This window comes from Arachis stenosperma, chromosome 10 (assembly GCF_014773155.1).
Source record: "Arachis stenosperma cultivar V10309 chromosome 10, arast.V10309.gnm1.PFL2, whole genome shotgun sequence".
Classification (NCBI taxonomy): Eukaryota; Viridiplantae; Streptophyta; class Magnoliopsida; order Fabales; family Fabaceae; genus Arachis; species Arachis stenosperma.
In genome coordinates this window covers 50,402,627-50,474,715 of record NC_080386.1, presented here as the reverse complement: position 1 = coordinate 50,474,715, position 72,089 = coordinate 50,402,627, and the positions used below count along the sequence as shown (strand labels likewise).

The 72,089-nt window shown below is 42.1% G+C and overlaps 1 protein-coding gene and 1 non-coding gene across 2 annotated transcripts; both read right to left on the bottom strand.

Annotated features, from left to right (window-relative positions):
• Window positions 1-49,499: 49,499 nt before the first annotated feature.
• Window positions 49,500-50,261, bottom strand: LOC130957065 (uncharacterized). The gene is made up of 2 exons (XM_057883963.1): window positions 49,948-50,261; window positions 49,500-49,881 (listed from the first exon to the last, which is right to left on the bottom strand). The coding sequence occupies exons 1-2, from the start codon at window positions 50,259-50,261 to the stop codon at window positions 49,500-49,502; spliced, it is 696 nt and encodes a 231-aa protein (XP_057739946.1).
• A 4,291-nt stretch (window positions 50,262-54,552) lies between these two features.
• On the bottom strand, window positions 54,553-54,660 carry LOC130959523 (small nucleolar RNA R71). The gene has a single exon (XR_009078597.1). It is a non-coding gene; the product is annotated as a small nucleolar RNA R71 (small nucleolar RNA).
• Between the last annotated feature and the right edge of the window lie 17,429 nt (window positions 54,661-72,089).

The following is a 72,089-nucleotide window of genomic DNA, read 5'->3' as shown; positions in this document are numbered from 1 at the left end:
GTATTCTTCTTTGTAGGCAAGATTTTTATGTCTCGAAAGGTGTTTCAAGCAATGTCGACCAAGATTCCGAGTGGTCTTGGTTGGGTAGATCCTGTTCCTCTAAGGGTCCCTTCTGTTGTAGATTCTGAGTATCTAGTTAGGTTCCGTAGGGAGTGTAGTATTTGTGAGAACAGGGAGTGTGAGCGGGATTATGAGCTAGTAGCCCCGGAGTCCGAGGAGAGAGTGTGCTTCCCGCCTTTAGAAAGTTCCGACAAGCTATTCTTTTATGCTTACGATTGTTTTTTCTCTAAGCTGGGTGTACGACTTCCTTTTACCGACTTGGAGTCCGAGGTCCTTTGGTCTTGTAACCTTGCCCCTACGCAACTCCATCCAAATTCTTGGGCGTTTTTAAAGTTGTTTCAACTTTTGTGTCAGTTTTTGGGCGTCTCCCCTTCTGTTTCTCTTTTTTCCTATCTGTTCGTGTTGACGAAGCCGGGGTCGGGTGCTGGGAAGGTGTCCTGGGTCTCTTTTAGGGCTAACCTGGGAAAGAAGTTTTGTACCTTGTATGATGAGTCGTTTCATGATTTCAAGAACTACTATTTCAAGGTCCGGGCTGCTGGAGATGTCCGACCTTTCTTTCTAGATGAGAGTGGGGAGCCATCTTTTCCTCTTTGTTGGCAGGAGAATGTAGTGTCGGTTAAGTATACTTTTGAGAGTCTAGATGAGGTGGAGCAGGCTTTTGTGGGTGTGTTGAGCAGTTTGTGGGGTCGGGCACCTCACTTGGATACGAAGAAAATGTTGGGAGATCCAAGCCTTCTCCGTTCCGAGTTAGGTAGTTCCCGACCTCTTTGAGATCTTGGTATTTCGGCTTCGTTTTGGAGGTTTTTCTGTTGTGATAATCCCTTTCTTTTGTTTCTGGAGATGTCTTCTCAGGCTGATTCCATGAAGTTCCTTCGTCGGTCGAAGAAGTCTGCGGCTGCTCGGAATATCGAGGCTGAGGCTTCTGCCCGATCTTCTCCGCAGAAGACTACCGTGGGTGTTCAGACTCGGTCGAAGACCATTCCGACTCCTCAGTTCCGAGCTGTAACTTAAGATCCTCCGACCTCCGGACCCGGTCACCTTTCCCCGTCTTCGACCTCGGGTCCTCCCCCCAAGAAACAGAAGACCTCTCAAGAGCTTGCCGGTTTCAATGATAAGGATTTTGACGCTCTTGGTTGGATTGAGCAGCACATTCTCCCCCAGACCTTTATTTCTACTGATGATGCGTCTATGGAGCATCACTTTCAGTATATGGCGCGGAGCTGTGTTCGGATGGCTAGTCTTCATGCCGCTATTGCTCGGGAGTTCAAGAAAGCTCCCCTTGGGGCGACCAGCTCCCGACTTGAGAAGGCACGGTCCGAGCTTGATAAGATTAGTCAACTGAAGGCTGCCAGGATTACTGAGCTGGAGGCCTCTTTGGAGGAAGAGAAAACTAGGGCCATCGCGGCTGTGGCGGCGGCGAAGACATCTGAGGAGATGGCGAGGGTGGCGACGGAGAACTATACTAAGCTGTATGCCGAGCTTGTGGAGACGAAGGAGAAGTTGCAGTCTGCTCGGGATGATTTTTACGAGCTGGAAGATAATGTGGCCAAGGTATGGATGCTATGTTTGTGAATTTGAGGGATCAGGTCCGGGTTCTTGCTCCCGACCTGGATCTGAGCTTATTCAGTACGGAAAACATTGTTGTGGAGGGAAAGATTGTTCCTGCTCCTGCCGAGGATGAGGTTCCGGTGTCCGACCACAAGGCTCCGGTGTCCGACCCCGAGGTTCCGGTTGTGAACCCGACTTCACCTTTGGCTGAGGATAGATCTGGTGTGGAGGTTTCAAACCGGGATGACGTTGCCGTCGATGCAGTCCCGATATCTATGTTTCAGCCTGCTGTCGATGTGGAGTCCGGAAAGGGCCTCGATCCTCTGTAATCTTGTACTTCTTGGTGTTTTGCCCGACCTGTGGGCTCTTCTGTTTTGGATGGTTTCTGTTGAACGCTTTGGACACCTTTTGTTTTATTTAGCTACTTGTAGTAACTTTATTATGTGGTGTTTTTTGTTCGCGCTTGACTTTTTGTTTCCGCTTTTGTGCTTTTTAGTCGTTTTCGGATAACAACTTTTTAGCTAGCGTTTTGACTTCTTGTTTTCGCTTTTGTGCTTTTTAGTTGTTTTCGATTAACAACTTTTTAGCTAGCGTTTTGACTTTATGTTTCCGCTTTCGTGCTTTTTAGTTGTTTTTCGGATAACAACTTTTTAGCTAGCGTTTTGACTTTATGTTTCCGCTTTCGTGCTTTTTAGTTGTTTTCGATTAACAACTTTTTAGCTAGCGTTTTGAAACTTCTTTCGATTTCGTTCTTTTCGCTTGTACTTTTTAGTTGCTTTTTGTAAAGCAACTTTTTAGTAAGCGTTTTTCGAAATCCTGGTTCTTGCCGTTTTAAGGCTTCTTTCTTGGGCCGAGCTTTTTCTCGGACATCGGGTGCTCGAGTACCTCCTTTTTGTTAGGTCCGACTTTGTCGTTGGTCGGTCCTTTTGAGTTATTTCTGTAATCTCTTTTTATTTGGCTTTTTGAGCCATTTTAGAGTTACTTTATAACTCTTTGTTGGGTCCGACTTCGTCGTTTGGTCGGCCTTTTTAAGTTATTTTTGTAACCTCTTTTTTATTTGGCTTTTCGAGCCATTTCAGAGTTACTTTATAACTTCTCACATTAATTTGAACCTCGTCGCTTTATCTTTGCCGACCTTGTATGGTCTCTTGGCAAATGATTTTTTGCGTTTTGCCGAGCATAAATTAATGCGCCTTGGTGGGGTACTTTCTAGGATTTGCTTCATCATGAGGAAGAGAAAATAGAGAAATTTGATTAGTATTAAAAAGAAAGAATATTTACAAAGTGTTTACCCTTTAGGTCGGGTATCCTACTTAACCGGGTGTCTCATTAAAAAACCCTTGTAGGGAAAAAGAGTACACCTCGGGTTAAGTTTTTCTAGCTGTAGTACCGTCTTAGATTACAGGCGTGCCAGGTCCTGGGCAGCTCATTGCCTTCTAGGTCGGATATTTTGTAGTAGCCTGTCCCTAAGACTTCTGTTACCTTGTAGGGCCCTTTCCAATTTGCGGCTAGCTTTCCTTCTCCCGACTTTTGTGTTCCGATGTCATTTCGGATTAGAATCAGGTCGTGACTGGAGAAGCTTCGCTTTATTACCTTTTGATTGTATCTGAGGGCCGTTCGCCGTTTTAAGGCTTCTTCTCGGATTCGGGCTCTTTCTCGGACCTCGGGGAGGAGGTCGAGTTCTTCCCTTTGTGCCTGTGGGTTGCCTCTTTCGTTGTAGAAGATGACTCTGGGCGACCCTTCATCTATTTCGATAGGAATCATTGCCTCCATCCCGTAAGCTAGCCGGAATGGGGATTCTCCCGTTGTAGAGTGCGGGGTTGTCCGATATGCCCATAGTACCTGGGGGAGTTCGTCGGCCCATGCCCCTTTGGCCTCTTGGAGTCTTCGCTTTAACCCGGCCAAGATGACTTTATTTGCAGCCTCTGCTTGTCCATTGGCTTGTGGGTGCTCGACCGATGTGAATTGCTGTTTGATTTTTAGTTCGGCCACCAAGTTCTGAAAACTTGTGTCCGTGAACTGTGTTCCATTGTCTGTTGTGATGGAGTAGGGGACTCCGAACCTCGTGACGATGTTTTTGTATAGGAATTTACGGCTTTTCTGAGCCGTAATAGTGGCTAAGGGTTCGGCTTCGATCCACTTTGTGAAGTAGTCGACCCCTACTATGAGGTATTTGACTTGCCCCGGTCCTTGTGGAAACGGGCCGAGTAGGTCGAGTCCCCATTTTGCGAAGGGCCATGGCGCAGTGATGCTGATAAGGTCTTCGGGCGGTGCATTGTGAAAATTGGCGTGTTTTTGGCAGGGGGGCATATTTTCACAAACTCTGTCGCGTCTCTTTGTAAGGTCGGCCAGTAGAACCCGGCCCTGACTACTTTCTTGGATAGTGCCCGAGCTCCGAGATGGTTCCCACACATGCCTTCGTGGACTTCTTCGAGGACGCCCTTTGTTTCTGAGGTCGGAACGCACCTAAGGAGGGGGTTTGAGAATCCTCTTCTGTATAATACGTCGTGAATTAGCGTATAATTCTGGGCGTCCTTTGTAAGCCTTTTAGCTTCTCTTCTTTCTATGGGGAGAGTTCCTGACTTCAGGTAGTTGAGTATGGGGGTCATCCATCCTTGCTGTTGGTTGGATATATTTAACGTTTCTTCCTCTCTTAGCACGGAGGGAGATTGTAGGGTTTCTTGGAGAAGACTTCTGTTGTTGCCTCCGGGCTTGGTGCTAGCGAGCTTCGAGAGGGCGTCTGCCCGGGCATTTTGTTCCCGAGGTATGTGCTGGATTTGTATTTCCGGGAAGTGTCGTAATTGTGCCTGTGTTTGGTCCAGGTATTTTTTCATAGTAGGGTCTTTGGCCTGGTAACTTCCATTTACTTGTGATGTGACGACCTGGGAGTCGCTGAAGATCGTGATTCTCTGGGCTCCGACCTCTTCGGCTAGCTTTAGTCCTGCTAGTAGGGCCTCGTATTCGGCTTGGTTGTTTGAAGCCTGGAACTCGAATTTTAAGGATAGCTCTATCCGTGTTCCTTGGTCGCTTTCGAGTATAACACCGGCTCCGCTTCCTGTTTTGTTTGAGGACCCGTCGACATACAGATTCCACGAGAGTGGGGTTCCCGGGGTCTCAGTATATTCTGCGATGAAGTCGGCTAGATATTGAGATTTTATGGCAGTCCGGGCTTCATAGTGGAGGTCGAACTCGGACAGTTCCACCGCCCATTGTAGGATTCGTCCTGCCATGTCTGTTTTTTGTAGGATGTGTCTCATGGGTTGGTTCGTCCGGACTTTGATGGTGTGGGCTTGAAAGTAGGGACGGAGCCTCCGAGCCGTGAATACTAGGGCGTAGGCGAATTTCTCTATTTTCTGATAGTTTAATTCGGCCCCTTGTAGTGCCTTGCTTACGAAGTATATGGGGTGTTGTCCTTGGTCATTTTCTCGTATTAATGCTGAAGCAACTGCCCGATGTCCGACCGAGAGGTATAATACGAGCTCTTCCCCTTTTAAAGGTCGGGTTAGGATTGGTGGCTGCCCGAGGAATTCCTTGAATTCTTGGAAGGCTTTTCGCACTCCGGGGTCCATGAGAAGGGTTTCCCTTTCTTTAGGAGTGAGTAGAGAGGTAGTGATTTTATCGCTGATCCTGCCAAGAATCTTGATAGGGCGGCTAGCCTTCCATTTAGTTGTTGTACTTCTTTGACACACGTCGGGCTCTTCATTTTGAGTATCGCTTGGCATTTGTCCGGGTTTGCTTCGATGCCTCTTTGAGTCAGCATGAAGCCTAAGAACTTTCCGGCTTCTGCGGCGAAGGTGCACTTGGTCGGGTTAAGTCTCATGTTGTGTTTCCTGAGTGTGCCGAAGACACTTGTGAGGTCGGGAACCAAGTTTCTGTCTTCTTGTGTCTTTACCAGCATATCGTCGACGTACACTTCTAGCTGTAGCCCGATGTGCTCTGAGAATACTTTGTTCATTAGCCTCTGGTAGGTTGCCCCGGCGTTCTTCAGCCCGAAGGGCATTACTACGTAGCAGTAGTTTGCCCTTGGGGTTATGAACGAGGTCTTTTCTTGGTCGGGTCCGTACATCGGGATTTGATTGTATCCCGAGTATGCATCCATGAAGGAGAGATATCTGTAGCCTGAGGCTGCGTCGACTAAGGCGTCGATATTTGGTAGTGGATATGGGTCTTTGGGGCAGGCTTTGTTGAGATCCGTGTAATCGACGCACATCCTCCATTTTCCGTTGGGCTTTTTTACCAGGACCACGTTTGCGAGCCATAGGGGATATTTTACTTCCCTAATGAATCCTGCATCTAGCAGTGCTTGTACCTGTTCTTCTATTGCCTGCATGCGCTCGGGTCCGAGCTTCCGGCGTCTCTGTTGGACGGGTCTGGATCCCGGGTATACTGATAGCTTATGGCACATCAGGTCGGGACTTATGCCTGGCATGTCGGAGGCCTTCCAGGCGAAGAGGTCGGAATTCTCCCTTAAGAGGGTTATGAGTTCCTCCTTTAGGCCTGCTTCGAGGTTTGCTCCAATGTTTGTTACTTTTTCAGGTGTGTTCCCGATTTGGATCCTTTCGGTTTCTCCCTCTGGTTGTGGCCGAAGGTCTTCTCGGGTTTGAACTCGCCCGAGTTCTATTGTGTTGTCTTCTTTCCCTTTTAGGCTTAGACTTTCGTTGTAGCATCGTCGTGCTAATTTTTGGTCGCCTTTTAGGGTGGCGATTCCCTTTGCGGTAGGGAACTTCATACAGAGGTGTGGGGTTGAGACCACAGCTGCCAGTCTGTTTAGGGTTGGTCGCCCAATGAGGGCATTGTATGCTGAGGTAACGTTGACTATAATGTAGTCGATGCTTAACGTTTTAGATTGCTCGCCTCTTCCGAAGGTAGTGTGTAGCGAGATGTATCCTAAGGGGTGGATCGGGGTGTCCCCTAGCCCAAATAGGTCGGAGGGATAGGCCTTTAGCTCTTTTTCTTCAAGTCCGAGCTTGTCGAAGGCCGCTTTGAACAGGATATCTGCTGAGCTTCCTTGGTCAATCAGGGTTCGATGTAAGTTGGCGTTTGCTAGGATAATGGTGATCACCATAGGATCGTCGTGGCCGGGTATTATCCCCTGAGCATCTTCTTGGGTAAATGAGATGGTTGGCAGCTCGGGCAGGGGATTGTCTTCTCGGACATGATAGATCTCTTTGAGGTGTCTTTTTCGCGAGGATCTGGATGTTCCTCCGCCTGCAAAACCTCCGTTTATCATGTGTATGTGCCTTTCAGGGTTACGCAGGGTCTGTTCGGCCCGATCCTCGTTATCTCCCCTCCTTCTCTTTTTGGTCTCTTCTCCTTTCTCCGCTATGTATCTGTCGAGTTTTCCTTCTCTGGCTAGCTTTTCTATAACATTCTTCAGGTCGTGGCAGTCATTAGTAGAATGACCGTAGAGCTTGTGGTATTCACAGTATTCGGACCGATCTCTCCCCGCTCTCTTGTGTTTTAAAGGTCGGGGCGGTGGGATTTTTTCGGTGTGGCATACTTCTCTGTAGACGTCTACCAGGGAAACTCGGAGGGGAGTGTAGCTATGGTACTTCCGTGGTTTGTCCGAGTTGGACTCTTCTTTCTTTTTCTGTTCTCGATCTCGGTCTCGGGGTGGGTAGGTTGATTCCTTCCTAGAAGAGTCTCTTAGCTGGGAGGTTTCCTCCATGTTGATATATTTTTCTGCCCGCTCTTGCACCTCGTATAAGGAGGTCGGGTATCGTTTTGATAGGGATTGGCTAAATGGTCCTTCTTTTAGGCCGTTTGCTAGTCCCATGATGGCTGCTTCAGTGGGCAAGTGTTGTATGTCCAGGCAGGCTTTGTTGAATCGCTCCATGTATTCTCGGAGAGTTTCTTGGTTACCCTGTTTGATCCCGAGTAGACTGGGGGCATGTTTTGCCTTGTCCTTTTGAATAGAGAACCTTGTTAGGAATTTTTTGGTTAGGTCCTCGAAGCTGGAGATTGATCCTGGTGGCAGGTTGTCGAACTACTTCATGGCCGACTTGGTGAGAGTGGTGGGGAAGGCTTTGCACCGAATCGCGTCGGAGGCGTCGACCAGGTACATTCTGCTTCGGAAGTTGCTGAGGTGGTGACTTGGGTCGGTGGTGCCGTCGTAGAGATCCATATCAGGTGGTTTGAAGTTTCGCGGTACCTTCTCCTTCATGATCTCTTGCGTGAAGGGATCATGGTTGTTTTCGGGGGTGGTGTCGCGTTCCGTCCGGTCTTTCAACTCGGCCTCTATCTTCCGCAGCTTTTCTTCTAACTCTCTGCGCTTGCGAGCTTCCCTTCTCAAATCTTGTTCAGTTTCTTTCTGCTTTTTTATGTCCTCTTCGAGTTGTTTCAGTCGGTTTTGCTGTTCCCGTACTGCTTCTAGAATTCCTGAGCTCTCTTCTTTTTCGGGATTTTGTGGATTTTTGTTTGGAAGTGATGTCTTTGGGCGATTCTGTTTGTTTCCTCCTGGAGTGCGTGGTGATAGAGGGCTGTCCGGTCGTTCTCCGTGTCAATTTCCTCTTCTTGTTCTGATGTAGCGTGGTTATTGTTGGGAGGGTCGTCCGCCATGGTAAAGGGATGACTTCCAGGGTCCCCGGCAACGGCGCCAATGTTCCGAGGGTTACCTGAAACGTGTAGCTCGGTCGTCTGGCAAGACCCGAGGTAGGGGTTCCGTGACCCGAGCTTGGTGTGCTGAGCGGCTGGGGGTGGTACCTGCAATGACACTCCGATGCTTAAGTTAGCATGGGTCCAAGCAGATATTGAGTAGAATTAGAGTATGAGTTATACCTGGGTGCTCCAGTGTATTTATAGTGGTTGGCCGTGATCTTCCCTGGATAAGATATTCTTATCTTATCTTATCTTTTGGGAGTTTTATCTCTATCTTTGCGGAATCGCCTCTTCTAGGCCTATTTCGGCCTTTAGGTTTTGGGCTGCGTTCCTTTTGATGGGCCTTCCTTGCTATGATGTCCGAGGTCCGACCTTTAGGCGTGGGCCTTTGGATGAGGTCGGACCTTCTGCGAACTTCCCGAGTTTGGAGAGCTCGGTCAGGGTATGAACACTTCCCATGAAGCGCTTCTTTAGCGTCACTAGCTTGACGTTTCTCCCTCATCAGGGTGGTTGGTAATGCTTGAAGTCCTCCCCTCTTGCTGTGGACTTGTATCCATTGGTTGTATCAATGATCTCTACATGTTCCAGAGAAAGAACTCTGTTGATTGTGAAGACCTTAGGTAAATGAGATGGTACAGTAGGGAGATTAAGGGGGATATCTGGGAAGTAAGCTGAGATCACTCTATCCCCTGAAGAAAAGTCTTCCGTAGGGATCTTTTTATTCCTCCACCTCCTTGGTACCTTCTTCCTTGTGTCTTTTGATATTGCCTTGCTATTGATGACTTCTTCTTCTAAGGGGGTTTTGATGTTGTCTTCACATCCCTCTAGAGGTTTAGGTTCTTCCAACTTTTCCTAGAGCTGTGGTGGTTGCTGTTTCCCTTGTTTATCAACCAAATGGGTCTCCAGATAGGTTGGGTGTGCTTCAGTGCTTGCTTCCTCCTTCAACATCTCATTATGATCTTTGCTTGGTTCCTTGTGCTCTTGATCTGCTTCTTGTGAGAATTTGAAGATATTAAAGCCGAGTCGTTCATCATGGATCCTCAATATTAGTTCCCCTTGCTCCACATCTATGAGTGCTCTGGCTGTAGCTAGGAAGGGTCTTCCCAATATGATTGGGTGAGTGTGACTCTCTTCCATGTCCAGGATGACAAAGTCTGTTGGGACAAAGTATTTCCCAACCTTTAGCAACACATTTTCCACCACTCCTATTGCTTGCTTTTGAGTCTTATCAGCCAGTCTGATGACCACATCTGTGGGCATTATCTCATTGATTTGCAGCCTCTTTACCAAGGATAATGGCAGTAAGTTGATGCTTGCCCCCAAATCACAGAGTGCTCTATCGAACATTGTTTCTCCTATGGCATAGGGGATGTGAAAACTCCTTGGGTCTTTTCTTTTTGCAGGCAACTTAGGTTGAATAAGGGCACTACATTCCTTGTTCAACACTATAGTTTGGCCTCCTTTGAGTGAGCTTTTCTTGGGAAGAAGTTCCTTCATATACTTGATGAATGCAGGCATTTGTTGGATGGCCTTGATGAATGGTATGTTCACATGCAGAGATGCAAACAAGTCTAGAAACCTTGAGTATATTCTCTTCCCCACAGCACCATTGAGCAGTTGGGGAAATGGTGCATAGAGCTTAAGCAACTCTTGTTGTGAGATTTCTGGTTCTTAGTGATCTCTACCCTCCTCCTCTGTTGAGTTGTCTTCAGGCTGTTGGGAGAGTTTGCTTTGCTTGTCTTCATCCTCTTGATCACTTGTAGTGATCATTTTGCAATCTTCCCATCTTACTTTCTTTGCTTCTCCTTTTGGGTTTTTCTCCGTATCACTTGGGAAGCCATCAGTAGGTTTGGGAATCTTCTCAGCTAAGCATCCCACTTGGAATTCCAGCTTCTTGATAGTCTCTCCCTGGTTCTTAATATTGGCTCGCACCTCCTCTTTGAACACTTTGTTTTCTTGAATCTCTTGGCATATTCCTTCAAGTAAGGTTTCAATCTTAGAGAGCTTGTCATCAAATGATGGTGGATTGGGAGTAGAGGTGTTGTTTTGGTTTTGATATGGGTGTGGAGAAGTGTTATTGTGGGGATGTTGATATGTCCTCTGTGTGAATTGTTGATGAGCTGCATTGTTGTTGGAGTTGTAACGTCTCTGGTCTTGACCTTGATCTTGCTGATTCCCCCACCCAAAGTTTGGATGGTTCCTCCATCCAGAGTTGTAAGTTTTGGAGTATGGATCATGGTTCTGTCTAGGTGAATTCCCAGTGTAGTTTGCTTGCTCAAGATTACCCTCTGCCTCTTCATCCATTCCTTCTTGGGTTGTTGGTGAAGTAGTTATGGCTGCCACTTAGTTCCTCTTCATCTTCTTGGTGAGGTCAGCTAGCTGCTTGGTGATCATCTTGTTTTGAGCTAACAGTGCATCCATGTGGTTCAGCTCCATTACTCCTCTAGTGTTACTTCTTTCAGAGGCATAGAAGTAGTCATTCTCAGCAACTGTTTCGATGACATCTATGGCTTCTTCAATGGTCTTCTTCTTGTTCAAAGAGCCTCCTGATGAATGATCCACAACCTTCTTTGACTCATAGGAAAGACCTTCATAGAAGATGTGAAGTTGGACCCACTCATTGAATATCTCTGGTGGGCATCTCCTTGTTAGGTCTTTGAACCTTTCCCAAGCTTCATAAAGTGTCTCCCCATCTTGCTGTTTGAACGTCTGCACTTCAGTTCTCAGCCTATTGATCCTTTGAGGGGGGTAAAACCTTGCCAAAAACTTATTCACTACCTCCTCCCAATTTGTCAGGCTTTCTTTTGGGAAGGATTCAAGCCATTTGAATGCCTTGTCCCTGAGTGAAAAAAGGAACAAGAGCAGCCTATAGACATCCTGGTGGACTCCATTGGCTTCACTGTATCACAAATCCTCAAGAAGGTGGTCAAGTGTTGATTCGGATCTTCTTGAGCACCTCCTCCAAATGAGCAATTATTCTGCACAAGAGTGATGAGCTGAGGTTTTAGCTCGAAATTGTTGGCATGTATGGTAGGCTTCTGAATGTTGCTCCCACAGTTTCCAGAATTAGGATTGATATAGGATCCTAAGACTCTTCTATCCTCCCCAGCATGATTTGCTCTACCTCCTCCCCCATGGTCATGAGCCTCTTCTTCATGTTGGTTTTCTATGTTGCCTTCCATGTTTAGTTCAAAGTGTTCCTCCTCCTCTTTAGCACCGATTGCACGTTTTGCTCTTGCTTCCCTCCTTAATCTAAGGAGGGTCCTCTCTGGTTCAGAATCGAAGGAAGTTGAAGCCCCGCTTCTTCTTCCTGTCATACAACCAACAAGTACAAGCAAGTAACAATATGTGCAGAAAGTATTACTGTCAGAATTACTGTTAGTTGTGAGTGATGCAATATATCAAACAGTTAGTGAGTTAGCAAAATGAATGGTAAATAACAAAGAACACGAAAGAGTAGAGGGGGAAGGGAAGAAGTTAACTAAGACAGAAAGTAAATTACTCAAACAGAAAATTAAATCAACAAACAAAAAATGCTCAATCTAGTGATCTCCTAATTTAATCATTGTTGATGCACAATCAATCCCCGGCAACAGCGCCATAAACTTGATGCAGGTGAAAACTGTCTCTCAACAAATTTCCTTTGGCAAGTGTACCGAATTTGTCGTCAAGTAAAAACTCACAATAGAGTGAGGTCGAATCCCACAGGGATTGATTGATCAAGCAACTTTAATTAGAAGAATGTTCTAGTTGAGCGAATTCAGAAATTGGGTTGAGATTTGCAGAAAATAAAATGGCGGGAATGTAAATGACAGACAAAGTAAATGCTAGAATTAAAGGGCTGAAAGTAAATGACTGAAAGTAAATTGCAGAATTGTAAATGGGAATGGGGTGTTTGCTCATGAAAGTAAACGCAGAAATCAAAGAGAATGGGTGAGATCAGAATTGGGGAGTTCATTGGGCGCAAGAGATGTTGCAATTCTCCGGATCAAGTTCATTTTCATCTCTTCCTCAATCAATGCACTCATTGATCTCCTTGGCAATCTTAATTGATTGAATTACAATTTCTTGCAATTCAATCTCTCAAATCTTGATCAATAGCCAATTCCTTGGTCAATTGCTCATGAGAAGAGATGAAGTGTGGTCACTGATTATACCACATGCATTTCCCAAATCAAGTATTGAGAGGATTATAGTCACATATCCATCCAAACCCAATTTGGTCCAGCATGAGAAAGCATTTCTAGCTTGATCTCTTTATTCCTCTTTCAAGGTTCAAAACAGATCCAAGTTTGAATAGTTTCTTTTCCAAGATAACTACCCAATTAGATGAAGATCGAAAGCTTTCAAGTAAAATCAAGAGAAAAGATAGAAGAAGAATAATGAAAACTAGTATTGATCCATCAATTTACAACAGAGCTCCCTAACCCAATGAAAGGGGTTTAGTTGTTCATAGCTCTAGAAAATGAAAACAAAGATGGAGAATAAATCATGGAACTAGAAGAGCAGAGAAAGTAAAATACAGAGAGTAGTGTTATTTTCCCAACTTCCAGAACTCCCAAATAATTCAAAGCTACTCCTATATATACTACTCTTCTAAGCTTCTAGTTGGCTCTTCAAGTCTTGGCCTTTGGATCTTGAGTTTGAAGCAGTTCTCTTCTTCATTTGGGCTTGGCTTTACTTGCAGAGAGAAAGTGTGAAGTGGGCAGAGACTTTAGCTCAGGACGTTAGGGGTGTTAACGTTTAGTGAAAGTATGAGTTCGAGAACGTTAGTGACACTCAACATTGTCACTAACGTTCCAATGTACCCCTTTGCCTCACGTTAGAGTCCATGTTAACTAGGTTAACGTGGCTTCTAACGTGGCCATTCTTAGCCATCTCCAACGTTAGTGACAATGTTGAGTGTCACTAACGTTAGCTCATCTTTCACTCATCAATAGCTTCCACGTTAACAAAGTTAACGTGGAAGTTAACGTAGCTCCTTGGGGGTTTTGTGGGTTATTCCAACGTTAGTGACAATGTTGGGTGTCACTAACGTTGTCGACCTCCTTTGCCTCTTACGTTAGCTCCCACGTTAACCAAGTTAACTTGGGAGTTAACGTGGGAGTTAACGTGGTATATTTCACCTTAGGCCAACGTTAGTGACAATGTTGAGTGTCACTAACGTTGGCTTCCTTCCCCCTTTTAACGTTAGAGGCCACGTTAACTAAGTTAACGTGGACTCTAACGTGGCCACTTATGATCATTGGCCAACGTTAGTGATAATGTTAAGTGTCACTAACGTTGGCTCAAAGTCCCTTCTTCACGTTAGAGTTCACGTTAACTTAGTTAATGTGACTCTTAAGGTGGGCAATGATGGCTTCGAGAGCGTTATTGGCACTCACTTTTCTCATTAACTTTGCAAGTTACCTCCTATTCCACGTTAGTGGTAACGTTAATTAGATTAACGTGACTGCTAAGTGGTTCTTCCTTGCTTCCTTTGGTCTTGAAATCAAGCAATAGAGTGCATCAAAGTTCTAGTCTAAGTCATGGGTAATGCAACATACAATTTGTCACTAAACTCATGCAAAATCCTCATGAAATCATGTAAAATGCACAATGTATGCTTGAATCAAGGTATAAGTGAATATCTATCCAAAACTAGCTTATTTCCTAAGGAAATGCATGAAACTACCCTAAAAACAGTAAAGAAAAGGTCAATGAAACTGGCCAAGATGCCCTGGCATCAATATTTTAAAGTTTATATTAGACTATAATTATGTTTTACTCTGTGTGTGTGTGTATATTATTAAAAATAGAATTTCGGTTAAACTACGGTCGAACCAGTTTAACTAGTAAATTAATAGTTAGAGCGATTCGATGTCCGATTCGGTTACAGAACCTTGCTATAATGACACATGTATCGTAGGTATAGCAGTTTTCAGCTTTTGTTTTTAATCAAGGAGAAGCTTTGCAAGAGTTGTTATGGCTAATTCGCTAACTTAGAGTGAACTGTGCAAATTTCTAAAAATAGTTTTCACTATGGCTTTATGCCTTTATGCGATGAAAATGGACATTATTGGGTTTGTTTGAGATAAATTGGGTTGAAATTCTTTTTTTTCTTTCTTAAGTAAAAACATTTACATGTATAAAATATACTTTATCAAAAGGCATGAAAAAAATTAATTTAAAATATAAATTCACTTTTTAAAATGAAAATACATAAATTTGTCTCTTAATCAATTTAAAGAAAATTATGAATAATCATGATATAGTATAGAATATATTGTAAAGAATTATAAACAAATTAGTCTATCTAATAAAAGTAAGTTATGTCACCAACTCGTAGAAAAATAAAAATAAAATTCTAAAAATATTTTCAAAAATCTAAGTGCAAACAAAATTAATTTTAAATGACGAAAATAATAAAATTTTTGCCAATAATTTTAAGGTCATGTTAAAAATAATCAAATGTGAATAAATCTGTCTCTATTAAAAACATAATTCTATGAAAAATAATAAAACACATGTAATCTATAAAAATAGCATATTATGTGAATCTTTAGGTATAATTATACATTAATTTTTCAAAAAGGTTAAAGACTTTTTTAATATTAAACGGATTAAAATGCTCTTTTATGTTTAAGTTTTTTTAATTATATTAGAAATTAAAATTTGAATTTAATTGCAGAAAGACTAAAATAACCACCAAATTCATTTAAAAAACAATTTTTTTAGCATTAATTTTAAAAACACTAAATTACACTTTTAGAATATTGTTTGTTTAATTGTATTAGACATAGTAAATGTGAACTCTAAAAACTAAAATTCTCTCATAACTAATTTAAAAAGAACAAAGTAATTGTTCATACCTACACCCATTAAACATAGGTCCCGACGGGTTGGAAATAACTATCGTCTCGACGAACACATTAGAACCCTTAACCTTAACTGTTAGGACCTCACGTCCACGTTCAAATCCCACCTTAATTTCAAATAACAACTCGGAACTACTATATTTTACCGTTATTTTTAAAAAAAATAAATATAAAATGCCATTATAAAATTAATTCATCTTGTTTGATTGTATTAGAAATTAAAAATTTAAATTTGATTTAAAAAAAACCTTAATTACACTTTTAGTTCATTTAAAAAAGTCAAAATAATTTCTTTATAACTCAAATAAAGTTAAACTTTATAGAAAATTTAAAGTTTTTTCGTAGATTCTATTTTAAAAGACTAAAAGTTCCTTATAATATTAGTTTAAAACCAAAATAAAAAAATGTCTTTGTAGTTCATATTTAATGTACGAGTAAATGGTTAAATTAGTCCCTAAAAGATCACTCATTTTTCAAATTGGTCCTTGAAAATATTTTTTAATCAAACTCATTCTTTAAGGATTTTAAATTAGTCATGGTAGTCTTTTCGTCACTTTTTTTGTTGATGGGGTCAAAATTTGCTAATGTGATAGGTTAAGTGATACTACAACACACACCTAAAGGTGCTTTTGTTTACAAGCATGGGACATTGAGACAGAAATACAGAGACACAAAATCGTGTTTGATAGATAAGACATGGATAGAAACATTGTGTCTAGAGACACTAAATTAGTGTATTTTGTGTTCATCCAATCAGGAAAGACACAGAGACACTAACAAGAGGCACAACTTATTTTTTATTTTTTCTTTCATTATTCTTGTTAATTTTTTATAATTATAACTCTTATTATTATATTTTTCTTCCTAAATTCTTTGAATGAAAAAAATGATAATAAATTAGACTTTCATAATTCGTTCTAGTTTATTACCAAACAAAATACAAGAACACTAATTTGTGTGTCTCTGTCCTTTCTGTCTAATTCTTAATGTCTTGTCTTGTCCTGTTTTTAATACCAAACGTAGCCTAAGAGTCTTAATTGAATATTAACATTATAAATTTATAAAATTATATCAAATCAAAGTCTAATTGAGGAAAAAACTTGAGGTATTAGAATTCTTCAATTTGGGGTTCATTTGATCTAATGTCATTAACTAATAATGTTAATAGTTAATTAGGACTACTAGGTATGTGTTGTTATGTTATTTAACGTACTATATCAACAAACTCTAATGTTGTTAACAATAGAAGTGACAGAATGACTAACATGATTAATTTAAAATCTTTAAAGGACGAATTTGATTAAAAAGTTCTTTCAGAAACTAAATTAGAGAACGAGTGATCTTTCATAAATTAATTTGACCATTTACTCTTTAAAGTACTAAAATATATTTTATGCATTAATTTTAAAATACTAATTTACACTTATAGATTATTTAAAATTCTTTGATTGCATTAAAAATTAAAAATATTAATGAGTAATACCCCAAATAGGTCCCCAAGAATTTGACCGTACAACAGATTTGTCCCTCAGAAAAATTAACTAAGTCCCTAGTCCCCGAAATTGTTAAATATGTGCCATATACGTCCCTGCTCCAGATTTAGCCGGTTAACTGAACGCTCTCTCTCCTACATGGAGGTGATCAGTGTGCATATCACCATTGTTGGAGGTAAGTCTTCTAATTTCTTTTCTGAATTAATTTAGAGGCGAAAATTCATGTATGATGAACATGCATGTCATGTGCAGGGTAGATCAAAGATATTATTTTGCTAGTGTAGGTTAAGTTAGAGTTGTAAACTGATTTAGTTTGTGACATTTCATAATAGCATTACCGATGTGGGTGTTAAAAAATTGGATTCTATTTTAATGTTCTTGTAATGTCTTCGTTGCTTGTTTAAGTTGTGATAGATTTTTATTTTGTTAGTTTAGATGAGTTAAGACGTGATACCTATATTTCACCACGGTGGAAGCTTTGTGAGAGACAACAAGGAAGTACTTATGTACATCAATGGAGAAGTTAAGAAGTTTCTCCCAATGGATATTGAAATGATATGTTTCTTTGATTGAAGAAACTTTTTTGGACTTGGGTTTCCATGACTATAAGGCAATGTTTTGGTATGATCTGACTTCTGCTGACTTGGAGTCTGGTTTTCTCCTAATTCATGGAGACAAAGAGATCAGAGATCTTCAAAAGAATAAAATGCTAAATGAAGACACTGATGAATTCTACATCTACTTTGACCATCCAATCATGGAAGATACGAAGTTCATTTATGATGATGGCGTTAGTGTTGAGGAGGTGGATGTGCAAAAGGCTAGTGCTGAGGATGATGGTGTTGACAATGATGCAAATCTTGATAGTTCAGATAGTGATGATGGGTATGAGTCAACAGAAGATGCATTGTACAAGCCCCCACCTTCAGGATAGTTTTTCAGATTCAAGTGAAGAGGAAGAGTGAGTTGGAGTTGGTAAGAAAGGAAAGAATAATGGAAAGAAGAAATCCCCAATGCATCAGAAATCCAAAGTTAGGAAGCCTATTAATGGGCAAGTTGGCAAGGGATATGGCAAGCCAAAAAGGACAGGCATTAGAAGATAAGAGGTAGCTGGAGCATCTGTTCAGAGATAGAGTCATGGTGGGCCTGGCAAGCCCAGTAAGAGTGATTATGGGCCTGCTGAAAAAGACAAAGTAGTTAATGGGCCTTTTAGTGCCAACAAAAACAATGCTACACCTGCTAGTGCCAATGAGACTACATCAAAGTCCAAAAAACCTGCTACACTTGATGGAGGAAATGGGTTTCTGTTCCGAGGGTTACCTGAAACGTGTAGCTCGGTCGTCTGGCAAGACCCGAGGTAGGGGTACCGTGACCCGAGCTTGGTGTGCTGAGCGGCTGGGGGTTGTACCTGCAATGACACTCCGATGCTTAAGTTAGCATGGGTCCAAGCAGATATTGAGTAGAATTAGAGTATGAGTTATACCTGGGTGCTCCAGTGTATTTATAGTGGTTGGCCGTGATCTTCCCTGGATAAGATATTCTTATCTTATCTTATCTTTTGGGAGTTTTATCTCTATCTTTGCGGAACCGCCTCTTCTAGGCCTATTTCGGCCTTTAGGTTTTGGGCTGCGTTCCTTTTGATGGGCCTTCCTTGCTATGATGTCCGAGGTCCGACCTTTAGGTGTGGGCCTTTGGATGAGGTCGGACCTTCTGCGAACTTCCCGAGTTTGGAGAGCTCGGTCAGGGTATGAACAGTGCCCCTGTCCGAGTTCGTCCTTTTGAGAGGTCGAGCTCGGGCATAGTCGTATTTTCAAAATTTTGAAAATGGCCGTTTCAGCATTTATTGCTTTTTACCGTTTTTCCTCGATTTCCGTTCGGGCTCTGTGAAGGCATTATTTATTTGCCCCTTTCCTCATTTTCTTTGTTTATTCTGTTCCCTTTCCCTTTTTCTGGGTTTTTCGCCACCTCTCTTTCGAGCATCTTCCTTCTTTCTCTCTGTTCTTCTTCTCCGATTCTTTCTGTGCGTTGTTTTTCGGGGTTTCCTCTGCGCCGCTGTTTTCGTTCTTCTTGCATCGTAGCTCGTCGTCTTCTTCCTTTCTTCCAGGTTTGTTTCTCGTCTTTACTTTCGCTGTGCACATATGCTTTTGTTTCTTTTTCTTCTATGCTGGGGTTGCCCCGAAAAGAGGCGCCGCCATTGTTTTGGTTGTTTGTATGTGGGGGGGGGGGGCTCTTTTCTCTTGGTACTTTGTTTTCGGGTTACTGCATTTTTTCTTCTAAAAGAACTTTTGTTTTCTTGCTTCTGCTGAATGGGTTTTTGCTGTCTGCCTATTATGTGATTTTTGGCTTGCTGTTGTATTCTTCTTTGTAGGCAAGATTTTTTATGTCTCGAAAGGTGTTTCAAGCAATGTCGACCAAGATTCCGAGTGGTCTTGGTTGGGTAGATCCTGTTCCTCTAAGGGTCCCTTCTGTTGTAGATTCTGAGTATCTAGTTAGGTTCCGTAGGGAGTGTAGTATTTGTGAGAACAGGGAGTCTGAGCGGGATTATGAGCTAGTAGCCCCGGAGTCCGAGGAGAGAGTGTGCTTCCCGCCTTTAGAAAGTTCCGAGAAGCTATTCTTTTATGCTTACGATTGTTTTTTCTCTAAGCTGGGTGTACGACTTCCTTTTACCGACTTGGAGTCCGAGGTCCTTTGGTCTTGTAACCTTGCCCCTACGCAACTCCATCCAAATTCTTGGGCGTTTTTAAAGCTGTTTCAACTTTTGTGTCAGTTTTTAGGCGTCTCCCCTTCTGTTTCTCTTTTTTCCTATCTGTTCGTGTTGACGAAGCCGGGGTCGGGTGCTGGGAAGGTGTCCTGGGTCTCTTTTAGGGCTAACCTGGGAAAGAAGTTTTGTACCTTGTATGATGAGTCGTTTCATGATTTCAAGAACTACTATTTCAAGGTCCGGGCTGCTGGAGATGTCCGACCTTTCTTTCTAGATGAGAGTGGGGAGCCTTCTTTTCCTCTTTGTTGGCAGGAGAATGTAGTGTCGGTTAAGTATACTTTTGAGAGTCTAGATGAGGTGGAGCAGGCTTTTGTGGGTGTGTTGAGCAGTTTGTGGGGTCGGGCACCTCACTTGGATACGAAGAAAATGTTGGGAGATCCAAGCCTTCTCCGTTCCAAGTTAGGTAGTTCCCGACCTCTTTGAGATTTCATCTTAGTATTTTGGCTTCGTTTTGGAGGTTTTTCTGTTGTGATAATCCCTTTCTTTTGTTTCTGCAGAGATGTCTTCTCAGGCTGATTCCATGAAGTTCCTTCGTCGGTCGAAGAAGTCTGCGGCTGCTCGGAATATCGAGGCTGAGGCTTCTGCCCGATCTTCTCCGCAGAAGACTACCGTGGGTGTTCAGACTCGGTCGAAGACCATTCCGACTCCTCAGTTCCGAGCTATCACTCAAGATCCTCCGACCTCCGGACCCGGTCACCTTTCCCCGTCTTCGACCTCGGGTCCTCCCCCCAAGAAACAGAAGACCTCTCAAGAGCTTGCCGGTTTCAATGATAAGGATTTTGACGCTCTTGGTTGGATTGAGCAGCACATTCTCCCCCAGACCTTTATTTCTACTGATGATGCGTCTATGGAGCATCACTTTCAGTATATGGCGCGGAGCTGTGTTCGGATGGCTAGTCTTCATGCCGCTATTGCTCGGGAGTTCAAGAAAGCTCCCCTTGGGGCGACCAGCTCCCGACTTGAGAAGGCACGGTCCGAGCTTGATAAGATTAGTCAACTGAAGGCTGCCAGGATTACTGAGCTGGAGGCCTCTTTGGAGGAAGAGAAAACTAGGGCCACCGCGGCTGTGGCGGCGGCGAAGACATCTGAGGAGATGGCGAGGGTGGCGACGGAGAACTATACTAAGCTGTATGCCGAGCTTGTGGAGACGAAGGAGAAGTTGCAGTCTGCTCGGGATGATTTTTACGAGCTGGAAGATAATGTGGCCAAGGGTATGGATGCTATGTTTGTGAATTTGAGGGATCAGGTCCGGGTTCTTGCTCCCGACCTGGATCTGAGCTTATTCAGTACGGAAAACATTGTTGTGGAGGGAAAGATTGTTCCTGCTCCTGCCGAGGATGAGGTTCCGGTGTCCGACCACAAGGCTCCGGTGTCCGACCCCGAGGTTCCGGTTGTGAACCCGACTTCACCTTTGGCTGAGGATAGATCTGGTGTGGAGGTTTCAAACCGGGATGACGTTGCCGTCGATGCAGTCCCGATATCTATGTTTCAGCCTGCTGTCGATGTGGAGTCCGGAAAGGGCCTCGATCCTCTGTAATCTTGTACTTCTTGGTGTTTTGCCCGACCTGTGGGCTCTTCTGTTTTTGGATGGTTTCTGTTGAACACTTTGGACACCTTTTGTTTTATTTAGCTACTTGTAGTAACTTTATTATGTGGTGTTTTTGTTCGCGCTTGACTTTTTGTTTCCGCTTTTGTGCTTTTTAGTCGTTTTCGGATAACAACTTTTTAGCTAGCGTTTTGACTTCTTGTTTTCGCTTTTGTGCTTTTTAGTTGTTTTCGATTAACAACTTTTTAGCTAGCGTTTTGACTTTATGTTTCCGCTTTCGTGCTTTTTAGTTGTTTTTCGGATAACAACTTTTTAGCTAGCGTTTTGACTTTATGTTTCCGCTTTCGTGCTTTTTAGTTGTTTTCGATTAACAACTTTTTAGCTAGCGTTTTGAAACTTCTTTCGATTTCGTTCTTTTCGCTTGTACTTTTTAGTTGCTTTTTGTAAAGCAACTTTTTAGTAAGCGTTTTTCGAAATCCTGGTTCTTGCCGTTTTAAGGCTTCTTTCTTGGGCCGAGCTTTTTCTCGGACATCGGGTGCTCGAGTACCTCCTTTTTGTTAGGTCCGACTTTGTCGTTGGTCGGTCCTTTTGAGTTATTTCTGTAATCTCTTGTTATTTGGCTTTTTGAGCCATTTTAGAGTTACTTTATAACTCTTTGTTGGGTCCGACTTCGTCGTTTGGTCGGCCTTTTTAAGTTATTTTTGTAACCTCTTTTTTATTTGGCTTTTCGAGCCATTTCAGAGTTACTTTATAACTTCTCACATTAATTTGAACCTCGTCGCTTTATCTTTGCCGACCTTGTATGGTCTCTTGGCAAATGATTTTTTGCGTTTTGCCGAGCATAAATTAATGCGCCTTGGTGGGGTACTTTCTAGGATTTGCTTCATCATGAGGAAGAGAAAATAGAGAAATTTGATTAGTATTAAAAAGAAAGAATATTTACAAAGTGTTTACCCTTTAGGTCGGGTATCCTACTTAACCGGGTGTCTCATTAAAAAACCCTTGTAGGGAAAAAGAGTACACCTCGGGCTAAGTTTTTCTAGCTGTAGTACCGTCTTAGATTACAGGCGTGCCAGGTCCTGGGCAGCTCATTGCCTTCTAGGTCGGATATTTTGTAGTAGCCTGTCCCTAAGACTTCTGTTACCTTGTAGGGCCCTTTCCAATTTGCGGCTAGCTTTCCTTCTCCCGACTTTTGTGTTCCGATGTCATTTCGGATTAGAATCAGGTCGTGACTGGAGAAGCTTCGCTTTATTACCTTTTGATTGTATCTGAGGGCCGTTCACCGTTTTAAGGCTTCTTCTCGGATTCGGGCTCTTTCTCGGACCTCGGGGAGGAGGTCGAGTTCTTCCCTTTGTGCCTGTGGGTTGCCTCTTTCGTTGTAGAAGATGACTCTGGGCGACCCATCATCTATTTCGATAGGAATCATTGCCTCCATCCCGTAAGCTAGCCGGAATGGGGATTCTCCCGTTGTAGAGTGCGGGGTTGTCCGATATGCCCATAGTACCTGGGGGAGTTCGTCGGCCCACGCCCCTTTGGCCTCTTGGAGTCTTCGCTTTAACCCGGCCAAGATGACTTTATTTGCAGCCTCTGCTTGTCCATTGGCTTGTGGGTGCTCGACCGATGTGAATTGCTGTTTGATTTTTAGTTCGGCCACCAAGTTCTGAAAACTTGTGTCCGTGAACTGTGTTCCATTGTCTGTTGTGATGGAGTAGGGGACTCCGAACCTCGTGACGATGTTTTTGTATAGGAATTTACGGCTTTTCTGAGCCGTAATAGTGGCTAAGGGTTCGGCTTCGATCCACTTTGTAAAGTAGTCGACCCCTACTATGAGGTATTTGACTTGCCCCGGTCCTTGTGGAAACGGGCCGAGTAGGTCGAGTCCCCATTTGCGAAGGGCCATGGCGCAGTGATGCTGATAAGGTCTTCGGGCGGTGCCTTGTGAAAATTGGCGTGTTTTTGGCAGGGGGGCATATTTTCACAAACTCTGTCGCGTCTCTTTGTAAGGTCGGCCAGTAGAACCCGGCCCTGACTACTTTCTTGGATAGTGCCCGAGCTCCGAGATGGTTCCCACACATGCCTTCGTGGACTTCTTCGAGGACGCCCTTTGTTTCTGAGGTCGGAACGCACCTAAGGAGGGGGTTTGAGAATCCTCTTCTGTATAATACGTCGTGAATTAGCGTATAATTCTGGGCGTCCTTTGTAAGCCTTTTAGCTTCTTTTCTTTCTATGGGGAGAGTTCCTGACTTCAGGTAGTTGAGTATGGGGGTCATCCATCCTTGTTGTTGGTTGGATATATTTAACGTTTCTTCCTCTCTTAGCACGGAGGGAGATTGTAGGGTTTCTTGGAGAAGACTTCTGTTGTTGCCTCCGGGCTTGGTGCTAGCGAGCTTCGAGAGGGCGTCTGCCCGGGCATTTTGTTCCCGAGGTATGTGCTGGATTTGTATTTCCGGGAATTGTCGTAATTGTGCCTGTGTTTGGTCCAGGTATTTTTTCATAGTAGGGTCTTTGGCCTGGTAACTTCCATTTACTTGTGATGTGACGACCTGGGAGTCGCTGAAGATCGTGATTCTCTGGGCTCCGACCTCTTCGGCTAGCTTTAGTCCTGCTAGTAGGGCCTCGTATTCGGCTTGGTTGTTTGAAGCCTGGAACTCGAATTTTAAGGATAGCTCTATCCGTGTTCCTTGGTCGCTTTCGAGTATAACACCGGCTCCGCTTCCTGTTTTGTTTGAGGACCCGTCGACATACAGATTCCACGAGAGTGGGGTTCCCGGGGTCTCAGTATATTCTGCGATGAAGTCGGCTAGATATTGAGATTTTATGGCAGTCCGGGCTTCATAGTGGAGGTCGAACTCGGACAGTTCCACCGCCCATTGTAGGATTCGTCCTGCCATGTCTGTTTTTGTAGGATGTGTCTCATGGGTTGGTTCGTCCGGACTTTGATGGTGTGGGCTTGAAAGTAGGGACGGAGCCTCCGAGCCGTGAATACTAGGGCGTAGGCGAATTTCTCTATTTTCTGATAGTTTAATTCGGCCCCTTGTAGTGCCTTGCTTACGAAGTATATGGGGTGTTGTCCTTGGTCATTTTCTCGTATTAATGCTGAAGCAACTGCCCGATGTCCGACCGAGAGGTATAATACGAGCTCTTCCCCTTTTAAAGGTCGGGTTAGGATTGGTGGCTGCCCGAGGAATTCCTTGAATTCTTGGAAGGCTTTTTCGCACTCCGGGGTCCATGAGAAAGGTTTCCCTTTTTTTAGGAGTGAGTAGAGAGGTAGTGATTTTATCGCTGATCCTGCCAAGAATCTTGATAGGGCGGCTAGCCTTCCATTTAGTTGTTGTACTTCTTTGACACACGTCGGGCTCTTCATTTTGAGTATCGCTTGGCATTTGTCCGGGTTTGCTTCGATGCCTCTTTGAGTCAGCATGAAGCCTAAGAACTTTCCGGCTTCTGCGGCGAAGGTGCACTTGGTCGGGTTAAGTCTCATGTTGTGTTTCCTGAGGGTGCCGAAGACACTTGTGAGGTCGGGAACCAAGTTTCTGTCTTCTTGTGTCTTTACCAGCATATCGTCGACGTACACTTCTAGCTGTAGCCCGATGTGCTCTGAGAATACTTTGTTCATTAGCCTCTGGTAGGTTGCCCCGGCGTTCTTCAGCCCGAAGGGCATTACTACGTAGCAGTAGTTTGCCCTTGGGGTTATGAACGAGGTCTTTTCTTGGTCGGGTCCGTACATCGGGATTTGATTGTATCCCGAGTATGCATCCATGAAGGAGAGATATCTGTAGCCTGAGGCTGCGTCGACTAAGGCGTCGATGTTTGGTAGTGGATATGGGTCTTTGGGGCAGGCTTTGTTGAGATCCGTGTAATCGACGCACATCCTCCATTTTCCGTTGGGCTTTTTTACCAGGACCACGTTTGCGAGCCATAGGGGATATTTTACTTCCCTAATGAATCCTGCATCTAGCAGTGCTTGTACCTGTTCTTCTATTGCCTGCATGTGCTCGGGTCCGAGCTTCCGGCGTCTCTGTTGGACGGGTCTGGATCCCGGGTATACTGATAGCTTATGGCACATCAGGTCGGGACTTATGCCTGGCATGTCGGAGGCCTTCCAGGCGAAGAGGTCGGAATTCTCCCTTAAGAGGGTTATGAGTTCCTCCTTTAGGCCTGCTTCGAGGTTTGCTCCAATGTTTGTTACTTTTTCAGGTGTGTTCCCGATTTGGATCCTTTCGGTTTCTCCCTCTGGTTGTGGCCGAAGGTCTTCTCGGGTTTGAACTCGCCCGAGTTCTATTGTGTTGACTTCTTTCCCTTTTAGGCTTAGACTTTCGTTGTAGCATCGCCGTGCTAATTTTTGGTCGCCTTTTAGGGTGGCGATTCCCTTTGCGGTAGGGAACTTCATACAGAGGTGTGGGGTTGAGACCACAGCTGTCAGTCTGTTTAGGGTTGGTCGCCCAATGAGGGCATTGTATGCTGAGGCAACGTCGACTATAATGTAGTCGATGCTTAACGTTTTAGATTGCTCGCCTCTTCCGAAGGTAGTGTGTAGCGAGATGTATCCTAAGGGGTGGATCGGGGTGTCCCCTAGCCCAAATAGGTCGGAGGGATAGGCCTTTAGCTCTTTTTCTTCAAGTTCGAGCTTGTCGAAGGCCGCTTTGAACAGGATATCTGCTGAGCTTCCTTGGTCAATCAGGGTTCGATGTAAGTTGGCGTTTGCTAGGATAATGGTGATCACCATAGGATCGTCGTGGCCGGGTATTATCCCCTGAGCATCTTCTTGGGTAAATGAGATGGTTGGCAGCTCGGGCAGGGGATTGTCTTCTCGGACATGATAGATCTCTTTGAGGTGTCTTTTTCGCGAGGATCTGGATGTTCCTCCGCCTGCAAAACCTCCGTTTATCATGTGTATGTGCCTTTCAGGGTTATGCAGGGTCTGTTCGGCCTGATCCTCGTTATCTCCCCTCCTTCTCTTTTTGGTCTCTTCTCCTTTCTCCGCTATGTATCTGTCGAGTTTTCCTTCTCTGGCTAGCTTTTCTATAACATTCTTCAGGTCGTGGCAGTCATTAGTAGAATGACCGTAGAGCTTGTGGTATTCACAGTATTCGGACCGATCTCTCCCCGCTCTCTTGTGTTTTAAAGGTCGGGGCGGTGGGATTTTTTCGGTGTGGCATACTTCTCTGTAGACGTCTACCAGGGAAACTCGGAGGGGAGTGTAGCTATGGTACTTCCGTGGTTTGTCCGAGTTGGACTCTTCTTTCTTTTTCTGTTCTCGATCTCGGTCTCGGGGTGGGTAGGTTGATTCCTTCCTAGAAGAGTCTCTTAGCTGGGAGGTTTCCTCCATGTTGATATATTTTTCTGCCCGCTCTTGCACCTCGTATAAGGAGGTCGGGTATCGTTTTGATAGGGATTGGCTAAATGGTCCTTCTTTTAGGCCGTTTGCTAGTCCCATGATGGCTGCTTCAGTGGGCAAGTGTTGTATGTCCAGGCAGGCTTTGTTGAATCGCTCCATGTATTCTCGGAGAGTTTCTTGGTTACCCTGTTTGATCCCGAGTAGACTGGGGGCATGTTTTGCCTTGTCCTTTTGAATAGAGAACCTTGTTAGGAATTTTTTGGTTAGGTCCTCGAAGCTGGAGATTGATCCTGGTGGCAGGTTGTCGAACCACTTCATGGCCGACTTGGTGAGAGTGGTGGGGAAGGCTTTGCACCGAATCGCGTCGGAGGCGTCGACCAGGTACATTCTGCTTCGGAAGTTGCTGAGGTGGTGACTTGGGTCGGTGGTGCCGTCGTAGAGATCCATATCAGGTGGTTTGAAGTTTCGCGGTACCTTCTCCTTCATGATCTCTTGCGTGAAGGGATCATGGTTGTTTTCGGGGGTGGTGTCGCGTTCCGTCCGGTCTTTCAACTCGGCCTCTATCTTCCGCAACTTTTCTTCTAACTCTCTGCGCTTGCGAGCTTCCCTTCTCAAATCTTGTTCAGTTTCTTTCTGCTTTTTTATGTCCTCTTCGAGTTGTTTCAGTCGGTTTTGCTGTGCCCGTACTGCTTCTAGAATTCCTGAGCTCTCTTCTTTTTCGGGATTTTGTGGATTTTTGTTTGGAAGTGATGTCTTTGGGCGATTCTGTTTGTTTCCTCCTGGAGTGCGTGGTGATAGAGGGCTGTCCGGTCGTTCTCCGGTGTCAATTTCCTCTTCTTGTTCTGATGTAGCGTGGTTATTGTTGGGAGGGTCGTCCGCCATGGTAAAGGGATGACTTCCAGGGTCCCCGGCAACGGCGCCAATGTTCCGAGGGTTACCTGAAACGTGTAGCTCGGTCGTCTGGCAAGACCCGAGGTAGGGGTACCGTGACCCGAGCTTGGTGTGCTGAGCGGCTGGGGGTTGTACCTGCAATGACACTCCGATGCTTAAGTTAGCATGGGTCCAAGCAGATATTGAGTAGAATTAGAGTATGAGTTATACCTGGGTGCTCCAGTGTATTTATAGTGGTTGGCCGTGATCTTCCCTGGATAAGATATTCTTATCTTATCTTATCTTTTGGGAGTTTTATCTCTATCTTTGCGGAACCGCCTCTTCTAGGCCTATTTCGGCCTTTAGGTTTTGGGCTGCGTTCCTTTTGATGGGCCTTCCTTGCTATGATGTCCGAGGTCCGACCTTTAGGCGTGGGCCTTTGGATGAGGTCGGACCTTCTGCGAACTTCCCGAGTTTGGAGATCTCGGTCAGGGTATGAACAGTTTCATTAGCCTCAATTTAATCTGAGTGCAGAATTTGGGGAGGTCTAATTTCAGCTGAACATGGAGTTTGAGTCACTTGAACAATTTAAGCAGGCTCTGAAGGACTTCACCATATCAGAGGGTAGGAGGATACTTTACATGAAAAAGGATAAGAGAAGGGTCAGAGCTGCTTGTATACATGGAGGCTTCATGCCTGGAAAAGAAGTGCAAAAAGCCAAGGCAAAGGCAAGAAAAGCAGCTAAGGAAAAGGCAAAGTTAGAGGCTGCTAAAGAAGCTAATGAAAATGACAAAGCTAAAATGGTGGTGGCAACAAATGAGGCTCTTCCTAAAGGTGAGAAAGACAATGATACAGCTATTATCAATGAGGTAGAAGGACGAACTAATGCAGTAGATAATGAAAACTGTGGAAATGAAGGTGAGAAAAATGGTGAAACAGAGAAGCATGACTGTCACTGGCTTATATACATTGCAAAGAACTCACGGTCAGGTGGATATCAAATAAAGACATACAACCCCACTCACACTTGTGGAAGAGAGTTTGGTAGCAATATGGCAGATCAAAATTAGGTAGCAAGGAAGCTAGAAAATAGATTGTTGAGTCAACCATGGTTGACACATGCAGAGGCATGTGATCACATGAAGGTTAATTACAATGTGATACTCAGTGACAAAATGCTGTATAGAGGACTTCGAATGGCCAGGGAAAAGTATGTTGGTAACGAGAAGGCGCAATATGGCAAGCTGTGTGGCTATCTGAATGAGATACACATGTATGAGGTTATTTTATTTCAAAGAATAACATTTCCTGAGATTTCAATAATTTGATAACATGGACTGATGAAAAATAATATTTTTTACATTTTATGTTAATTCCTGTTTGAGAAAAATAACTTACTATAATATTATAATACATTAGAATATTGTTAGTGATCTAAGTGAATTCTTGTCATACTAAGATACATGTTTACACAGGAGCAATGCAGGTTCATCTGCACTGTTGGCAGTGAAGCTTATACCTCAATCTCCTCCATTATTTGATAAATTGTATATTTGCTTAGATGCCTGTAAAAGGGGGTTCAAGGCTGGATGTCGCCCCTTGATAGGTTCAGATGGATGCTTCTTGAAGGGTTTTAAGGGGGACAATTATTGTCAGCTGTAGGACAAGACGCGAACAATCATTCTTATGTGATTGCGTATGCAGTAGTTGACAGTAAGACAAAGGCAAGTTGGAAATGGTTCTTGGAATTGTTATAAGATGATCTTGGGCCATGCACTGCCGATGCTTGGAACTTCATCAGCGATCAACAGAAGGTATCCCTGAATATCTCTTAGTGTTTGTTATGTTAACTAACTGAGTGCTTTGTATTATTCATAGTTTAATCACTGTTAACTATGTTTTTTATTTTCATAACCAACATTTTGATGCCTATTATTTTCTAGTCTGTTTGAACTGTAATTGGTATGCGAAATCGTGATTCACACTTTTCACAACTCCGCAAAGCTGACCAGCAAGTGGACTGGGTCGTCCAAGTAATACTTTACGTGAGTAAGGGTCGATCCCACGGAGATTGACGGCTTGAAGCAAGCTATGGTCATCTTGTAAATCTCAGTTAGACAAATTCAAATGGTTATGAGGTGTTGATAATTAAAAGATAAATAAAACATAAAATAAGATAGAGATACTTATGTAATTCATTGGTGGGAATTTCAGATAAGCGTTTGGAGATGCTTTGTTACTCCTGAACCTCTACTTTCCTATTGCCTTCATCCAATCATGTGTGCTCCCTTCCATGGAAAGCTGTATGATCCTCTCAGTGAAAATGGTTCGGCTATGGTCTCTATACAGCTAATCAACTGTCAGATTTCTCGTCTCGGATGAAAAAATACCAGCCACATCTACTGCAGGGCTAATCATCTATCGGTTCTCACTAGCATCGGAATAAGATCCATTGATCCTTTTGCACACTGTCACTACGCCCAACATTCGCGAGTTTGAAGTTCTTCACAGTCATCCCTTCCCAGATCCTACTCGAAATACCACAGACAAGGTTTAGACTTTCCGGATCTCAAGAATGCTGTCTATTGTTCTAGCCTATACCACGAAGATAGTAATCTCAGATTTATATGCTCTGTTGTCAGGAGAGACGATGTGAATCGTTGATTAGAGACCCAAGAGAATATACTCCGGCTGTCGTTCAATGACTACGTTGAACATCATGTAGACCGCTTTGTGGTTGTCAGGCACGCGGATCTTGTCTAAGCAAGTACTGAAGATAGAGGGTGATTGTCATGGGTCACCCCTTCAGTCTGACTTAACTGAATTAAGTACAAGAGTATATCTTGGAGAAGAAGTAGGCGTGAATTGAATGAAAAAACCATTGTACTTGCATTAATTCATGAGGAACAGCAAAGCTCCTCACCTTGATCTATGAGGTGTAGAAACTCCACCGTTGAGAATACATAAGAACAAAATGGTCTAGGCATGGCCGAATGGCCAGCCTCCAAAAAGGGTTCGAAGAACTCCCAAAAGGTCCAAGACTTCGAATACAATAGTAAAAAGTGCCATTTATACTAAACTAGTAAACTAGGTTTACAGAAAATGAGTAGATAGTGCAGAAATCCACTTCTGGGGCCCACTTGGTGTGTGTTTGGGCTGAGCCTTGAAGCTTTCACATGCATAGTCCATCCTTGGAGTTAAACGCCAACTTTGGTGCCAGTTCTGGCGTTTTACTCCAAAAAAGGGTCTCTAGTGGACGTTTGGACGCTATTTTGGGCCATCAAATCTCGAGCAAATATGAACTATTATACATTGCTGGAAAGCCCAAGATGTCTACTTTCCAACGCAATTGAGAGCGTGCCAATTGGGCTTTTGTAGCTCCAGAAAATCCAGTTTGACTGCAGGGAGGTCAGAATCCAACATCATCTGCAGTCCTTTCTCAGCCTCTGAATCAGATTTTTGCTCAAGTCCCTCAATTTCAGCCAGAAAATACCTGAAATCACAGAAAAACACACAAACTCATAGTAAAGTCCAGAAATGTGATTTTTGCATAAAAACTAATAAAAAAATATACTAAAAAGTAACTAAAACATACTAAAAACTACCTAAAAACAATGCCAAAAAGCGTATAAATTATCCGCTCATCGCAACACCAAACTTAAATTATTGCTTGTCCCCAAGCAACTGAAAACAAAATAGGATAAAAAGAAGAGAATACACAATAAATCTCAAAATATCAATGAAGCTTAGTTCTAAGTAGATGAGCGGGGCTTGTAGTTTTTTGCTTCTGAACAGTTTTGGCATATCACTTTATCCTTTGAAATTAAGAATGATTGGCATCTATGGGAACTCAGAATTAAGATAGTGTTATTGATTCTTCTAATTCAGTATGTTGATTCTTGAACACAACTACTTATGAGTATTGGCCGTGACCCTAGGCATCTTGTTTTTCCGTATTACCACCGGATACATAAATGCCACAGACACATAACTGGGTGAACCTTTTCAAATTGTGACTCAGCTTTGCTAGAGTCCCCAGTTAGAGGTGTCCAGAGTTCTTAAGCACACTCTTTTTGTTTTGGATCACGACTTTAACCACTCAGTCTCAAGCTTTTCACTTGGACCTTCATGACACAAGCACTTGGTTAGGGACAACTTGATTTAGCCGCTTAGGCCATGATTTTATTCCTTTGGGCCATCCTATCCATTAATGCTCAAAGCCTTGGATCCTCTTTACCCTTGCCTTTTGGTTTAAAGGGCTATTGGCTTTTTCTGCTTGCTTTTTCTTTTTCTTTCTTTTTTTCGCCTATTTTCTCTTTTTTTTTTGCAAGCTTTGTATTTTTCACAGCTTTTTCTTGCTTCAAGAATCAATTTTATGATTTTTCAGATTATCAATAACATTTCTCTTTTTTCATTATTCTTTCAAGAGCAGACAATTTTAACATTCATAAACTTTACTATAAAAAATATGCACTATTCAAGCATTCATTCAGAAAATAAAAAGTATTGCCACCGCATCAAAATAATTAAACTAATTTCAAGATAGAATTCGAAATTCATGTACTTCTTGTTCTTTTGCAATTAGAAACATTTTTCATTTACGAAAGGTGAAGTATTTATGGGACATTCATAACTTCAAGGCATAGACACTAGACACTAATGATCATGTAATAAACATAGACAAAACATAAAGCATAAGGAATGAAAATAGAAAAATAAGAACATGGAAATTAAGGAACGGCTCCACCTTAGTGATGGCAACTAGTTCTTCTTCTTGAAGATCCTATGGAGTGCTTGAGCTCCTCAATGTCTCTTCTTTGCCTTTGTTGCTCTTCCCTCATGGCTCTTTGGTCCTTTCTGATTTCATGGAGTATAATGGAGTGCTCTTGGTGCTCCATCCTTAGTGCTCTTGGTGCTCCATCTTGGAACTCAAATCTCCTAAAGAGGTGTTGAGTTGCTCCCAATAGTTGTGTGGAGGAAAATGCACCCCTTGATGCATCTCAGGGATTTCTTGATGAGGGACTTCCTCATGCTTTTGTTGAGGTCCATGAGTGGGCTCTCTTGTTTGCTCCATCCTCTTTTTAGTGATGGGCTTTTGAGATGAAGCTCTCTATCTCCCATGACTCGGAGTTGGAAGTAACTGCCTTTCATTTCCTCTTCCTAGAGGTTTTTCTGGTCTTGGGTGCCATTAATGGTTATTGAAAACAAAAAGCAAAGCTTTTTCCAACACCAAACTTAAAAGGTTTGCTCGTTCTCAAGCAAAGGAAGAAAGAAAGGAGTAGGAGAAGAAGAAAATGAGGAGATGGAGGTGTGTAGTGAATTTGGCCAAGGGGGTTTAAGGTGTTTGTGATGTGTGAAGTTGAAGGTGGGAAGGAGGGGTATTTATAGGGTAAGGGAGGGATGGTATCCATGTGGAATGGGTTGGGTTTGGGGGGGAATTGGTTTGAATTTGAGTGGGTAGGGGTAGGTGGGTTGTATGATGGGAAATAGTGATGGATGTGAGTGGTGAAGAGGTTATGGGAAAGAGGGTAGGATTTGATAGGTGAATGGTGTTTGGGAAAGGGTGTTATGGAAAGGTGTGAAGAGAAGTGAGAATGAGTTAGGGTAGGTAGGGATCCTGTGGGGTCCACAGATCCTGAGGTGTCAAGGATTTCTCATTCCTACACCTTTCTGGTGTTTAAACGCCCTCTGTGTGGCATTTCTGGCATTAAACACCAGACTGATGCCCATTTCTGGCGTTAAATGCCAGTTTGGCTGCCAGTTCTGGCGTTTAACGCCCTGAATGCTGTCAGACTGGGCGTTAAACGCCCATTCTGATACCCTTACTGGCATTTAACTCCAGCCAGACACCAGACACCCTTTTCTGGTGTTAAACGCTAGTCTGTGTGCCATTTCTGGCGTTTAACACCCAGAATAGTGCCAGACTGGGCATTAAACTCCCATTTTGCTAGCCTTACTAGCGTTTGAATGCCAGTAAGCACGTCCTCTAGGGTGTGCTATTTATGATGCTGTTTTTTTATTTTGCTTTAATTCTGCAGCTATTTTTGTGACTTCACATGATCATCAACCTAAAGAAAGCATATAATAAAAATGGAAAATAAAATGAAAGAGTAATTAATATAGATAAATAATATTGGGTTGCCTCCTAATAAGCGCTTCTTTAATGTCAATAGCTTGACAGTGAGCTCTTACAGAGCTTTACAGATGCTCAGAGCATGATTGTGGCCTCCCAACACCAAACTTAGAGTTTGAGTGTGGGGGCTCTGCTTGACTCTATATTTAGAGAAGCTTTTCATGCTTCCTCTCCATGTTTACAGAAGAAGATCCTTGAGTCTTAAACATAAGGTAGTCCTCATTCAATTGAAGGACTAACTCTCCTCTGTCCACATCAATCACAGCCCTTGCTGTGGCTAAGAAGGGTCTTCCAAGGATGATGGATTCATCCTCATCCTTTCCAGTGTCTAGGATTATGAAGTCAGCAGGGATGTAGAGGCCTTCAACCTTTACTAAGACATCCTCTACAAGTTTGTAAGCCTGTTTCATTGATTTGTCTGCCATCTCTAGTGAGATTCTTGCAGTTTGTACCTCAAAGATCTCTAGTTTCTCCATTACAGAGAGTGGCATGAGGTTGATACCTGACCCAAAGTCACACAGAGCCTTTTCAAAGGTCATGGTGCCTATAGTGCAAGGTATTAGGAACTTTCTAGGATCAAGTTTCTTTTGAGGCAATGTTTGCTGAATCCATGTATTCAGTTCATTGATGAGAAATGAAGGTTCATCCTCCCAAGTCTCATTACCAAATAACATGGCATTCAGCATCATGATTGCTCCTAGATACTGAGCAACTTGCTCTTCAACAATATTTTCGTCCTCTTTAGAGGAAGAATACTCATCAGAGCTCATGAATGGCAAAAGTAAGTTCAGTGGAATCTCTATGGTCTCTGTCTGAGCCTCAGATTCCCTTGGTTCCTCAGTAGGGAATCTCTTATTGGTCAGTGGGCGTCCCTTGAGGTCTTCTTCACTGGGAATCACTGCCTTGAGGTCTCTTCTGTATTGCTTGGGAGAGTACTAGGAGGAGTTTCAGAAACTCTTTTACTAAACTGACCCACTTGTGCCTCCAAATTGCTGATGGAGGACCTTGTTTCATTCATGAAACTGAGAGTGGCCTTAGATAGATCAGAGACTATATTTGCTAAGCCAGAGAGGCTCTGCTCAGAATTTTCTGTCTGTTGCTGAGAAGATGATGGAAAAGGTTTGCTATTATCAAACCTGTTTCTCCCACCATTATTGTTATTGAAGCCTTGTTGAGGCTTCTGTTAATCCTTCCATGAGAAATTTGGATGATTCCTCCATGAAGGATTATAGGTGTTTCCATAGGATTCTCCCATGTAATTCACCTCTTCCATTGCAGGATTCTCAGGGTCATAAGCTTCTCCTTCAAAGGAGGCTTCTTTAGCACTGCCGGATGCAGCTTGCAATCCAGTCAGATTCTGAGAAATCATATTGACTTGCTGAGTCAATATTTTATTCTAAGCCAATATGGCATTCAGAGTATCAATCTCAAAAACTCTTTTCTTCTGAGTCACCCCGTTATTCACAGGATTCCTTTTAGAAGTGTACATGAACTGGTTATTTGCAACTATCTCAACGAGTTCCTGGGCTTCTACAAGTGTTTTCAGATGAAGGGATCCACCAGCAGAATGATCCAATGACATCTTTGACATTTTAGACAGACCATCATAGAATATACATATGACACTCGATTATGGAAACATGTCAGAATGACATCTTTTGGTTAATTGCTTGTATCTTTCCCAAGCTTCATAGAGGGATTCACCTTCCTTCTGTCTGAAGGTTTGGACTTCCACTCGAAGCTTACTCATCTTTTGAGGTGGAAAGAATTTGATCAAGAAGGCATTGACCAGCTTTTTCCAAGAGTTTAGGCTTTCTTTAGGTTGTGAGTTCCACCATGTCCTAGCTCTGTCTCTCACAGCAAAGGAGAAAAGCATAAGTCTGTAGACCTCAGAATCAACCCCATTGGTCTTAACAGTATCACAGATCTACAAGAATTTAGCTAAAAACTGATGAGGATCTTCTGATGGAAGTCCATGAAACTTGCAGTTCTACTGCATTAGAGAAACTAATTGAGGCTTAAGCTCAAAGTTGTTTGCTCCAATGGCAGGAATTGAGATGCTTCTTCCATAGAAGTTGGAAGTTGGTGCAACATAGTCAGTAAGCATCTTCCTTGCATCTCTAGCATTATTGTTGGGTTCGACTGCCATGTCTTCTTCTTTTTCGAAATTCTCTGTAAGTTCCTCTCCGGAGTGTTGTGCTTTAGCTTCTCTTAGCTTCTTCTTGAGAGTCCTTTTAGGTTCAGGATCAGCTTCAACAAGAATAATTTTATCCCTGTTTCTGCTCATATAAAAAAGAAGAGAACAAAAGGAAGTAGTGGAATCCTCTATGTCAAAGTATAGAGATTCCTTGAGGTGTCAGAAGAAAAGAATAATAGAAAAATAAGGTAGAGAGAGAATAAGAAGAATTCGAACACAGAGGGAGAGAGAGGGTTCGAATTATAAGTAGAAGAGAGGTGTTAGCAAATAAATAGAAAGAGATGAGAGAGAGAGTTTTTGAAAATTAAAATTAATATAATTAGTTAATTAAAAAGATTTTTGAAAAAGTGGTTAGTGATTTTCGAAAATTGTAAGTGAAAAAGTGGTTAGGTGGTTTTGAAAAAGATAAGAAATAGTAATTTGTTGAAAAAGATTTGAAACTAATTTTGAAAAGATGAGAAGTTAGAAAAAAAAAAGATTTTGAAATCAAATTAAAAGAGATATGATTGAAAAAGATTTGATTTTAAAAAGATATGATTGAAAAGATATGATTAAAAAAGATTTGATTTGAAAAAGATTTGATTTTTAAAAGGATATGATTGAAAAGATATGATTGAAAAAGATTTGATTTTAAAAAGATTTGACTTTTTAAAATTGATGACTTGACTAACAAGAATTTAAAAGATATTTTTTAAAATATGACAGAAGATTAAGAAAAAGATTTTTGAAAAATTAGTTTGAAAATTTTCAAAAAGATTAAAAGAAAATGAAAAATGAAAGTTTAAAATATGTTTGATGCAAAAAGTTATGAATTAAAACATGAAAATTTGAAAAAAAATTTGAATTGGAAACAAAATCACCTCCCTTGTGTCATCCTGGCGTTAAACGCCCAGGATGCTACCTCTTTGGGTGTTTAACGCCCAGCCAGGTATCCTGTCTGGCGTTAAACGCCAGAAATCCTTCTTTACTGGCCGTTTTTCTAAACGCCCAGAATGCTGCCATTTCTGGCGTTAAACGCCCAGAATGATAGCTTTATTGGCTACCATTCTGGGCGTTTAACGCCCAAAGTGCCTCCTTATTGGCGTTTTGACGCCAATGAGCTCTTTTTCTTTGTTATTCTTCTGCCTTATATTCTGCATCTTCATTTCTCTGTATTATTTACTTGAAAAGATATATATATATATATATATTTACTGTTGAATTTTTAATGAGGAGATAGAAAACCAAAAACATGAAATAAAACATAAAAATGCAAGATCAAAACAAGTAATGCATGCAAGGACACTTTGAATGTCAAGATGAACACCAAGAACACTTTGAAGATCATGATGAACATCAAAGACATATTTTTGAAAATATTTTAAGAAAAGAAAGACATGCAAGACACCAAACTTAGAAATTTTGAATGTTCAAAAACTAAGATTTTGAAAATGCATATGAAAAACAACATAAACACAAAACAGGAAAATCATGAGATCGAACACAGGAAATCATCAAGAACAACTTGAATATCACAGAAGAATACAATGCATGAATTTTTTTTGAAAATAAAAAATAAAAATTACCCAATCTAAGCAACAAGATAAACCGTCAATTGTCCAAACTCGAACAATCCCCGGCAATGGCGCCAAAAACTTGGTATGCAAAATCGTGATTCACACTTTTCACAACTCCGCATAGCTGACCAGCAAGTGCACTGGGTTGTCCAAGTAATACCTTACGTGAGTAAGGGTCGATCCCACCACGGAGATTGACGGCTTGAAGCAAGCTATGGTCATCTTGTAAATCTCAGTCAGGCGGATTCAAATGGTTATGAGGTGTTGATAATTAAAAGAAAGATAAAACATAAAATAAGATAGAGATACTTATGTAATTCATTGGTGGGAATTTCAGATAAGCTTTCGGAGAAGCTTTGTTACTCCTAAACCTCTGTTTTTCTATTGCCTTCATCTAATCATGCGTGCTCCCTTCCATGGCAAGTTGTATGATCCTCTCAATGAAAATGATCCGGCTACGGTCTCTGTACGGCCAATTAATTGTCGAATTTCTCGTCTTGGATGAAAAATACCAGGCACAGCTACCGCAGGACTAATTATCTGTCGGTTCTCACTAGCGTCGAAATAATATCCATTGATCCTTTTGCACACTGTCATTGCGCCCAACATTCGCGAGTTTGAAACTCCTCACAGTCATCCCTTCCCAAATCCTACTCGGAATATCACAGACAAGGTTTAGACTTTTCAGATCTCAGGAATGCTGTCTATTGTTCTAGCCTATACCATGAAGATCCTAATCTCACATTCAGATGCTCTGTTGTTAAGAGAGACGATGTGAATCATTAATTAGAGACCCAAGAGAATATACTCCGGCTATCGTCCAATGACTTTGTTGAACATCATGTAGACTGCTTTATGGTTGTTAGGCACGCTGATCTTGGCTAAGCGAGTACTGAAGATAGAGGGTGATTGTAACGGGTCACCCCTTCAGTCTGACTTAACTGAATTAAGTACAAGACTATATCTTGGAGAAGAAGTAGGCGTGAATTGAATGAAAAAACCATAGTACTTGCATTAATTCATGAGGAACAGCAGAGCTCCTCACCTTAATCTATGAGGTGTAGAAACTCCGCCGTTGAAAATACATAAGAAGAAAATGGTCTAGGCATGGCCGAATGGCCAGCCTCCAAAAAGCATTCGAAGAACTCCCAAAAGGTCCAAGACTTCGAATACAATAGTAAAAAGTGCTATTTATACTAAACTAGTAAACTAGGTTTACAAAAAATGAATAGATAATGCAGAAATCCACATCTAGGGCCCACTTGGTGTGTGTTTGGGCTGAGCCTTGAAGCTTTCACGTGCATAGGCCATCCTTGGAGTTAAACGCTAGCTTTGATGCAAGTTCTGGCGTTTTACTCCAAAAAAGGGGTCTCTAGTGGGCGTTTGGACGCCAGTTTAGGCCATCAAAGCTCGGGCAAAGTATGGACTATTAAACATTGCTAGAAAGCCCAAGATGTCTACTTTCCAACGCAATTGAGGACGCGCCAATTGGGCTTCTATAGCTCTAGAACATCCACTTTGAGTGCAGGTAGGTCAGAATCCAACAGCTTCTGCAGTCCTTTCTCAGCCTCTGAATCAGATTTTTGCTCAAGTCCCTCAATTTCAGCCAGAAAATATTTAAAATCATAGAAAACACACAAACTCATAGTAAAGTCCAGAAATGTGATTTTTGCATAAAAACTAATAAAAAATATAATAAAAATTAACTAAAACATACTAAAAACTACCTAAAAATTAATGCCAAAAAGCGTATAAATTATCCGCTCATCAGTAATGCAGGGTCTTTTGCCAGAACTAAAGGTGTAAGAACCACAACTAATCAACCAGTAATTAATTGATTAATTAACCAAGTTAGATCCCAAAAAGTTAGAGAGAGAATTTGAGGATTTAAAGGTGATTTTTGGACTTAGTTGGTCTTTCTGAGTCAGAAAATGTGCTTTTTGTGAAAAACTGTGAAAAATTGCAAATCGGCAGTTGAACCAGTTTAAGTCTGCCCAGTACCTCACGAGAAAAGTGAAAACCGTCGAAAAAAATTTTAGAAAAACATTTGAAATAGAAAGCCGGGCGTTAATTTTAAAGGTTTGGCCCGAAGTTGGGCCAAACGGGCTAAAAACGTTAATGGTTGGACCGGGCCCAAGTTGGGCCCAAGCCCAACATATAAAAGGGTTCATAAGTGAACCCATTTCAGCATAACACTCAAACAAACACACTTATACATGCTGAAAAGAGAAGGGAGAAACCCCATGGTTACTATTCATTTCCATCTTCCAAAGCTCATATCTTGAGCTAGAGAGCTCCGATCGCCGCACTGTTTGTGGCTACGCATTCCTTGTAAATAGCACTACAAGGTAATCATGAAATCTTCCCAGTTTCTCTCTTGAAAATTTTGGGTACTTAGGGTTTGTGCCTAAGTGAGTTTTTGTATTTTGGATGTTTAGGTTTGCTTTAAGCCTTGCTTAGCATTGGGTTTTGACATCCAAATCTGTGGGAGATTTGAGGTGATTTATATGTATATAGTTTGATTATTGTGGTTTTGGGAGATTTTGGAACTTAATTGTGCTTAGTGGAGTGGAAGTGAAAGCTTGGATTTTGGTTGAAAGCTCTTGGTGCTCAAATTTTGAGTTTTGGACATATAGGGGATTGGCCAAGGTATGGTTTTAGTTTACTCTATGTAGTATATAATATTCATGGACACATAGGCTAGTGACCAATAGGATAGGTTGAACTAAAATGATGGTTGGTGTGTTAAATGTTGATGAATTGATGAATGTTGAGTTGATTGTGATGGGTTATAATGATATGATGATGTTGAATTATTGTATGAATTGGAAGTTGGTTTCTTATGATAATTGTGGTGTTATGATTTATGAAATGGTGGATTTGATGGTGATTTTGATCATAAGTATTATATAGTTGATGTTGGAAATTGAGAATAGTGAAATAAGAAGGAAAATGTGGTAAGGTTAATGTATTATGCTATAACAAGTACATTTTGATGAAAAATGGAGTTTTGGATGGATTGGTATGATTTGGTATAGGTATGGTGAGATAGGGTGGTAATTGTGAAGTTTGGTAAAATTGAATTTTTGGTGAACTTTGTTCGATCATAACTTTTGCTTTAGTTTTCGAAATTGATGAAAAATTATTTAGAATTAAATGTCTTTGAAAACTCTTTGAATCAATATAAAGTTTGTGAAAATTGGAATTTTGTAAAGGAAGTTATGATCATTCAAAGTTGGTGTTAAAAATCTGAAATTCTGCAAAGTTGTAGAATTTCATGATTTCTAATATGTGCGGACGCCAACCCTACGGAAATTTTGATCTGTGCGGATGCACACACCTGTGCGCACGTACAGGCAGGGAGGTACGTTTTGTTTGCAGCGCTAGCACAGCTTGTTCGCGCATATATCTAAGTTAAAACTTCAACCTGTGCGGACGCACACATTGGGAAAGCTTGTCTGCTGGGGGCGTTGGCACAGGTTGTGTGAGTGAATAGATTCTTGTACAAATTTACACCTGTGCATACGCACACCCTTGTGCGTACGCACGCATTTTAAAACTCTTAGGAGTGTGCGCATGCACAGACCCTTGTACGGCCGCACACGCCCTGTTTCTCAAAATTTTATTTGTTTTCAACTATTTTACCTTCCCAACAAGGTTGCAAGCTTCTTCAACACCATTTTAAGACTTTTGGGCCTAGTTTTGAGTATTAGAACATGGGATATGACTTAAGGGTTCAAGTACTTGATTTTAAGATAAAATAGAAAACGGAGGCCTAGGTTTCTGGTGTGCTGATAAGGGTTTCACGTTAGGTGAATTATGATTGGTATATGGGATGAGGAAGGATGAACTTTTGATAATTGGAAATTGAGTTATGAATGGACAGTGGTTGAGATGAGTCGGGTACGCGGATTGCGGTGATGGATCTCTGTATACTAAAAAATGCTTTTTGAAAACCACTGAAATAATAATTTTCTGAGATTATGAGACGCTATACGCCCGGGCAGGGGTTGAGGTTGGATCCCGCTTGTTTGAGGTAGTGGCGGCGGCGTAAGGGCAGTGGTTTGTCCCGCTTGCGCTTAGATGTGAGGTCGGTGGCAATAGATCCCGCTCGCATCCCTTCGGATCTATAGGGCGTGCAGGCACTGATACCTGGACAGTGATCCAGGCACTATATCTCGGAGGTTCCCATATGAGAAATCCGAAGGGCGACGTCTCCATGGAGATGTGTCGGGTTGGAAGTTGAACCGACAATGTGATATCATAGCCAGTAGGGCAGGCATTCATCATATGCATTTCTATCTGTTTGTATGCTTTGTTACTTGTAATAGCTTGCCTAACTGAATAACATGGTTACTTGCTATCTGAATTAATTGCCTTATATGCTTCTACTTGTGCTTTACTTGCATTGTATATTACCTGTGCTTTCTACTGGGATTGAGGAGGTTCGGAAGGCGGTGGCGATGGGATCTCATGGAGGATCGGTTGGTGAAGGCTGTGGGACAGCGGTGTTGGTTAGAGTAGAAATCCCCTAAGATAGATAACCTGGTTTATTTAAGTTAATGTTGGTATATTTACACTTAATTGTTTTAGAATGCTTATGTTTGAAATCTTGTGATGGATATGGAGCTTAGGATTGCCTTTGGCATCCCGGGGTCTTATATCCTACATCACTGGGCACTGTTACCATACTAAGAACCTCCGGTTCTCATACCATATTGTTGTTGTGTTTTTCAGATGCAGGTCGTAACCCACCTCGGTGAGTTGCTTTGGATGGTGGCAGAAGCAGAGGATCTTGGATTCTTTTGGAGTCTTTTTGGTTTATTTTATTTATATATCTCTCCTTTTGTATTTTGATTTGCCTAGAGGCATGTATTTGAGAGAACAAAACTTATATAAGCTATTTTCACTGCATGGTTCTGTATACCTGTATATGGCTAGCCGGCTTAAACTCTGCAAGTCGTGACTAGTTCCTATGATATTATATACTTATCTTTTATTATATCTTATTTGTCTCTTGTGCCTTAAGCTAGTGGCTTTGTTAGTATGTTTCACGCTTTGAAATTCTGTGTTTGAGCTATACCATTCATCAGGCTTCTAGATTATACTATTCCTTCTATATATATATTATATATGAGCTTAGAACTGTCATAATATCTGATTAACCTTTGCTTTATGACGCGAGGTAAGGCTTAGGCTAATTAGGGTGTTACAAAAGGAGGTTATGCCTAACGCCCATCACAGAAACTGTGTTAGGCACATTTGGAAGAAATTCACAAACAAATACAAGGATACACTGCTTAAGAATGTGGTCTGGGCTTATGCCAAAAGTTCAACCGTTGCAGATTTTAATGATAACATGCAAAGGTTGAAGAGGCTAAATGAGGACGCATGGGCTTACCTTGCAAAATTGGATCCAAGATGCTGGACTAAGTCAAAATTCATCCACTGGCCAAAGCGGGATGTTCATACCCCAGTCCGAGCTATAAGGTTCGGGTTAGACTAAGGCAAACCAGCCGACCTCTTACTGGGCTAGTCGACCACCGACCTCTCTACAAAAGAGGTCGGACAAACCACCACAGGAGACCCAAGAAAGGCCCATGGAGGCCCAAAATGAAAGGACCACCGCCTATTAGAAGGCGGTTAGCCAAATATATGATCTCACATGCAAAAGATAAGATAAGATAACAAACTTATCTCAAAAGGAAGATCGTCAAACACTACTATAAATACACTGGAGCACCCAGGTATAACGTATACTCCAATTCTACTCAAAAAACCTGCTTAAAGCCCGTACTAACTTAATCAGTCAGGCACGAGGACCAGCAGCGCCTCCTACTCAGACAAGTCGGGCACGGCAACCTTGATCAGTCCAGAAGATCTCGTCCGAGATCGACCTCCCAGTTTCAGGTAACCCCCAGAACATTGGCGCCGTTGTCGGGGACCTGGAAATCATCCCATCATCATTGCGAACAACCCTCTCACCAACGACCACACCTCCGGATTGGAAGAAGGAATGATGATAAATAACACGGATGCCACGCCAACCTCCCCAAAGGATGCACACCACTTCAAAGGAGATAACCAACCCCAGAATGCCGAAATCCTAGACGCCATCCATGAACAACAGGATCGCCTCAAATAGCTCGAACAAGAACGATAATGAGAGTCCGAGCGAGACCTCTGGAGAGAAACAAGATGGCATCGAGAGCTCAAAGAAAAACTCCTCAAGCTCGAAGCCGACCTCAAAACTAAAGCCACTCGATCCTACCGCGAAGATAGCCCCCACAAGGACCAAGTCCCATTTACAAAGGAAATCATGAAAGCTAAAGTCCCAAAGGACTTTAAAGCTCCTGACATGACCCTGTACGATGGCACATCCGACCCGAGCCATCATCTCAGCAACTTTAGAAGTCGGATGTACCTCACAGACGCCTCGGATGCAACCCATTGCAAGGCCTTCCCGACCACTCTAACCAAGATAGTGATAAAATGGTTCGACAGCCTGCAGCTAAGGTCAATCACAAGCTTCGATGACCTCGCCAAGAAGTTCCTCGCCAGGTTCTCCATTTAGAAGGAAAAAGCCAAACATGCTCCAAGCCTTCTAGGGATTAAACAAGGAGATCGGGAAAGCCTCCACAGCTACATGGAAAGATTCAATAAGGCATGCCTTGACATACAAAATCTCCCTACAGAAGCGGCCATTATGGGACTCATCAACGGCCTACGAGAAGGACCCTTTAGTCACTCCATATCCAAGAAGCACCCAACATCTCTGAACGAGGTACAAGAGCGGGCGGAAAAGTATATCAATATGGCAGAAAACTCCCAACTAGGAGAAGCCTCCAAAACTGGATTCTCCTACCCACCTCGGGATAAGGATAAGGAGTCCAGGAAAAAAGAAGACCAATCCGCAAAGAAGCCTAGAAAATACCATAACTATACCCCTCTTCGGGTATCCCTTGTAGATGTCTACCGAGAAATATGCAATACAGGAAAGATCCCACCACCCCGCCCAATAAATCACAAAACGGGAGAAAGTCAGACCGAATACTGCGAATACCATAGAATTTAGGGACACCCCACTAATGAGTGCTAGAAAAACTGGCTCGAGAAGGAAGGCTAGACCGATTCCTGGCCAACAGAACGGACGAGCCAAAAAAGAGAAGAAGGGATGAAGAGGAGACACAAGCTGAAGAACCTCCTCACATCCCAGAAAGCCACGTTCATATGATCAACGGAGGATTCGCAGGAGGAGGAGTCTCCAAATCATCCCGGGAAAGACACCTTAAAGAAGTGCACCACCTCGGGGAAGGGGACAGGTCATCTGACCTCCCCACTATTGCCTTCACTAAAGAGGACACTGCGGGCATCATCCCCGGGCATGATGATCCCGTGGTCATCACCATCATACTGGCTAATGCAAACCTCCACCGAACACTGGTTGATCAGGGAAGCTCCGCGGATATTTTATTCAAATCCTCCTTCGACAAGCTCGATCTGCAAGAAAAAGAACTCTGAGCATATCCCAATAGCCTGTTCAGGCTCGGAGACACCTCGATCCAACCCCTCGGGTATATCCCACTTCACACAACCTTTGGAAAGGGAACCCGATCTAGAACACTGAGTATAGACTACATCGTAGTTGACGTGAACTCCCCATACAATGCCCTTATAGGCCGAACGACCTTAAATCTGCTCACCCCGGTTATCTCCACCCCCCACCTATGCATGAAGTTCCCAACCCCAGAAGGCATAGCCACCATCAAAGGAGACCAAAAGCTCGCACAATGCTGCTATAATGGAAGCCTAAACCTAAAAGGCGACCCTAGGGGAAAAGAGTCCAATGCCATTGAACAAGAAGGAGCCGGGGCTCGAGAGGAACTTCGTTCACAACCAGAAGGTGAGACAGAAGAAGTCCAAATTGGAGACTCCCAGGACAAAACAACAAAACTTAGGTGCAAACCTTAAGGAGGGACTAAAGGAGCTGCTAATAAAGTTCCTAAAGGATAATTCCGACCTTTTTGCAAGGAAAGCGGCAGACATGCCCAGCATAGTCCCCGGATTAATATGCCACAAACTGGTAGTGTACCCTGGATCTCGGCCTATACAATAAAAGTGAAGAAAACTCGGTCCCGAGAGATCACAAGTTGTGGAGGAGCAAGTATAAGCCTTACTAGAGGTAGGGTTCATAAGGGAGGTCAAATACCCACTATGGCTGGTGATGAGTCCATATTTTCCGATATATTTTAGATTGATTTGGATGGATTTCATCACATAAACTCACACTTAGGCATCAAAATTACATACTTTTGTGTTTTGTCCCTAATTTGATCCTAAATGTGAAAACATGAAATTTTGTGCTTAAATTGAGCAATTTAATTCCACTTTTATGCCATTCGATGCCATGACTATTTTCTTGAGTGATTTCAGGCCTTAGAGGCAAGATTGGCTAGGAAAAAGTAGAAGAAAGCATGTAGAAGGGAGAAAACATGAAGAAAACAAGGAAAAACACACACAGTCATGTGTACGTGCGCATAATCAAGCGTGCGTGCGCATAAGAGGAAATTAGCATGTGTGTGTACGCACAACTACCTGGGCGTACGAACAGGTCTCCATTCAGCAAAGTGTGCGTACGCACCCATCTGTGCATATGCACAGGACCCTGCACGTGATTTCATTAATGAAACATGTGCTGCGCGAATTCTTTGGGCTTTTGGCCCATTTTGGAAGGCTTGAAGGCTGAATTGTGATACTATTTGAAGGGTGATTGAAGCCATATGAAGGCATTAGGTAGAATTAGGACTCAGAACTTTATTTTTACATTTTCCATAGGAGTAGGAGTAGTGTAGAGTAGAATACTCTCTTAGGGTTTTTAATTAGGGTTCATTGTAGCATTTTATAGAAGTTTTGATCTTTGCTTTTGCTTAACTTTATTGTAAGTACTCTCAATTTCCTCTTTAATTATAGAACTTTTACTTTCATTTCCTTTTGGTTCAAGTTACTTGTTCATAATTGCAATTTTGAGTTTCTTGAAGTTTTGATTAATGAATTTTATATTTTATGCTTTCTTTATACTTAATTGCTTGTCTCTTGTTGATATTGTTGATAGTTGGTTATAGTTTTCTATTTTTCCTTGCAAATTCCCATGTTTTACTTTTATGCTCATCAGGTGTTTGTGAAAATGCCAATTATGAGTTTTGAGTAGATTTCCACACCTTGGCTTGGGATTTGAGTTCCTAGGATACTAGAATCATAATGTCCGACATTTAGTGGTAATTCTTGGCGAGTTAGTTGACTCTTGTTTCCATTGACGCTAGTTTTTTATCAACCAGTTTGGTAAGTAAGCTAGGACTTATGGATTAAGGTCAATTATGCTTGCTTGACTTATTCCTCGATGTTAGGGGTTGACTAGTGGTGCGGTATTTATAACCCACACTTACTAACCAGCAAGTGCACCGGGTCGTACCAAGTAATACCTTACGTGAGTAAGGGTCGATTCCACGAGGATTGATGGATTAAGCAACAGTTATTGAGTGATAAGCTTAGTTAGGCAAGCAGAAATTGGTTTTGAGATGTTGAAAAAGTTTAAGTGTAAATTCAGAATATCAAAGACAGGCAGATAAATAAGTTGGGAATAAAACATTTGATAAAACAGTTAATGTTTTAGAATTATCTATTTTTCCGGATTTATTTTCTTACTAACTATTTTAATCATGCAAGATTTAATTTCATGGAAAACTATATATGACTAGACCCTAATTCCTTAGACCTTCCTAGTCTCCTCTAAAATTCATTAATTGCCAATTCCTTGGTCAATTAATTTCAATTAGAGGGTGATGATCAATTTCTAGTTTATATGCCAAAAGAATCCTAATTATCCACAAATAAGGGGATTATATGTCACATATCCCGTTAAATACAAATAATTAAAAATTCAGTATAATATGTTTTCAAGCTGTTGTTCAAGTAAAGAGCTTTTCCAAGTTTTACAAAAAATCAATTAGAACATGGGTCATACTTCCGTTCCACCCATATTAATAAAATAAAGAGCGAAAACAATTATTGAAATATAAATCTAAACATGGATTAAATTAGAAAGATCAAACAAATAAATCCATACAAACAGACAGGGCTCCTAACCTTAACAATGGAGGATTAGTTGCTCATGGTTCAGAGTTGAAAACTAGGATTTAGGTAAACTGTTTCTGATCTGAATGTCTCCCTATAGAAGAGAAGTCTCCCTTTTTATAACTAATACTAATTAATTTAAAATCTAATATCTAAAACTAAAACTAATATCTTTTTCTAAAAGATAAGATTTGAATTTAAATTTGAATTAATTAACAGATCTTCAATTTGATGGGTGGGAACCACTTGATTTGTCCATTCTGCAACTTCTAATATGTGTTTTCTGGGCTGGAAATTAGGTCAAAAAGTGCCCAAAAATCATAACCAGCGTTTTCTGTATTATTGCAGATCGCGCATGTGACGCGTCCGCGTCGTCCACGCGCTCGCGTCATTTGTGCAGATTCTAGTCTACGCATTCGTGTCAGCCACGCGATCGCGTCATTGCAATTTCTCCATTCCGTGCGGTCGCGTGAGCTATGCGTCCGCGTCGGTCTTCGCTGGTCATCTCTTTGGTTTCTTCTTTTTCTCTACAGAAACTTCATCAAATCCCTTCGAATGCTACCTAAAATAATTAAAATTGCACAAAACTCAAAATAGCATCCATAGTGGCTAAAATATAATTAATTCTTAATTAAATTCAACAAATTAGATGTAAATTCACTAGAAAAAGATAGACAAGATGCTCACGCATCACAACACCAAACTTGAACTGTTGCTTGTCCTCAAGCAACAAAAATTATATAGGCTTGGGATGTGAATTTTCATGAGAATGAGAATTCGATTAAGCTCGTGTCTCTTTTTATAGTGGGGTTTATAACTGTAATCCTGAATAGGTTTGGCATCTCTCTCTCCTTTAAATCAGAAGGATGTCACTGTCATTTAGAATTAGAATCCGGATAATATTATGAATTCTCTGATCTTTTATATTTCAGTTTAATCCTTGAACACAGTAAAATTTACTTTAATTTATTTTCTTTGGTGCTTTGCACCTTGAGCCTAGCCGTGACTTTAAATGTTTTGTCTCAAGGGTTACTTGACACAGAAACACCACAAGCACTTAACTGGGGAACTCTCTTTGAGTTCTGGTTTTTCTTTCAGTTACTCCCAGACAGTGGTGCTCAAAGCCTTTGGCATACTCTGTTAAGCGCACCTGGTCTCGACTCTAAGTGTTCTGTCTCAAGGATTACTTGACACAACCACACCACAAGCATATGACTAGGGAAACAACTCTTTGAGCTTTTAATCATATCTGACCTCCCTAGTCATTAATGCTCAGAGCCTTGGACCTTGCTTTTATTTATGATTTATTATCTATATAATGATTTTTTTTGCTGTTTCTTTTGCTTCAAGGATTAAATTTTTGTTTATTTCAGAGAAGTCATAATAATTCTCTAAATTCCTGTTCCTTATACATCAACATCCCTTGATTCAAATTCAAATATGCACTGTTCATATCATGCATTCAAAAATCACAGAAAATACCACCACATTTAAGTAAATAAGACTATTATTAGAATTAAACTCAATTTCTCATGGAATACATCACTTCATTTTCTTTTCTTTTTGGATTCAAGTTCAGTGAGTGGTACATGAAACATCTTTTCAGCATAAAAAAAGGAAACTAAACTAGTCCTAGGATTCTAACTAATAAAGGATCATGCAACAAACAAAACAAAATAGCAGAAAACCGGATCATAACATTGAAAAAGAGGGGAGGAATAAAAATGAAAGGAACTCAACCACCTTAATTATCCTAGCGGTCACTTTATTCTTCAGGTTGTGCTCCTCCGTGAAGATGATTCGCCTCCCTTTTTTTGACGATTGGATACCTATAAGCGTAGCATCAACACCAAACTTAAAGGTTTGCTTGTCCTCAAGCAAAGAAGGACTGAAAATAGAAGAGACAAATATTATGAGGAAAAAAAATAAAACGATAAAAGAATAAGAGAGAATTAGGATTGGGAGAGAGAGAGAAAGAAAAACTGGGCGGCGCAAAACGACGCGTACGCGTATGGCACGCGTACGCGTGGGTCGCACATTCTTCATAATGACGTGTTAGTGTCAGGCACACGTCTGCGTGCCATGGATTTTGTGTGATTCGCGCGAAGCCAGCCGCGCGCCCGCGCGACTCTCTGTTCAAATTTATTTTTTACGCATACCCATCTGACGCGTCCGCGTCAGCGATGCTTGCGCGTCGGGTGCTCTTCTCTCGCTTCTTTTTTTTTAAGATAGAGCTTGAGGTCTTCGGTTCCTGTGATAAAATAGCTGCATGATCTGAAAATTAGTAAGAACTCAGTAGAAATCAAGCAAGTAAGAAAACTACTACTACGAAAAATAGCTAAGGATACGAATTTATCGGGTTGCCTCCCGACAAGCGCTTCTTTAACATCACTAGCTTGACGTTCAGCTCTGCTAGTTTAGCAGGTGAGTGGACCTCTGGCGATCAATCTCGCCTCCAAGATAGTGCTTCAACCTCTGGCCATTCATTGTAAATTTTCTGTCAGAGTTCTCTCCTTGTATTTCCACATGACCATACGGTGAAGCTCTGGTAACCACAAACGGCCCTGACCATCGGGATTTCAGCTTCCCGGGAAAGAATTTGAGCCTTGAATTATATAGAAGCACTCTTTGTCCTGGCTCAAAGACTCTGATGGCAATCTTTTTGTCATGCAGTAGCTTGGTTCTTTCCTTATAGAGCTTGGCATTCTCATAGGCTGAATATCTGAATTCATCAAGCTCATTTAACTGAAGCATTCGCTTGATTCCTGCAGCTTCCGAATCAAGATTCAGATACCTGATTGCCTAGTAAGCTTTATGCTCCAGCTCAACTGGCAAGTGACAGGCTTTTCCATAGACCAACCGATAAGGGGATATGCCAATGGGAGTCTTGTATGCTGTCCGGTAAGCCCAGAGAGCATCATCAAGCTTCCTAGACCAGTCCTTTATGAAAATACTGACGGTCTTCTCTAGAATCCTCTTAAGTTCCCTGTTGAAAACTTCAACCTGTCCACTTGTCTGAGGGTGATAGGGGGTTGGCACTTTATGACGGACTCCATATCTCTGCAGAAGAGAGTCCAACTGTCTGTTGCAGAAATGGCTTCCTCCATCACTAATAAGTGTCCTTGGAACACTACTTTGGCATCGTTGGTGGGCAAAGCCACAGCTTCCACCCATTTGGACACAGAGTCAACTGCCACTAGAATATAGTTGTTTGAATGTAAGGGTGGAAAAGGTCCCATGAAATCAATACCCCACACATCAAACAACTCAACCTCAAGAATTCCCTGCTGTGGCATTTCATGGTTGGCAGGGAGATTTGCAAATTTTTCACATTTGCCAGAGTGCTTCACAAATGCCCTTGAGTCCCTGAAATGAGTCGGCTAGTAAAACCCGCTCTGAAGGACTTTTGTAGTTGTCCTTTCACCACCAAAGTGGCCTACATAATCAGACCCATGACAGTGCCAAAGAATCTGCTGCTTTTTCTCGTCCGGGACACATCTCCGGATTATTCCATCTGAGCACCTTTTAAAAAGGTATGGTTCTTCCCAAATGTAGTACTTTGCATCAGTTAGTAGCTTCTTCACCTGTTGCCTACTGTACTCCCTTGGGATAAAATTCATGGCCTTATAATTTGTGATGAGCGGATAATTTGTATGCTTTTTGGCATTGTTTTTAGTATGTTTTTAGTAGTTTTAGTTGAGTTCTTAGTATATTTTTATTAGTTTTTAGTTAAAATTCACTTTTCTGGACTTTACTATGAGTTTGTGTGTTTTTCTGTGATTTCAGGTATTTTCTGGCTGAAATTGAGGGACCTGAGCAAAAATCTGATCCAGAGACTGAAAAGGACTGCAGATGCTGTTGGATTCTGACCTCCCTGCACTCGAAGTGGATTTTCTGGAGCTACAGAAGCCCAATTGGAGCACTCTCAACGGCGTTGGAAATAGACATCCTGGGCTTTCCAGCAATATATGATAGTCCATACTTTGCCCAAGATTTGATGGCCCAAACCGGCGTTCAAAGTTACCTACAGAAATTCCAGCGTTAAACGCCGGAACTGGCACCTAAATGGGAGTTAAACGCCCAAACTGGCACCAAAGCTGGCGTTTAACTCCAAGACAAGTCTCTACACGAAAATGCTTCATTGCTCAGCCCATGCACACACCAAGTGGGCCCGGAAGTGGATTTTTATGTCATTTACTCATCTTTGTACACCTTAGGCTACTAGTTTTCTATAAGTAGGACCTTTTACTATTGTATTTTCATCTTTGGATTATTTTTAGATCCTTTGATCATCTTTGGACATCTAGTTCTTAGATCATTGGGAGGCTGGCCATTCGGCCATGCCTAGACCTTGTTCTTATGTATTTTCAACGGTGGAGTTTCTACACACCATAGATTAAGGTGTGGAGCTCTGCTGTACCTCGAGTATTAATGCAATTACTATTGTTCTTCTATTCAATTCCGCTTGTTCTTTTACCAAGATATCACTTGTTCTTCAACTTGATGAAGGTGATGATTGACACTCATCATCATTCTCACCTATGAACAACGTGACTGACAACCATTCTTGTTCTACAAGCATTCGAGGCTTAGTGAGTATCTCTTGGATTCTTTAACCGGAGTCTTCGTGGTATAGGCAAGAACTGATGGCGGCATTCAAGAGAATCCGGAAGGTCTAACCTTGTCTGTGGTATTCTGAGTAGGATTCAATGATTGAATGACTGTGACGTGCTTCAAACCTGTAACCTGCTGGGCGTTAGTGACAGACGCAAAAGAATCACTGGATTCTATTCCGGTAGGGGAGGGAACCACACCGGTGATTGGCAGTACTGTGACAGAGTGCGTGCATTAGCTTTCACTGCGAGGATGGGAGGTAGCCATTGACAACGGTGAAACCCTACACAAGCTTGCCATGGAAAGGAGTAAGAAGGATTGGATGAAGACAGTAGGAAAGCAGAGAGACAGAAGGGAAGGCATCTTCATACGCTTGTCTGAAGCTCTTACACCAATGATATACATAAGTATCCCTATCTTTATCTTTTATGTTATTTTCGTTCATCACCATTATACATTTGAGTCTGCCTGACTGAGATTTACAAGATGACCATAGCTTGCTTCATACCACCAATCTCCGTGGGATCGACCCTTACTCGCGTAAGGTTTATTACTTGGACGACCCAGTGCACTTGCTGGTTAGTTGTGCGAAGTTGTGTTTATGCCATGGTATTGAGCACCAAGTCTTTGGAGCCATTACTAGGGATTGTTTATGTTTTGAAAAGTATTGATCACAATTTCGTGCACCAAGTTTTTGGCGCCGTTGCCGGGGATTGTTCTTGTGTATGGACAACTGACGGTTCATCTTGTTGCTTAGATTAGGCATTTATTTTTTTCGAAATTCTTGAAGATGAATTCTAGAGTTTCATGATGATTTGCTGAAATCTGGCTGGCTGTAAAGCCATGTCTAATTTCATTGGACCGAGGTTTCAACTTATCATCACAAGAGCTTGTTGATCTTGCTTTTGGAGCAGTGATCTGCTAAGGCTTGGCTGGCCTTTGGCCATGTCTAGTGTTTTGGACCGAAGCTTTCTTTGGAAGCTTGGCTGGCTGTGAAGCCATGTCTAATTCCTGGACCGGAGTCTTAGACTAGCATTGCACTGATTCCTGGAATTCTCATTAAGAATTTTGATGTTTTTACTTGATTTTCGAAAATCACAAAAAAATTAGAAAATCATAAAAACCAAAAATATTTCTTGCTTGAGTCTAGTGTCTCATCTTAAGTTTGGTGTCAATTACATGCATTCATTCATGTGTCTTAAGGATCTTCAAGTAATTCTTGATGATTTTTTACTCTGATCTTTGAATTCTTTTGACTTGAGTGTTTATGTGTCTCATATAGTGTCAATAGTATACAAACTGCTAAGTTTGGTGTCTTGCATGCATTGTTATTTGATTCTTGTTGCATTTTGATTATTAAAAATCCAAAAATATTTTTTACTTTGTGTCTTCTCAAGTCAATAATACAGAGAATTGAAGATTCAAAACATACTGCAGAGGAATTATACAGAAAAAGCTGGGCATCCGAAAATGCCCAGTGAAGAAGGCAGACTGGCGTTTAAACGCCAGCCAGGGTACCTGGTTGGGCGTTTAACGCCCAAAAAGGGTGCATTTTGGGCGTTAAACGCCAGAATGGATACCATTCTGGGCGTTTAACGCCAGGATGGTGCTAGGGGGAAGATTTTGTTTTCAAATCAATTTTTTTTCAAGTTTTCAGAGTTTTTCAAAATCAAATCTTTTTCAAATCATATCTTTTCAATCAAATGTTTTCAAAATTAATTTCTTTCCTTTTTCAAAGATACTTACTAACAATTAATGATTTGATTGAACATTTTTTGCCTTTTCTGTTGAGGAAGGTTTTATGTTTGAATCATATCTTTTCTTGTTAGGCAAGTCAATTATTTTTAAAATCAAATCTTTTTTTTTTAAATTGTTTTCAAATCATATCTTTTAAAATTATTTTCAAATCAAATTTTTTTTAAAACCATAACTTTTCAATCATATCTTCTTAACCACATCTTTTTCAAAATAGTTTTCAATCAAATCTTTTTGACTTCTAATTTAAAAATCTTTTTCAAAAATCACTTGATTCCTTTTTCACTTTGAATTTTCGAAAATTATCAATCAAATTGTCAAAATGTTTTCAAAATCTTTTTAATTGAATTTTCGAAAATTCTCTTCCCTCCTTCTCACATCCTTCTATTTATGGAGTACTACTCCTTCTTAATGCACAATTCGAACTCTCTCTAATAAAGTTCGAATTCTTCTCCTCCTTCTTCTTTCTATTTCTCTTTTCCTCTGACACCTTAAGGGATCTCTATACTGTGACATAGAGGATTCCACACTTTCTTGTTCTCTTCTCCTTCATATGAGCAGGAGCAAGGATAAAGGCATTCTTGTTGAAGCTGACCCTGAACCCGAAAGGACCTTGAAGAGAAAGCTAAGAGAAGCCAAAGCACAACTCTCTTTAGAGGACCTGACCGAATTCTTCAAAGAAGAAGAAGACATGGCAGCCGAAAATAACAACAATGCAAACAATGCAAGGAAGGTGCTGGGTGACTTTACTGCACCTACTCCCGACTTCTATGGGAGAAGCATCTCTATCCCTGCCATTGGAGCAAACAACTTTGAGCTTAAACCTCAATTAGTTTCTCTAATGCAACAGAATTGCAAGTTCCATGGACTTCCAATGGAAGATCCTCATCAGTTCTTAGCTGAATTCTTGCAAATCTGTGACACAGTCAAGACTAATGGGGTAGACCCTGAGGTCTATAGACTGATGCTATTCCCTTTTGCTGTAAGAGACAGAGCTAGAATATGGTTGGACTCTCAACCTAAAGAAAGCCTGGACTCTTGGGAAAAGCTAGTCAATGCCTTCTTGGCAAAGTTCTTTCCACCACAAAGATGGAGTAAGCTTAGAGTGGAAGTCCAAACCTTCAGACAGAAGGATGGTGAATCCCTCTATGAAGCTTGGGAAAGATACAAACAATTGATCAGAAGATGTCCTTCTGACATGCTTTCTGAATGGAGCATCATAGGTATTTTCTATGATGGTCTCTCTGAACTGTCCAAGATGTCTTTGGATAGCTCTGCTGGAGGATCTCTTCATCTGAAGAAGACGCCTACAGAGGCTCAAGAGCTAATTGAAATGGTTGCAAATAACCAATTCATGTACACTTCTGACAGGAATCCTGTGAACAATGGAACTAGTCAGAAGAAAGGAGTTCTTGAGATTGACACTCTGAACGCCATATTGGCTCAGAATAAAATATTGACTCAACAAGTCAATTTGATTTCTCAAAGTCTGTCTGGAATGCAAAATGCACCAAGCAGTACTAAGGAGGCTTCATCTGAGGAAGAAGCTTATGATCCTGAGAACCCTTCAATGGAAGAGGTGAATTACCTAGGAGAACCCTATGGTAACACCTATAATTCTTCATGGAGAAATCACCCAAATCTCTCATGGAAGAATCAAGAGAGACCTCAACAAGGTTTCAATAATAATGGTGGAAGAAACAGGTTTAACAATGGCAAACCTTTTCCATCATCTTCTCAGCAACAGACAGAGAATCCTAAGCAGAACCCCTCTGACTTAGCAACCATGGTCTCTGATCTAATTAAAACCACTCAAAGTTTCATGAATGAAACAAGGTCCTCCATTAGAAATTTGGAAGGACAAGTGGGACAGCTGAGCAAGAAAGTTACTGAACTCCCTCCAAGTACTCTCCCAAGCAACACAGAAGAAAATCCAAAAGGAGAGTGCAAAGCCATCAATATGGCCGAATTTGGAGAGGATAGAGAGGCAGTGAACGCCACTGAGGAAGACCTCAATGGGCGTGCACTAGCCTCCAATGAGTTCCCTAATGAGGAACCATGGGAATCTGGGACTCAAAATGAGACCATAGAGATTCCATTGGACTTACTTCTGCCTTTCATGAGCTCTGATGAGTATTCTTCCTCTGAAGAGGACGAGTATGTCACTGAAGAGCAAGTTGCTAAATACCTTGGAGCAATCATGAAGCTAAATGACAAGTTATTTGGAAATGAGACTTGGGAGGATGAACCTCCTTTGCTCACCAAAGAACTGGATGACTTGTCTAGGCAGAAATTACCTCAAAAGAGACAAGACCCTGGAAAGTTTTCCATACCTTGTACCATAGGCACCATGACCTTCAAGAAGGCTCTGTGTGACTTAGGGTCAAGTGTAAACCTCATGCCTCTCTCAGTAATGGAGAAGCTAGGGATCTTTGAGGTACAAGCTGCAAGAATCTCATTAGAGATGGCAGACAACTCAAGAAAACAAGCTCATGGACTTGTAGAGAATGTTTTGGTAAAGGTTGAAGACCATTACATTCCTGCTGATTTCATAGTCCTAGAGACTGGGAAGTGCATGGATGAAACCATCATCCTTGGCAGACCCTTCCTAGCCACAGCAAAAGCTGTGATTGATGTTGATAGAGGTGAACTGATCATTCAAGTGAATGAAGAATCCTTTGTGTTTAAGGCTCAAGGATATCCCTCTGTCACCATAGAGATGAAGCATGAAGAGCTTCTCTCAAATCAGAGTCAAGAAGAGCCCCCACAGTCAAACTCTAATCTTGGTGTTGGGAGGCCACAACCAAACTCTAAGTTTGGTGTTGAACCCCCACATTCAAACTCTAAGTTTGGTGTTGGGAGGTTCCAACATTGCTCTGAATATCTGTGAGGCTCCATGAGAGCCCTCTGTCAAGCTACTGACATTAAAGAAGCGCTTGTTGGGAGGCAACCCAATGATTATAATTTATATAGTTTCTTTTGTTATTTTATGCTTTTTGTAGGTTGATGATCATAAGAAGTCACAAAATCCATTGAAAAAGCAAAAACAAAATGAAAAACAGGAAGAAAAACAGCACACCCTGGAAGAAGAAGATGCTGGCGTTCAAACGCCAGTAAGCCTAGCAGTTCGGCGTTTAACGCCCAGTCTGGCACCATTCTGGGCGTTTAACGCCAGAAAGGGGCACCAGACTGGCGTTAAACGCCAGAAAAGGGCAAGAACCTGGCGTTAAACGCCAGGAATGGGCACCAGCCCGGCGTTTAACGCCAGAAATGGCTCAAAACGTGATTTTGAACAACATTTGGTGCAGGGATGACTTTTCCTTGACACCACAGGATCTGTGGACCCCACAGGATCCCCACCAACCCCACCACCACTCTCTCTCTTCTTCCCCCATTCACCAATCACCTCAACACCTCTTCCCCAAAAGCCCTTCACCTATCAAATCCCATCTTTCTCTTCACCACTCACATCCATCCTTCATAAAACCCCACCAACCTCACCCTTCAAATTCAAACCACTTTCCCTCCCAAACCCACCCAATATGGCCGAACCCCATCTCCCCTCTCTCCTATAAATACCCTTCTTCACTCCTTCATTTTCACACAACCAAAACACTACTACTCCGCCTTCTTTGGCCGAATACACCACCATCTCCCTCTTCCTCATTTCTTCTTCTTCTACTCTCTTCTTTCTTCTTTTGCTTGAGGACGAGCAAACATTTTAAGTTTGGTGTGATAAAAGCATTGCTTTTTCATAACCATTATGGCATCCAAGGCCGGAGAAACCTCTAGAAAGAGGAAAGGGAAGGCAAAAGCTTCCACCTCCGAGTCATGGGAGATGAATAGGTTCATCTCAAGGGTGCATCAAGACCACTTCTATGAAGTTATGGCCTTGAAGAAGGTGATCCCCGAGGTCCCCTTTTCACTCAAAAAGGGTGAATATCCGGAGATCCGCCATGAGATCCAAAGAAGAGGTTGGGAAGTACTTACCAACCCCATTCAACAAGTTGGAATCTTGATGGTTCAAGAGTTCTATGCCAATGCATGGATCACCAAGAGCCATGATCAAAGTATGAACCCGAATCCAAAGAATTATCTTACTATGGTTCGGGGGAAATACTTGGATTTTAGTCCGGAAAGTGTGAGGGTGGCGTTCAACTTGCCTATGATGCAAGGAGATGAACATCCTTACACAAGAAGGGTCAACTTTGATCAAAGGTTGGACCAAGTCCTCACAGTCATATGTGAAGAGGGCGCACAATGGAAGAGAGATTCAAGAGGCAAGCCGGTTCAACTGAGAAGGCATGACCTCAAACCCGTGGCTAGAGGATGGTTGGAGTTTATCCAACGCCCAATCATTCCCACTAGCAACCGGTCTGAAGTTACTTTAGACCGGGCCATCATGATCCATAGCATCATGATTGGAGAAGAAGTGGAAGTTCATGAGGTTATAGCCCAAGAACTCTACAAGGTGGCGGATAAGTCCTCTACCTTAGCAAGGTTAGCCTTCCCTCACCTCATTTGTCACCTCTGTTATTCAGTTGGAGTTGACATAGAGGGAGACATCACCATTGATGAGGATAAGCCCATTACCAAGAAAAGGATGGAGCACACAAGAGACCCCTCTCATCATGAGATCCCTGAGATACCTCAAGGGATGCACTTTCCTCCACAAAACTATTGGGAGCAACTAAACACCTCCCTAGGAGAATTGAGTTCCAACATGGGACAACTAAGGGTGGAGCATCAAGAACACTCCATTCTCCTCCATGAAATTAGAGAAGATCAAAGAATCATGAGAGAGGAGCAACAAAGGCAAGGAAGAGACATTGAGGAGCTCAAACACTCCATAGGACCTTCAAGAGGAAGGAAGAGCCGCCATCACTAAGGTGGACCCGTTCCTTGATTTCCTTGTTCTTTATTCTTCTGTTTTTCGAATTTTAGTGCTTATGTTTATCCATGTTTGTGTCTTATGATCATTGGGGTCTTAGTGTTTATGCCTTAAAGCTATGAATGTCCTATGAATCCATCACCTTTCTTAAAATAAAAACGTGCTTAATTGAAAAGGAAAAGAATTGCATGAATTTTGAATTTTATAACAGTTTAATTATTTTGATGTGGTGGCAACACTTTTGTTCTCTGAATGTATGCTTGAACAGTGCATATGTCTTTTGAATTTGTGGTTCATGAATATTGGCTCTTGAAAGAATGATGAAAAAGGAGACATGTTACTGAGGATCTGAAAAATCATAAAAATGATTTTTGAAGCAAGAAAAAGCAGTGAATACAAAAAAAAAAAAGAAGAAAGAAAGCAAAAAAAAAAAAAAAAAAGAGAAAGAAAAAAAAAAGAGAAAAAGAAAGAAAAAGAAAAGAATAAGAGTTGTGATCCAAGGCAAATAAGAGTGTGCTTAAGAACCCTGGACACCTCTAGTTGGGGACTTTAGCAAAGCTAAGTCACAATCTGAAAAGGTTCACCCAATTATGTGTCTGTGGCATGTATGTATCCGGTGGTAATACTGGAAGACAGAGTGCTTTGGGCCACAGCCAAGACTCAATAAAGTAGATGTGTTCAAGAATCATCATACTTAACTAGGAGAATCAATAACACTATCTGGATTCTGAGTTCCTAAAGAAGCCAATCATTCTGAGTCCCAATGGATAAAGTGAGATGCCAAAACTATTCAGAGGCAAAAAGCTAAAAGCCCCGCTCATCTAATTAATACTGATCTTCATAGATGTTTTTGAAATTCATTGCATATTCTCTTCTTTTTATCTTATTTGATCTTCAGTTGCTTGGGGACAAGCAACAATGTAAGTTTGGTGTTGTGATGAGCGGATAATTTGTATGCTTTTTGGCATTGTTTTTAGTATGTTTTTAGTAGTTTTAGTTGAGTTCTTAGTATATTTTTATTAGTTTTTAGTTAAAATTCACTTTTCTGGACTTTACTATGAGTTTGTGTGTTTTTCTGTGATTTCAGGTATTTTCTGGCTGAAATTGAGGGACCTGAGCAAAAATCTGATCCAGAGACTGAAAAGGACTGCAGATGCTGTTGGATTCTGACCTCCCTGCACTCGAAGTGGATTTTCTGGAGCTACAAAAGCCCAATTGAAGCGCTCTCAACGGCGTTGGAAAGTAGACATCCTGGGCTTTCCAGCAATATATGATAGTCCATACTTTGCCCAAGATTTGATGGCCCAAACCGGCGTTCAAAGTCACCTACAGAAATTCCAGCGTTAAACGCCGGAACTGGCACCTAAATGGGAGTTAAACGCCCAAACTGGCACCAAAGCTGGCGTTTAACTCCAAGACAAGTCTCTACACGAAAATGCTTCATTGCTCAGCCCAAGCACACACCAAGTGGGCCCGGAAGTGGATTTTTATGTCATTTACTCATCTTTGTACACCTTAGGCTACTAGTTTTCTATAAGTAGGACCTTTTACTATTGTATTTTCATCTTTGGATTATTTTTAGATCCTTTGATCATCTTTGGACATCTAGTTCTTAGATCATTGGGAGGCTGGCCATTCGGCCATGCCTAGACCTTGTTCTTATGTATTTTCAACGGTGGAGTTTCTACACACCATAGATTAAGGTGTGGAGCTCTGCTGTACCTCGAGTATTAATGCAATTACTATTGTTCTTCTATTCAATTCCGCTTGTTCTTTTACCAAGATATCACTTGTTCTTCAACTTGATGAAGGTGATGATTGACACTCATCATCATTCTCACCTATGAACAACGTGACTGACAACCATTCTTGTTCTACAAGCATTCGAGGCTTAGTGAGTATCTCTTGGATTCTTTAACCGGAATCTTCGTGGTATAGGCAAGAATTGATGGCGGCATTCAAGAGAATTCGGAAGGTCTAACCTTGTCTGTGGTATTCTGAGTAGGATTCAATGATTGAATGACTGTGACGTGCTTCAAACCTGTAACCTGCTGGGCGTTAGTGACAGACGCAAAAGAATCACTGGATTCTATTCCGGTAGGGGAGGGAACCACACCGGTGATTGGCAGTACTGTGATAGAGTGCGTGCATTAGCTTTCACTGCGAGGATGGGAGGTAGCCATTGACAACGGTGAAACCCTACACAAGCTTGCCATGGAAAGGAGTAAGAAGGATTGGATGAAGACAGTAGGAAAGCAGAGAGACGGAAGGGAAGGCATCTTCATACGCTTGTCTGAAGCTCTTACACCAATGATATACATAAGTATCCCTATCTTTATCTTTTATGTTATTTTCGTTCATCACCATTATACATTTGAGTCTGCCTGACTGAGATTTACAAGATGACCATAGCTTGCTTCATACCACCAATCTCCGTGGGATCGACCCTTACTCGCGTAAGGTTTATTACTTGGACGACCCAGTGCACTTGCTGGTTAGTTGTGCGAAGTTGTGTTTATGCCATGGTATTGAGCACCAAGTCTTTGGAGCCATTACTAGGGATTGTTTATGTTTTGAAAAGTATTGATCACAATTTCGTGCACCAATTTGCAATGTCTGCAAACCATGGTGCCTGCTGAATGATGAACAATTGCTCATCTGGGAATGTCTCAGTCACAGCTGTAGGTGGTTGTACTCTTGCTTCCGGCTCAATTCTGGAGAGATGGTCAGCTACTTGATTCTCTGACCCTTTTCTGTCTTTTATCTCAATATCAAACTCTTGAAGGAGCAACACCCATCTGATTAATCTTGGTTTAGAATCCTGTTTGGTTATAAGGTACTTCAAAGCAGCATGATCAGTATAAATAATAACCTTAGAACCAAGTAAATAGGACCGAAACTTATCAACAGCGTACACAACAGCTAATAATTCCTTTTCTGTAGTTGTGTAATTCTTTTGGGCATCATTTAACACACGACTGGCATAGTAAATGACATGTACAAGCTTACCATGCCTCTGTCCTAGAACAACTCCTATAGCAAAATCACTAGCATCACACATTAATTCAAATGGTAGATCCCAGTTAGGGGAGCTATAATGGGGGCAGAGGTAAGGTTAGCTTTCAGAGTTTCAAAAGCATGCAGACAATCAAAATCAAAGACAAAAGGGACATCAGCAACCAAAAGGTTGCTTAGAGGTTTTGCAATTTTAGAAAAATCCTTTATAAATCTTCTATAAAATCCTGCATGACCCAATAAACTCCTGATTGCCTTAACATTAGTTGGTGGTGGTAATTTTTTAATTACCTCTACTTTTGCTCTATCAACCTCAATTCCTTTACTTGAAATCCGGTGTCCAAGAACAATACCTTCTGTAACCATAAAATGGCATTTTCCCAATTTAAAACAAGTTTTGATTCTTGACACCGTTTCAAGACAAGAGATAAATGTTTAAGGCAGGATTCAAAAGAATTACCAAAAACAGAAAAGTCATCCATAAATACCTCAATAAATTTTTCAACCATATAAAAAAAATTGAAAGCATACACCTCTGAAAAGTTGCTGGAGCATTGCAAAGTCCAAAAGGCATTCTTCTGTAGGCAAATACTCCAAAGGGGCATGTGAATGCTGTCTTCTCCTGATTTTGAGGGTCCACTACAATTTGATTATATCCAGAATATCCATCTAGAAAACAATAAAATGCATGACCAGCTAACCTCTCAAGCATCTGATCAATGAAAGGCAGGGGGAAATGATCTTTTCTTGTAGCAGTGTTGAGCCTTATGTAGTCTATACACATTCTCCATCCTGTGACTGTTCTTGTGGGGATAAGCTCATTCTTTTCGTTCTTGATCATTGTCATCCCTCCTTTCTTGGGAACTACCTGCACAGGACTTACCCAAGGACTGTCAGAAATAGGATAAATAATTCCTGCTTCCCATAGTTTCATTACTGTTCATACCCTGGGTCAACCTGTCCGACCCGGGATGTTTAGCGACAAGCCGACCGACCTCTTCAGGTCAGACTATCCGACCTCTTCTAGAGCTCGGCTAAATGCCCGACCTCTTCTCAAAGAGCTCGGCCAAATGCCCGACCTCTTCTCAAAGAGCTCGGCCAAATGCCCGACCTCTTCTCAAAGAGCTCGGCCAACTCGCCAAAGGAGCCCAAAGCAGGCCCAAAACGAAGGAACATAGCCCAATCTAAAGGCGGCTAAAGCCCAGAAAGATAAAGGCGGTTCCCTTGAAGATAAGATGACCTCACTTAAAGATAAGATAAGATAACTAACTTATCCTATCCACAGGAGGCCACATCTCACCATTATAAATACACTGGAGCACCCAGGTATAACTCATACTCTGATTCTACATAAAACCTGTTTAATACCCATGCTAACTTAAGCATCGGAGTGTCATTGCAGGTACAACCCCCAGCCGCTCAGCACACCAAGCTCGGGTCACGGAACCCCTACCTCGGGTCTTGCCAGACGACCGAGCTACACGTTTCAGGTAACCCTCGGAACATTGGCGCCGTTGCCGGGGACCCTGGAAGTCATCCCATCACCATGGCGGACAACCATGACAACGACCATGATTCAGATCTAGAGGATAGAACACCGCACAAAGACGCGGATACTACACCAAAAGATACTCTTCAACCCACCAAAGGCGAGAATTCGCCAAAAGAGGAGGCTATGGAGGCACTTCAAAGATCGCTTAAAGCAACTCGAAAAAAAGGTGGAACATCAACAAGAAGTTGAGAGAGACCTACGAAGGGAAGTTAGGTGATGCCACGAGTTAAAGGACAAGCTCCTAAAACTCGAAGCAGATCTCAAGGCCAAAACAACTCGATCCGGTCACGAAGACAGCCCCTACAAAGATCAAGACCCATTCACCAAAGATATCATGAAAGCTAAAATCCAAAAGGACTTCAAGGCTCCCGACATGATCCCGTACGGCGGCACATTGGATCCAAGCCATCATCTCAGTACCACGGGACAAGGATAAAGAGTCCAAGAAAAGAGAAGATCAATCGGAGAAGATCCCACCACCTCGCCCAATCAAAAGCAAAAAGGAGAAAGAGGTCGGGCGAGTTGAAGGTCCACCTCACACCAAAGAGGTCGGACGAGTTGAAGGTCCACCTCACACGGAAGAGGTCGGGCGAGTTAAGGTCCACCTCACACCAAAGAGGTCGGACAAGTTGAAGGTCCACCTCACACCGAAGAGGTCGGGCGAGTTGAAGGTCCACCTCACACGGAAGAGGTCGGACGAGTTGAAGGTCCACCTCACACGGAAGAGGTCGGGCGAGTTAAGGTCCACCTCACAACAAAGAGGTCGGACAAGTTGAAGGTCCACCTCACACTGAAGATGTCGGGCGAGTTTAAGCTCCACCTCACACCAAAGAGGTCGGACAAGTTAAGGTCCACCTCACAACAAAGAGGTCGGACAAGTTGAAGGTCCACCTCACACTGAAGATGTCGGGCGAGTTTAAGCTCCACCTCACACCGAAGAGGTCGGACAAGTTAAGGTCCACCTCACAACAAAGAGGTCGGACAAGTTGAAGGTCCACCTCACACTGAAGATGTCGGGCGAGTTTAAGCTCCACCTCACACCAAAGAGGTCGGACAAGTTGAAGGTCCACCTCACACCGAAGATGTCGGGCGAATTGAAGGTCCACCTCACACCAAAGAGGTCGGACAAGTTGAAGGTCCACCTCACCACCAAGAGGTCGGACGAGTTGAAGGTCCACCTCATACCAAAGAGGTCGAACGAGTTAAACATCTACCTCACACCAAAGAGGTCGGACGAGTTGAACGTCCACCTCACACCAAGGAGGTCGGACGAGTTGAAAAGGACAACGGAGTACGAACAAGCCTTCCGAGATTTCAAAATTCTTGGGGCAACCACCCATCCTTCCCAGACCACGGGAAAGTGAAGAACTCATTATACCTCGCAGTGGGAAGTCAGGCAATAGCCTCAGCACTAGTCAGAGAAGACGAAAGTGGGAAACAACCCGTCTACTTCATCAGCAAAGCTTTACAAGGGACCGAACTAACCTATCAACAGATAGAAAAAGTTCGCCTACACCCTCATACTCACCTCTCGACGACTCCACCCATACTTTCAAGCTCACACTATCAGAGTTCCAACCAACTAGCCAACCAAGGGGCAATAACAGAAGCCTCATCCGAGCTACATTACAAGACCACAACAAATCGGTCTCGAAGGCGGTATAAGGGATGTACTCAGGGTCAGCCACAGTAACACGCATTTAAACTATGAAATCCAGCTAATCAGACACGCTGTCCGGGATCTTAGTAGACATCTCAAAGACATAGGTCGACTATGGAATTACTACCAAACAACTCGGGAAAATAAGGAAACAACTCGGACAATAACAGTAAAACATAAAGTGACAGACGCGGCAGTAAAAGGGAAACCCCAGGACTCACACAAAAGTCCAAGGGCACCCTTTGGAGGCAACAACAGAGCAAAAACCCAAATACAAAAGTCAAAGCTTTACATCAAAAAGCATGCCAACTTCCACATTGCCCCACCAGAGGAGCTCATCAGTGTAACATCACCTTGGCCGTTCACAAAGAGGGGACTCGACCTCCTCGGACTATTTTTCCAAGGATCGGGACAAGTCAAGTTCCTCATTGTAGGGGTGGATTACTTCACAAAATGGATTGAGGCAGAGCCCCTAGCTAATGCCACTGCCCAAAGAAGTCAGAAATTCTTGTACAAGAACATTATTACAGGGTTTGGGGTTTCTTACTCCATCACCACAAACAATGACACTCAATTCACGGACACAGGTTTCAAGAAAAGAATGGCTAACTTGAAAATAAAGCACCAATTCACATCCGAAGAGCTCCCACAAGTCCTATGGGCATATCGGACAACTCCACACTTCACCACGGGGGAATCACCCTTCCGATTGATTTACGAAATGGAGGCAATGATCCCAGTAGAGATCGAAGAAGGATCCCCCAAGAATGATCTTCTACAATGAAGAGGTCAACTCCCAAATCCAAAGGAAAGAACTCAACCTACTTCCAAGAGTCCGAGAGAGAGCTCCGATCAAGGAAGAGGCGTTAAAACGTCGAATGGCCTCAAAGATACAATCAGAAGGTAGTACAGCGAAGCTTTGCCAACAACAACCTTATCCTAATCCGAAATGATATCGGAACAACTCGACCTGGAGAAGGAAAGCTAGCACCCAACTGGAAAGGACCAAGTTGTTTAGAAGAACTGGGGAAAGGTTGCTACAGACTGCCCGAACTTGAAGGGCAAGAGCTACCAAGGTCATGGCATGCCTGCAATCTAAAAAGGGCGCCAGGCCGAGATCCAAAAAGATTGCCCGACCTAGAAAGGTAAGTACTAACATGTACACACTCTTATCTTTATATTATTGTTTAAAAGATTGCAGATTCCCTAAAAAGTTTCCTACCAAGACGCCCGACTACGGCAGGTCGGCAAGGTGAAACACCAAAATCATCGCCCGATCACGACAAAATCGGCAAAGATGAACACAGAATAATGTAAGAAGTTATAAAAGTAATCCCTGAAAGAGATCTGACAAAGGTCCAAGAAAGAGGATTACAAAAATAACTTGGAGAAGGGACTGACGTAAAGAAGTCGTCCCATAAACAAAAAGTTATAAAAAGTAATCCCTGAAAGAGACCTGGCAAAGGTCCAAGAAAGAGGGTTACGAAATAACTTAGAAGAGATCGACATAAAGAAGTCGGTCTCCTACAACAGACAAGTTATAAAAGTAATCCCTGAAAGAGATCTGACAAAGGTCCAAGAAAGAGGTTTACAAAAATAACTTGGAGAAGGGACTGACGTAAAGAAGTCGTCCCATAAACAAAAGTTATAAAAAGTAATCCCTGAAAGAGACCTGGCAAAGGTCCAAGAAAGAGGGTTACGAAATAACTTAGAAGAGATCGACATAAAGAAGTCGGTCTCCTACAACAGACAAGTTATAAAAGTAATCCCTGAAAGAGATCTGACAAAGGTCCAAGAAAGAGGATTACAAAAATAACTTGGAGAAGGGACTGACGTAAAGAAGTCGTCCCATAAACAAAAAGTTATAAAAAGTAATCCCTGAAAGAGACCTGGCAAAGGTCCAAGAAAGAGGGTTACGAAATAACTTAGAAGAGATCGACATAAAGAAGTCGGTCTCCTACAACAGACAAGTTATAAAAGTAATCCCTGAAAGAGATCTGACAAAGGTCCAAGAAAGAGGATTACAAAAATAACTTGGAGAAGGGACTGACGTAAAGAAGTCGTCCCATAAACAAAAAGTTATAAAAAGTAATCCCTGAAAGAGACCTGGCAAAGGTCCAAGAAAGAGGGTTACGAAATAACTTAGAAGAGATCGACATAAAGAAGTCGGTCTCCTACAACGGACAAGTTATAAAAGTAATCCCTGAAAGAGATCTGACAAAGGTCCAAGAAAGAGGATTACAAAAATAACTTGGAGAAGGGACTGACGTAAAGAAGTCGTCCCATAAACAAAAAGTTATAAAAAGTAATCCCTGAAAGAGACCTGACAGAGGTCCAATAAAGAGGATTACTAGAAATAACTTAGAAGCGACAACAAGAAAAAGTCGGACCAAACAAAAGCTACAGCTTGGACCGACAGGAAGAAGTCGGACCAATGAAAACCACAGCTTGGACCGACAAGAAGTCGGACCAACGAAAGCTACAGCTCGTCGACACGAGAAATTGGACCAACGAAAAGCGTGCGCTAAAAGGGACATAGCTTTGCCCAAAAAGCCACGGCTCCGTGACAAGGCTATCAAAATTGTTCAGACCAACTAAAATGGTTCTACCAAAGAACACTAAAAAATCGTCGGACAAGTTAGCCCCAAGGACCACCTCAACCAAGCAGGAAGTGGACAAAACCGGCAGTGATCAAAAGAGGTCGGACAACAAAATACCAACACTCTACAAAGATCCACAAAGGGGACAAAGACATCTCGCAATGGCCAGAGGAATGCCAGGAATGCTTTGCTAAAAGGTACGAAGTCTTGAAAAAAGACACTACTTAAAAGGCAAAAGCACAAATCAAAACGGCGCTAAAAAGTCATCCAAACAGACTATAAAAGGTTTCCCATCAGGAACTATACCTAAAAAGTTGTTGGATTATGACTAAAAAGCCCGAACAGTGAAGACAAACAAAGTCGGAAGAAGGCTGAAAAGACCTCTCAAACAAACTAAAAAAGGTAAATGCCAAACTCGCACAAGATAAAACTACTCAAGATCGACCAAAGTCAGGATGCTTGAGTACGACTTCCCCCAATGAGAGCACGATCTCACGGAAAGATCGAACTCAAGCAGGGGCAAAGTCGTACAGGTCGACGTCAGCTAAGAAGAGGCGCAAATACAATCTCAAAAAAGAACAAGCCAAAAGGTTAAGAAAAAACCTTAAGGCTCAAAAGTGCTTAGCTAAAAGGGATACAATTCCACTCAAAGAAGGCACAATCTCAAACAGGGCTACGTACGTCATCCGAGACTAAAAAGGTTCTATACAAAGAACACTAAAAAGTCATCAGACAAGTCACTAAGAGTCCGGATATCAAGCCGCAAGGATAACTTCACCAAAGCAGAGGGTTGTCAACACAAAAGCAAGGCGTGATCCAGAAGGCAAGGGTAGAAAACCCACACTACTACTCAAAAGAGGACGGACTGTGAAGTACCAAACCTCTAGAAAATCTGCAAAAGATTTCAAAGCAATGAAGAATCAAAGCCAGACAGATGCTCGAGCACGACTTCCAAAGAGATCGAACTCAAGCAGGGGCACTGTTCATACCCTGGGTCAACCTGTCCGACCCGGGATGTTTAGCGACAAGCCGACCGACCTCTTCAGGTCAGACTATCCGACCTCTTCTAGAGCTCGGCTAAATGCCCGACCTCTTCTCAAAGAGCTCGGCCAAATGCCCGACCTCTTCTCAAAGAGCTCGGCCAAATGCCCGACCTCTTCTCAAAGAGCTCGGCCAACTCGCCAAAGGAGCCCAAAGCAGGCCCAAAACGAAGGAACATAGCCCAATCTAAAGGCGGCTAAAGCCCAGAAAGATAAAGGCGGTTCCCTTGAAGATAAGATGACCTCACTTAAAGATAAGATAAGATAACTAACTTATCCTATCCACAGGAGGCCACATCTCACCATTATAAATACACTGGAGCACCCAGGTATAACTCATACTCTGATTCTACATAAAACCTGTTTAATACCCATGCTAACTTAAGCATCGGAGTGTCATTGCAGGTACAACCCCCAGCCGCTCAGCACACCAAGCTCGGGTCACGGAACCCCTACCTCGGGTCTTGCCAGAAGACCGAGCTACACGTTTCAGGTAACCCTCGGAACAATTACCTCTTTTTGGACCACCTCTTTCATGGTTGGATTGAGTCTCCTTTGTGGTTGCACAACTGGTTTAGCATCATCTTCAAGGAGGATCTTGTGCATACACTTGGTTGGACTAATCCCTTTTAAGTCACTAATGGTCCACCCAAGAGCTGTTTTATGGCTCTTGAGCACTAAAATAAGCGCCTCTTTCTCTGCAGGCTTCAGGGAAGAGCTAATAATCACTGGATATGAGTCATTCTCACCCAAGAATACATATTTCAGGGAAGGGGGTAGGTATTTGAGCTCGAGCTTGGGGACTTCCTCCTCTGCTTTAGGCGTGTGGACCAGAGCCTTCTGGGGTGGTGAATTATCAATTTCAACTAATTCATACTCAGAGATAGGATCCAGAATGTCATCAAGTACCTCTTGAACAAGTGGTTCAATAACATCTATTTTCATACACCCTTTAGAATCATTAGGGTGCTTGAGAGCTTCAAAAACATGAAGGACCACCTGTTCTTCATTGACCTCAGGGTTAATTCACCATTTTGTACATCAATCAGAGCTCTACCTGTAGCTAAAAAGGGTCTACCAAGTATGATAGAGGATTTTACTTCCTCTTCCATGTCTAATACAATAAAATCAACAGGAAAGATAAATGGTCCTACTTTAACAAGTAAATCCTCAATAACACCCACAGGTAATTTAATAGAAAGGCCAGCAAGTTGAAGAGAAATACGAGTGGATTTTACCTCCTCAATTTGAAGCTTTTTCATCACTGAAAGTGGCATGAGATTGATGCTGGCTCCAAGGTCACATAAAGCTCTCTGAACGGTGACATCTCCAATGGTGCAAGGAATGACAAAGCTCCCTGGGTCTGGCATCTTCTTAGGAAGGTTGTGTTAAATAATGGCACTGCATTCCTTGGTTAATACCACTGTTTCTTGTTCCTTCCAGTTCCTCTTGTGGGTCAACAATTCTTTCATAAATTTAGCATAGAGAGGCATTTGCTCCAGAGCCTCTGCAAAGGGAATGTTGATCTGTAGCTTCTTGAAGACATCTAAAAATTTAGAGAACTGCTTTTCTTTGGAAGCCTTCTGAAGCCTCTGAGGGTATGGCATTTTTGGCTTATATTCAGGAGCCTTTGGCAAGGTAGGATAAGTGTCAAGAGAATCAGGGAAAGGATTGTCTGCATGCTTAGGAGGTGTGTGCTCGACTTCTTCCTTCTTCTCCTCTGGGGCTTCTTTTTCAACTAATTCTTCATTGGCCTTGGTCTCAGAACCAGTTACTTTACCACTTCTCAACTGAATAACCTTGCATTCTTCTCTTGGGTTCACCACTGTATCACCTGAAAATGTGCTTGCAGACCTCTCAGGTAATTGCTTGCTTATTTGGCCCATTTGCATTTCTAAGTTTCTAATGGAGGCTCTGGTTTCCTGCACGAAACTCATCATCATCTCCCAATTAGAATCTTTCTTGGATTTAGAGTTTGCCTGATGAGGTGGTTGTTTCTGTTGAGCCTGAAATTGGCGGTTATTGTAATTATTCTGTTGGAAGCCGCCCTGAGAATTATTGTTAAAATTCTGAGGTCTTTGAGATTGGTCTCTCCACCCATAATTTGGGTGATTCCTCCATCCTTGATTGATGGTCTTAGAATAGGGATCATTGTTGGGATTTCTAGTAGCAATCCCTATGTAATTGACCTGTTCAGAAGAAGCTTAAGCATAATCATAGTTATCATTCTGCATAAAATTACCTGTCATGTCATAAGAGGCTTCTTGAGGGGAATTTTGGGTGTTGATAGTTGAGACTTGCATGCCACCCATCTGTTGAGTAAGAAGATTTATTTGCTGAGACATAAGCTTGTTCTGAGCAAGAATAGCATTAAGAGTTTCCACTTCCATGACACCTTTCTTCTGAGGAGCCTCAAAGTTCACAGGATTTCCGTTAGAGGAGTATAAATATTGGTTGCTAGCAACCAATTCAATAAGCTCAATAGTCTCCTCCGGTGTCTTTTTCTTGTGCAATGAACCTTCTGCAGAATTATCTAAGCACATTTTGGACATTTCACCCAAGCCTTCATAAAATATGTCTATTTGTGTCCATTTGGAGAACATGTCTAGAGGGCATTACCTAGTCAGTAGCTTGTATCTCTCCCAAGCTTCATACAGAGTCTCACCATCCTTCTGTCTGAAGGTCTGAACCTCAATCCTAAGCTTAGTCAGCTTCTTTGGTGGGAAAAATTTTGTGAGAAACTCAGTAACCACCTTGTTCCAAGTATCCAAACTGTCCTTGGGTTGAGAATCTAGCCATAGTTTTGCTCCTTCCCTCAGAGCAAACGGGAAGAGCATTAGTTTGTACACATTTGGGTTCACTCCGTTTGTCTTCACAGTATCACAAATCTACAGAAAACTTGAAATGAATTGATTTGGGTCTTCGTGGGGAAGACCATGATACTGGCAGTTTTGTTGCACCAGGGTGACCAGTTGAGGCTTCAACTCAAAGTTGTTCGCAGTAATAGGAGGCACCACAATGCTCTTTCCATACAGATCTGCAGTAGGAGCAGAGAAAGATCCAAGTACTCTCCTTTGTTCATTCCCATTCGGGTTTGCCGCATTGGTATTATCATTATTAGTCGGATCCATAGTGGATTCTGCAGCCTTGTATAGTCTTGCTTGTTGTAAACGCCGCCTGAAAGTCCTTTCAGGTTCAGGATCAAAGTCTAAGAGATGTTCTTTGTCTCTGTTCCTGCGTATAAACAACAGAAAACAAGAAAGAATGGGAATCTCTACGTCAGAGTGCAGAGAATTCCCAGCGAGGTAACTCTGTGTAAAGAGATAAAAATATTGAATAAAATAAATAGAAGAATAATAAATAGTCAACGCCAAACTTAATTTCAGAAATTAAGAAAAATATTGGTCTTATTTATTTATTAAAAAAAATATTTTGAAATTTTTTTTTGAAAAATAGTAAAACAATTTTTAATTAAAATTAAAATTAAAACGCCTAATCTAAACAATCAAACAACTAACAGTTGTTAATCACAGTCAATCCCCGGTAACGGTGCCAAAAACTTGGTGCGGTATTTATAACCCACACTTACTAACCGGCAAGTGCACTGGGTCGTACCAAGTAATACCTTACGTGAGTAAGGGTCGATCCCACGAGGATTGATGGATTAAGCAACAGTTATTGAGTGATAAGCTTAGTTAGGCAAGCAGAAATTAGTTTTAAGATGTTCAAAAAGTTTAAGTGTAAATTCAGAATATCAAAGACAGGCAGATAAATAAGTTGGGAATAAAATATTTGAGAAAATAGTTAAGGTTTCAGAGTTATCTATTTTTCCGGATTTATTTTCTTACTAACTATTTTAATCTTGCAAGATTTAA

Bases quoted from the DNA above. Each gene is read 5' to 3' on its own strand.
- LOC130957065 (XM_057883963.1), bottom strand. From the start codon at position 50,261: ATGGGTGGAAGCTGTGGCTTTGCCCACCAACGATGCCAAAGTAGTGTT. The intron at 49,882-49,947 runs GTTGGTCTATGG...CTAGGCAATCAG, and splicing joins ATTGGCATATCCCCTTATCG to GTATCTGAATCTTGATTCGG.